The sequence below is a fragment of the Sorex fumeus genome, unplaced genomic scaffold (assembly GCF_029834395.1).
Source record: "Sorex fumeus unplaced genomic scaffold, SorFum_2.1 ptg000003l, whole genome shotgun sequence".
NCBI classification, from domain to species: domain Eukaryota; kingdom Metazoa; phylum Chordata; class Mammalia; order Eulipotyphla; family Soricidae; genus Sorex; species Sorex fumeus.
The window spans coordinates 30,747,925-30,820,013 of NW_026606060.1; positions in this window are offsets into that span (position 1 = coordinate 30,747,925).

Sequence of the window (72,089 nt, forward strand, 5' to 3'; positions counted from 1 at the left end):
GTTTGTGATTTGCTTTACATAGTGGATTTACAATAGATAATTCTTACCTGCATTAATAGATGATAATTTCACTTTTTAGTCATATTTACAATATTGAACTACTAAAATATTTACCCAATTTATGAAAAACAATTGAGATACGATTTGAGACATCTTTTAATAATTTTTCTAATAAAATTCTAGAATCAAATGTCACAATGAGGTGTCTTTTATTTTTAGTATTTCTTTGTTTTCTGGTCTAGCATGTATTTGTGTGTATCTCAAATGTTTTATGTCTTTTTAGTAATAATCAAATTATAATCCCATTGCATTTAGGGAGAAATATGTGGTAAATATTTATAGAAACTCTGCTAGTGGAAAGAAGTTTGGTCTTTTCTCAATGGTAGTGTGCTAAATAGATTAAATAAACATCTTAAACCTGGCAACAGTCTACTTATAGATGAATTTATATTATTCCCATTTAATGTACACCAAAGTGGCATTTGTTCAGTCATTCAGGAATAAAATAAAAGTAGTGGACTGCATTTTTTCATATTACTTTTAATGCTTCTGTATTTTAATATCCTGAATTCATCATTAATCTCTATTTCTTCAAAGAATGCAGACTTGTGGGTTAAGGTTTTGTTTATTGGAGCTAAAAGGTGCTCATACACTTGCACTTGCTATTGGAATAAGAAAGTTGCTTGTAAAAGTTCTTTTATGTTCAGTTTTATTCTTTATAAAGCAAGGATAATAAGATTACTTATCTCTGAGGTAATGAGAATGAAAAAAATCCATTAAAGTATGCAAATACCAGTGGCTAGTGCTTGGCTCAGAATCATTTTTTCTGTATTAAAATTTTACATTTTTACTGTTGTTATTCTTAAAAGACTGAGAGCAGCAACTTAATCGGGAACTCATGGTCTTTCCTCACAATATGGCTATAGGTGAGTTGATTCTAATTCAATCATATGTGTAACTAGAAAGAATTTACTACCTCTAAGGATTTTTATAAATGTTTAAACTGATACTATACATAATATTCCTAGCATAGAGTCTGACATATTGTAAGGTCTTAACTTATATTTATGTTTTACTCTTCTCTGTGAAAATTATTCTGGCCACAATTTTAATACCTGGGGAATTGGACTATTGCAAATAGAAGGACCACCAGATGAGCTTTTTAAAACTTTATGCTTTTTAAAATCTATAAGGAACACTCATTGGAAATAGTATTTTGAGTGTGAGAGATAGCTCAAGGTGTCAAACTGCAAGTACACTATTTATTTGGCTTTTTAGATTACTATGTTATAAGGGAACTTGGCTACTAACCTAACAATTCTATTTTCTATTTTTAAAAGCTTGACAGATCATGTAATGGAATCATAACTTTTAATTCGTAGCAATGGAAGTTTCATAACCTTTGAAATATAGCTTTTTAAATTTGTGTTCAGTGTGTATGTTTTAAATTGCATAGACTAATAATTTAAAGATATGCAACAGCCATCTTATTAAAGTAGAACAAAAGAAAATAAAAATATAGATGTATTAAAATAATACAATATCATACCCATTAGTTTCTGTATGAAAAATTCTATTAGTAACCAGAGAGTTTTTGGAAGCATATAATTAAAATAATAATGTAATTTTCCAAATAAAAATCAATTGGTTATGACTCCTAAAACTATAATAATTAAAATAAACCATCACATAGTTTTAGGAAGATCCAGAAAATGGAAATTCATGCTAAAGAGAAAGAGGGATTTTAGAAGGGTTTTTTAAAAAGTTCAATAGATGGAAGTATTGGTATTTCATTTAGCTGTGACATTGATTAAAAAACTAATGGTAAAGAAGTCAGTTATGTAGGTATAAGAAGAAAGAACATTTTTGTTAGAAAACAAGAAAGTGCATATTATTTGAACCATGGAACTTCTTGCATAGAGTTTTCAAAATTTATTTAGTTTTCTCTTTTCAGGGAAATAAAGATAACTCAGTGTCCCCATCCCAGGTCCCTCCTCCCCACCACAATTTGACTTCTTCAAGCAAGCAAACAGAACCCCTGGGTTATTTCAGAGACTCTATCTCACTAATTTTCTATCCTACCCTATTCATTATCACTCACTTTGAGAAATAGGGAGTTCAAATCAACAAATAGGTCAGGGACCTTCTAGAAAAAAAAAACATAGGAACAGCTGAATGAAAAGAAAGGTTGGGGGAAGGATGTCTACCAGTATAGAAGGGTGACTAGTGAATAGCTTTAAGGAGAAGCAGATAGTCTGGTTTTATGCTCAGAAGTTATAGAAAGACATAAGAGCACACACATATGTGTGTATCACTTATACACATATATACATGTATATATGTTCTATAAAATTTTATAGAGTAAAATTTATATCAGATGTTTAGGAAACTCATGGATACTCATGGGGAATAATGGTTAGCATGTATACTCGAGATAAACAAAATATTAATCCAGTATTCAGAAAATGGCAAAAGAATGTAATCATAGTGTGTAGTTTAGCATTGTTGCAAGCAGATAGGTGTGTGTGTGTGAGGGAAGGGGGCATTAGAGTTGCTTGATAATATACTTTTGCAAAATAATGCAATTTAGGATGAGATTCCCTACCTCCGACACAGTCCAAGTGCATGAAGACGAAATTCCTTTGACATACAAATCCTAAACTGTTTAGAGAGGGAAAAACTGGGGCACCATTTAAATACAGAAATCCAAGGTATGCCCAGAGAAGGGTGGACCCTTAAAGAAAAAGTGAAGCTACAAAAAGAATCTATGATATTGTGAGGGGATCATCAGTGGAAGGCATGAAAATATGAGGTAACCATAAATAGTGCAAGGATTTCCTGTGGCAATACCCAGAATGATTTTTTTTTCTTTTTGGATCACACCCTGTGATGCACAAGGGTTACTCCTGGTTCATGCACTCAGGAATTACTCCTGGCAGTACTCGCGGGACCATATGGGATACTGGGAATTGAATCCGGGTTGGCAGTGTGCAAGGCAAACCCCTACCCACTGTGCTATTGCTCCAGCTCCCAGATTAACTTTTATAAATGTAAAACTGCAGGATAAACAAAGATATTTGAAAGAATTGTATTAAAAGTTCCTCCTGAAAGCCACATTTGAGCTTGCTTGCCAAGACCCTCTGAGCACATATCTTGGTTTCTTGTCTGTGTGATCTCTGCTCCCTCTTGTTTTTCACTCGGAGAAATCTGTGTTATTTCTTGACCACATACTTCCTCTTTTTCTCTCCTCTCATGTTATCCTATGAAAGATTCAATTAAAAAGATCTCATTTCACCAATTCACCTCCTCCTGGATTTTTTTTTTTCCTGTGAGGCAAGGCAACAGACCCGGACTGTCTGTGCTGAGATTAGGGTGGATGCTTCTCTCTTGCAAAAACAATTTCTAGCTCCAGCCTGAGCCTACGGCTCCCCTAGAGACAGGGGTCGTCTCTCACACCATGCAGTACAAGTAGACATCATGCACAGCATGACGGCTGCCTCTTGGGGCTTGCAGGTCGTGAACATCTGTGTCATCTACATGCACGTAGCCAAACTGCTGGTAGTAGACCACATGGGGCACTTCCCCAAGCGCTGGTGGGGAAGGTGGTTTGAGCAGAGATGTGGAGACACTTTTTCTGGAGTCAACCTCCCTCACTCCCATCTTTACTGAACCACTGGCAATGGTATGATAATGAAGGATAAGGAGACAGTCTCTGCTGGAAGGTATTGTCTATCAAGGGTCTGGGATCTCTGTCAGTGTAAAAAAAAGTGTTCTTAAGAGTTTCTCTTTTACCCTATTTGAGTCAATAGGATGCAAGAGGGCAACTTCGATCAGAGAGAGGTTATCACAAGCTCCCAAGCAGCCCTTCCTAAATTATGTGTTTCCCTGGGGCCAGAGAGACAGTAGAGGGGAAAGGTGCTGACTTTGCATGTTGTCAACTCCAGTTTGATTCCTAATAGGGTTCCCTTGAGCTTTACTCAACCCTTTCCTCCACCTTTTCCTCCAACTCCCCTCCAGACCTGATGCCCATATGAAACTGTGAAATTTGTAATTGTTTTGACTCAAAAATTACGTGTGTGTGTGTGTGTGTGTGTTCTGAAGAGGTTTTTGAGGCTCAAATCTTCTCCTTGGTCTTTCCTCTTCGATCCATAGATAATGCTGAGACTAGAACATAATGCTCTTAGCTGTACCAAAGCACCGAAAGGCGCAGGGATTCCCGCAGCCCTCGGGGGTGCTGTACTCGTTGCCCTTTCCCTCCAGTAGAAAGCAGAGCGGCCCTAGCCCGGCATCCAGGAGGAGCAGTCAAGGCATATGCGGAAATTCCTGCTCCCACAGGTACCCAGGGCTACCGTTGTCTGTGCTGGCCAGGGGTTGTGGCTCACACAAGGTTGCAAGACAGGTACTAGCTTCGCCTCTGTCTGCAACTTCCTGCGCTCGACTAGAGGCTGCTGTACAGTATCAAACATCCTAAATTAAATGGCCTATTTTGAAACGTGATGGGGTGGGGGTGAGGGGAATCAGGAGCAAGCCCTAAGCACAGCAGGTCTGACACAAATTGCCCCCCTTTCACCTCCTTAAACTCCCCCAAAGTATTTTTGGTTTGCCTATCCCACAAAATCTACTTCTTAGACCATGCAGACTTTTTTTTTTTTTTTAGACATAGGTTCTCCATGGTCTTAGCTTTCTAGCACCTATATAACCTGTTTTCTCACATCAACTATGCCTTTGAGTGGCAAGTAACCACATTTGGATGTGGAAACAGTCTATTACAGAATTTGTCACCAAGAAGAACTTCATAGTATTGTCATGGGTTCCCTTTGAGAGTTAATCAATATATAATCATTGTGACACGTAGAAAAAACAACATGTTTGTAAATTTGAAAACTCATTGACTCATTTTCTCCAAAGACACCATCTCATATGTTGGGTCACAAGGAGTTGTTTATATAGAGAGAACATGGATGATTTTAGAAAGGATGAGATGCAGACCCATGGACACTAGAATAAACTATATTATTTCCTCATGGGTTGGTACTCTGAGCGAATTCTGCATTATCTTCAAATCTAAATACCGTAAAGATCATGCTTTTAGAAGAAAAATAAAATGGGGAGGACTCTCCTCGTCTTTAGGCTTTTAAGGGACGAGTAAGCAAGGACAATCAGCCTATCTAGAGGGTTTTGTTGTTCCTAATTTCTTTGGCCTAGATTCAGTTAGCTATTTAATGTCTCATGTTATTTTCATGACTAAGGTAATCACACATTTTAAGAGCAATTAAACAACTTAACTGAATATGTAAGTACTATAGGTCAAAGACAAAGTGCTTGCATTGTATGAGTGAGGACCTGGGTTCCATTCAATTCAACCCTTGACATAGTATGTGTATGTGTGTGTGTGTGTGTGTGTTGTGTGTGCATTATATATTTGTGTGATTTTATATATAATCTCTAAGGAAAATGGAACAATACATTTCCCAAAAATGTGAGATTTACTTAAAAATTTGTCGGTCCATGAACATTACTGTAATTTGCAATCAGTAGTTGCTTACATCTTAGTTTATACTAGAACTAAAATAGTCAATGTGTTAAGACTTTGAATCAATATGCTTAATTAAAATATTTATGAATAATAAGAGATGAAACTGATGGGTCCAATGGGAAAAAGCAGGAAAATATGTGAAATATGGTCCTATGCAATGGGTTACCAGTAAAACATTTTCCAAGAATAGAACCTAGGAATTACCTCATAACCTGAATAACCTAGATGAACTAATACAGAAGATAATTATCTCAACATCCTACCCTCTATTTTACTATTCATATTGTTTTAAACTCAATGAAACATGCTCACCCCTCCCATTTGTTAAAATGATTTAAAAAGTTAGGGGATTCTCTTCTTTCTTTGGAATATCACTTTCAAAGATATACTCCCAGAATCCAGGAGTTTTTCTCTACCTCCTTTCTCCTTCCTTTTCCTTTTCTCAATATCTTTTCTAATTGACCACGGTTTCTTTGGTACCTTGCTTTCAATTTTGCTACTTGAGAGACTGAAGCTATTACTATTTTAAAAAGTGCATAAAAATAGGTAAGACAGTAAAATGACTCCCTCCAGAATATGAAAAAGAAAATATACATGTATATATGTATATCCTACATACATATATGTATAAAAATCTGAATTAAAAAATTGAGTTTTGTCTCTAGAAAAGGGATACTGAAAAATGATACTTTTGGGGTGTAGTCAATCTGGTTATGATTAGAATGGATTTATTTAAGTTTTCTAAATCAGTTTAGTATTAAAAGCTATACTGGTTGAATTATATTTTGGCTTTCTTTCTGTTAAAAGTATTGCTGATGGGGTGAATGCCCAGGAAGGTCAGAACTGGTAAAAAGTCATTCCCAATCTCCATCTGGATTCAGATTCTTGTTTTTATTTCACAAAAATGAATTTCTGGAGAGAATATGTTACCAGGAACCCAAATATTACTGGAAAAATGCTGAAATTGTGTCTAACTTAGTCCCTGTCTCTCAGAAAAAATTCGTGCAAGATTGGAGAGTAGCAAAAATTCCTATTAAGAAAAAGAAAAGTTACATAATGCAGAGATATTTTGGAAAAGGAAAGAATAATACATTCTGTAGGCGTTAAAGCAGACTAGGCTAAGAATGCAAGCTGCATTCAACTTGGGCTGAAATGGCTTTTGTTTATTGTATTCCCCTGGTTCCGTCCCCATCTCTGGGCATTTGCTAACTTTTCCTGAGTTGCAATAGTTTTGTTCCCCTGCTCTGTGCCCTGCCCATTCAAAGCTATTTTGAATTCTTATAACTGTCACTGTCACTGTCATTCTGTTGTTCATCGATTTGCTCGAGCATGTCCAGTAACATCTCCATTGTGAGACTTGTTATTACTGTGTTTGGCATATCAAATACATCACAGGTAGCTTGCCAGGCTTTGCCCTGCAGGCGAGATACTCTCAGTACCTTGCTGGGCTCTCTGAGAGGGGCGGAGGAATCGAACCCGGGTTGGTCGGCTCTGCTGTGTGCAAGGCAAATGCCGTACTGCTGTGCTATCACTCCTAAACAAAATGCAGGGCGTTCAAAATCAGTGTGGAGATGATCTTAATAAGAGCAATGTCCTTTTCCTACACCACTTCCTGTATTCCATGGGTGGGGAGGAACCAGGCAGTCTTGCATTCTGGATGTTCTTATCATCAAGAAGCCTAAGTATTGGCATTCTTGCACATTTAAGCCCCAACACTCAGGTTGCTTTAGGTTTATGTAATTTTTCCTAACTCTGCCAGCATTCAGAGGGGGGATCCCCCTTGGCTGCGTGAATCTTCCTGAAGTCTAATGCCTGATTAATCTCTGAATGCTAACAGACAATAAGGTAAAGGATTCTAAGTTAAAGAATACTATAAAGGACCTGGGGTGGGGGAGAGAACTATAAAGAAAAGAAATGATGTACCCAAATTACTATATGAGAAATCTCAGAATGGAGTATACAAGCTATTTTTGAAAGGCTAATTTAATAGACTTTCTTCAAGATACTCAGGCTTGAAACTGTGAAGCAAGTTAAAGGGCTTTATAGAACTTCACAGAAGAAACTTTGAGTGCTAATGATTCTTTTCATTCAAATTCTTAATAAGGGTGATTGTTCTTGCTAAAGTCTCTTGGGAGGAAATGCAGCCTCAGGATTTGGAATCATTTCTAGTCTTACAATTTTTTTTTCTTTTTTTGGGTCACACCTGGTGATGCACAGCGGTTACTCCTGGCTTTGCACTCAGGAATTACTCCTGGCAGTGCCCGGAAGACCATATAGGATGCTAGAAATCGCAAGGCAAACACCTTACCTTGTGCACTATTGCTCCAGCTCCAGTCCCAATCTTATGATTTCTTGAAATTAATTGTCAGATGGCATTCTCTCTGCCTACTTAAGCATTCCAAAATTTTCTAAATAATTAATGCCTAGGAGAGTATTATGCTAAGTGAAATGAGTCAGGAAGAGAGGGACAGACATAGAATGACTCACTCATTTGTGGAATATAAAATAACATAATATGAGACTGACACCTAAGGACAGTAGATACAAAGACAAAAATATTGCTCCGTAGTTGGAAGCCTGTCTCGTGAGCTGGGAGAGAAGGCAGCTGGAATAGATAAGGGATCACTAAGGCGATCATGGAGGAATTGATTGGGATGGGAGATAATGTGCTGAAAGTAGAGAAAGGACAATTGTGATAACCTCTCAATATCTATATTGAAACCATAATGCCTAAAAGTAGAGAGAGAGAGTATGGGGGAAATTGTCTGCCATGGAGGCAAGGGGAGGGTTAAAGGGGGTGCATACTGGGGACAATGGTGGTGGAGAATGTGCAGTGGTGGAGGGATGGGTATTTGATCACTGTATGACTGAAACTCAAACATGAAAGCTTTGTAACTATATCTCATGGTTATTTAATAAAATAATTATTAATGCTTTTTAAATAAAAATACTTAATATTTTCTTTATTTTTATGTAATCTTTGAAAATGAATTTGTTTTACTATTCAAATAATTTACTATACTTTAGGCTGTTTTATAAAGATTCTGATTACATTTAAAACCCTAATTTTCTTGAGTTAGAAGAGCTAGTAAAGTGGGAAAGGTGATTCTCTTGCACACAGCAAACCTGGGTTTGATCCTTGACACTTCTTATGGTTCCCCAAGCTTGCCAGAAGTGATTCCTGAATGAAGAGTCAGGAATAATCCCTGACCTGCCCAGGTGTATATCCCCAAAAGAAAACAACAACAAGAAACTTAACTTTGCAATGATAAAAAGTAAATGATGTTTTAAATCATTAAAAAATTAAATTAAATACAAATGCAGCACTTGTACTCACATTCAGCCTTAATTCGTTAATCTTTTTGCTTCTTTGGGAGTCTTTCCAGCCATCCTCAGTGCTCATTCCTGGCTCTATGCTTAGGGAACACTCCTGGTGAGTTCTGGGGACCATATGCAGTCCTGGGGTCAACCCAGGTTGGTTGCATTCATAGCAAGTGCCTTACCCACTGTATTATTTCTAAGGCCCCTACTTTTATTTTAGGTCCATACCTAGCAATAGTATTAGAAACTTTCTGCAGTGGTTGGAGGACCTTGTGATGCTTGGCATCAATCAGTATCTTCTGAACTGTGTTCCAGCCCACTGAGTGATTTCTAGGCCATGCTCTCAATCTTTGTCACTTTAGTTAATATTTTGGATAACTTTCCCCAATTTCAAATTACACATAAAGTTTTTGGCATATTGAACTTATTTTGAAATTTTCAAAAGGCTTTTAGAATATTTTAGAAGATTTGCCTCTTTATGTAGAGAAAAATGTTACATTATTTAGAATTGTTAGCTCTGTTAAGTTGCTTAGAAAGCACTTAGCTATATTTATATAATAATGTGTTATTAATAGAAAACTTTAAATCTTTCTAAAATTTTGACATGTATTGGTACAATTTTTATTTCAAGTATCTCAAAATGTGTGGTAAGGAAATTAATAAACTATTATCTATAATTAACTATGGGAAGTTTTTAATTTGTTGTTCCAATAATTCTACTTTGACGCTCTAGCAAAAGTAATATTCAAGTGAAAGAATTTTCAAAGGGCTTTGTCATTATTACATCTCTATAAAATTAAATTAGCAGAACTTTAAGTGCATATTTCCCAATTTAAAAAGGGTCCATCTAACAATCTTTCTTATAGATCTCCAGAGTACTTAAGGTAATATTTATTAGGAAAAATAAAAGAGCCACATTGAGGTAAATTGCTTCCAAGAAAAATGGAGGTAAAATGATGACTGACATATTTGCTTAATCCTCCTTACCTCTCTGATCATTCTTGATTCTTTTTCTGTGAAGGAACTTATACATTTCATCTACCTTTTACCTAATAGAACAGAAAATTTAATATCATTGCTCACAAATATCATTACAATTATTTTTTTTATTTTGCGAAGAGGCATCTCCAAATGACTATTGAATTACTGGAATTGCTACATTGCTTATGATCCTGAAATTTTTCCTACTCATCATTAATTTTTTCCTGTTTTCTAGTGCGTCATTTTCTCTGAAATAATCTCACTTGAATAAGTACTGCTAATGAAAGAGTTACATCATATATAAATAGGCCAACTGTCTTAAAGAAGTGTTTCCTTTTTAAAATTATGTTCAGACTTACTTGATTCAAGCTATATAGAATCACAGAATCCCTATTTCAGGAGTTCTATCCAAAACATGAGAATTGTTTTATTACTAATAGCTATTATTGTTCCCTAATAAATTGTATTCGCACAAAAATTATGAATGCTTGTGGGCAGTTTTTAGCAAACTGACAGATGGTTTCTCTCCATGTAGAGTGACAAAAGAGAGAAGAAAAATGAGAGCCTGAAACAATATATGATGAACACTATAATGATATAAAGGAGAATTGATAACTAAAAGTCAAATAAAAGCATATTTTAATCAACTATCTTAATTGATGAAGATTAAGATCATAAAGCAAAAAGGAACTGTTAGAATGACATTTTAGGGCTCAATAATTTGTGAGCTACATCAGAAAACTGAAAGAAATAGATAATTTCATGTCCCTAAAATGTCTTCACAATAAATTCATAATATTTAATAGTTCATAAATGCCAATCCAACTGTGACTCTACCCAAAGAAGCAGACTCATGTGTCACATCACTCTCATATTTTCTATTTTTCTCTTCCTTGTATTTTAGTTTTCATACTAAAAAAAATTTCCTATATTTTTTCCATTTTCAAATTATTTCTAGCATCAAGGATGCTAGGACAAGGATCAGTTACTGAAGTATCTCTTAAAAAGTAATTTGGAATTTTATACATTACCTTCAAATTTCTTCCAGATTTGTACATTGTAGAATAGCACACATCAATACCTTAAATGTCAACAGAATCTAATTGAATACCACTGGATGGGAAATCTGCAAGTGGAATTGGAATAATTAAGTGTTCCTAATATAGAAAAAAATATGTCACTGTCATTGTCATTGCCCTCCTGTTGTTCATTGATTTGTTGGAGCCAGCCCAGTAACGTCTCCATTGTGACACTTGTTGATACTGTGTTTGGCATATTGAATATGTCATGGGTAGCTTGCCAGGCTTTGCCATGCAGGCAAGATACTCTCGGTAGCTTGCTGGGCTCTCTGAGAGGGATGGAGGAATCAAACCTGGCTCACGTAAGAGTAAAAATTCAACAAGACAGTTTTGTTTATATTTTTGTTTCTTTATTATTAGTATTTTTGAAAGCACAACTGTGGAAAACACTCAACAGAACAGAATTTCAAAGGGCATTAAGACTTATCAGGAGGTTTTGTGAAGCTAGCAAAGTTCAAGATTTTAGGTAAGGAATAATGTAAGACATGGAGTGTTTAATGGCTTGATTTCTCTATTTATTCTCAGTTTATACCAGCAATACTTGAACTCACTTTCAAAAATATAGTCTTCAAAGTATAATTTTATAATTCTTTCTGTGTGTTTTTATGTGGAATATAAATTTGATCTTCAATGTTATTTCTGCTAGAGTAGTTCTAAAGTATGTGCAATTTTTCGAGAGATGAGATTGATATGTTGAATAGATTACTCTTGGAAGGTCCCTAGGTAACCCCCAAATGGGGGCTAATTGTCAGGTATTGATTAGAATATTGAACCTTTTGCTTTCACTCTTCCCAGCCCACATCTCCATTTATAAGGGAGGGGGATAATGGCTGGAAACCTATCAATAACCAATGAAGAACAGTTCATTTAATCAGTCTTTATGATATTGAAAATTATTAATACCCCATAGGGTTTGGAAAGGCTTAGTTTGGTGAACACACGGAAATCTGGCAAGGGAGGCACACTGGGAAAGGACATGAATTTTTCCTGTTTTCCTTTTCCATTTCTTCCCCCATGCATGTCTTCTATCTAGTGACTCTGAGTTCTGTGAGTTGTTTTAGCAGATTGACAAAACCCAAAGAGAGTACTATTGGAATCACATTTCTCTAGATAGTTGATAGGAACATGTATTATTTGAACTTCCATTTAGCAAATGAAATACGGAGAGGCATCCCTGTAGGTTTGAGCCCTTAATCTGTAGAATCTGTTGTTCCCAGTTGGGTTGAAATATAGGATACTCAACTATTGTAGTGTTAAGAAGAAAAAGAAGAAGAAAGAAGATAGTTAAGAAGAAAAAGAAGATAGTCCCATTTATCTATCTCTGTTTTCACTTGCTCGGCCAGTGACATGACATTAGCTTCAATGTCATGGAGGGTTTTGCCAACCTTGTCTTCACTGTACCTTAAGGTTTCTGGTCTGATGTTGAGGTCTTTAATCCATTTTGATCTTACTTTTGTTCATGGTGATAGGCAGAGATCTGAGCTCATTTTTTTGCATTTTTTTTGCATGTAGCCGTCCAGTGATGCCAGGACAATTTGTTAGAGGCTTTCCTTACTCCACTTCACATTTCTTGCACCATTATCAAAGATTAGATGATCATATGATTGAGGGGAGATGTCAGTGTATTCAATCCTGTTCCATTGGTCTGCAGTTCTGTCTTTGTTCCAGTACCATGTTGTTTTAATTATTACTCCTTTGTAGTAGAGATTGAAGTTAGGGTTGATTCCTCCCATTTTCTTTTTCCCAAGAATTGATTTAGCTATTTGTGGGGGCTTATTGTTTGGACAAACTTGCAGGCTATCGAATGTAGCCTGCCCACAGGGCAGAGTCTGGCAAACTCCCCGTGGCCTACCAAATATGCCAAATACCAGTAACAATGATGGGTCTCATTCTCCTAAAGAGCCGTGAATATAATCTCAGGGCTAGGATGAAAGAGACGTTACTGGGCCTGCTCGAGGCAATCGACGATTAACAGGATGATGAAATGAAATGAAATTTTTCCATATAAATTTCAGCAGTGTTTGCTCCATTTCTTTGAAGAATGTCATGGGTATCCTTATAGGGATTGCATTGAATTTATACAATGCTTTTGGTAGTGTTGCCATTTTAACAATGTTAAGTCTCCTGACCCATGAGCAGGGGATATCTTTCCATTTCCTCATGTCCTCTAATATTTCCTGAAGTAGTGTTTTGTAGTTTTCTTTGTACAGGTCCTTTACTTCCTTAGTTAAGCTGATTCCTAGGTACTTGATTTTCTGGGGCACAATTGTGAACGGGATTGGTTTTTTTTTGTAGCTTTCTTCCTCTCACTGTTTGCGTATAGGAAAGTCATGAACTTTTGGGTATTGATTTTATGGCCTGCAACTTTACTATGCAAATCTATTGTTAATCATCAGGGAGATGCAGATCAAAAACAGAATGAGATATCATTTCACACCACAGAGATTGGCCCATATCCACAAGAACAAAAGCAACCAATGCTGGCGCAGATGTGGCAAGAAAGGGACACTCCTTCACTGTTGGTGGGAATGCCGAACGGTTCAGCCCTTTTGGAAAACAGTATGGACGATTCTCAAAAACTTAGAAATTGAGCTCCCATTTGACCCAGCAATACCACTCCTGGGACTATATCCCAGAGAGGCAAAAATGTACAGTCAAAGTGACATCTGCACTTGTTTGTTCATTGGAGCACTCTTTACAATAGCCAGAAACTGGAAGAAACCTGAGTGCCCAAGAACAGATGACTGGTTAAAGAAACTTTGGTACATCTACACAATGGAGTACTATGTAGCTGTTAGAAAAGATGAAGTCATGAAATTTACATACAAGTGGTACAACATGGAAAATACCATGCTAAGCGAAATGAGTCAGAAAGAAAGAGATATAGAAATATTGCATTCATCTGGGGGATATAAAGTAACAAAATATGAGATTAATACCCAAGAATAGCCTAGATCAGCACCAGGAGGATTGCTCCATAGCTTAGAGGCCATCTGGGCATTCTAGGGGAAAGGTCAGCTCAGATAGAGATGGGAGCACCAAATAAAGGGTGTTTGGAGGATCCTCCTAGGAGGCGAGATGCATGTTAAAAGTAGACTATGGACTGAACATGTTTGCCACTCAATGCCTCTTTTTCAGACCACAACACCCAAAAGGAGAGAGAGAACAAAAGGGAATGCCCTGCCACAGAGGCAGGGTGGGATGGAGGGGATGGGGGTGGGAGGGATATTATCCATGGTGGTGGAAAATGGGCACTGGTGGAGGGATGGGTATTTGATCATTGTATAATCGAAACCCAAGCACAAAAAATTGTAAATCTACAACTGTACCTCATGGTGTTTCACTAATAAAAATTAAAAAAAAAGAAGAAAGAGAAAACCCTCCATATGTTGAAAGTGGTGATGACAAATTTTTAAGTATCTAAGTTCTTTTTTTAATACCAAATACAATTATTTACTTTTTATGAAATATACAGTTAAATGAAATGTCAAAAAACATAATGGAACCGTAATTATATGGAGTACCTCACAATGAGAAACATGCCAACGTTTAAAATATATAACGCATAAAATTAAAATCTTATTATTCTCTTGTTTAAGGTTTCTTGATGTGAAAACAAAAAGTCCAACATGTTATTAAGCTTAGTATTACACTTCTAATTTATTTCCTGTCAAATACATAATGGGATTTAAAATCATGTACTTTTATGGGATTCCACTTAAACACAACCACTTAAAACCATAACAAACCATATGAAAATGCATGAGCTACTGCCAAATTTATGAAGTAAATGTTCACTTCTGCCTGTGTGATAGGAATTTTACATTGTGACTTCCCAACTGTGCTGGCCCAAAGTCTTTATAAGTTTTCCAGAGGATAATAACATATATCCTCCCTATGTAAAAATTCCTGGTATCTTCTATGCTTGGAAAATAATGGTACCACATGTAAGTTATAATTTGTACATAATCTCCTTGACTTCATATAATATCTTAATAAAATTATGTATTTTAAATTAAGAAAAACATTTGTTCAGATAAATCATGATTTATAATTTTTCTCCATCTTCAAATGTAAAATGGTCTTCTTATATTTAAATTTCCAAACAAAAACTCATTTTTCTTATTATTTTCTAAAAAAAAGTATCAGGGAGCCACACTGAGTTTAGCCAAATGAGTGCTTGCAAAGCAAGTCATGCATTTTAGAAGCATTTTAGAGGCATCTGGAATAGGGATTTTAATCCCAACCACAGCAAGCCTTCCCAAATACCACCAGAAGAATCCCCAGAGCTGAGTACCCCTTGATATGCCCCCAAAGAAATACCAAATTTTTTTTAATGCTTTTACTTATTAATAGTTCTTTTAAGTTTTGGTAAGTACTTATTCCCCTCAGCCGAGTCCCAAGAGTAAAGGTTAAGGATCTGTCAGAGTGCTGGGGCTGGAGCGATAGTACAGTGGGTAGGGTGTTTGCCCTGCACGCAGCCGGCCCAGGTTCAGTTCCCAGCATCCGATACGGTCTCCCAAGCATCGCCAGGAGTAATTCCTGAGTGCAAAGTAACACCTGTGCATTGCCGGATGTGACCCAAAAAGCAAATAAATAAATAAATAAATCTGTCAGAGTGTGGACTGGGATGTGTGATAGCTGGGAACTGCATGTCTGAATTTGAAGTGTGCTGCACATCCCAGGTGAAACAGAGTCTATCAGAGTGAGAGCAGACACTCGTGCCTATGGTATTGACTCTATCAGCAGAAATTTTTCTCAGGACCTCAAAACTTGGAAACAGAGGCAGGAAAAGAGGGACAACTGAAGTGTGGAGTCGGGGATGAGACTGTACATATGCAAACTCTATCACACACTGCATAAACTACAGACACGCTACAAGGAAACATGCTTGTATGTGCATGCACACACACACATGCACACACACATGCTTGCATGATAATTTACAGAGATAAGTCAGAGGATAAAGAAATTAAAATGACTTTGGCTAGTGAGTCAGCCCTTCCAGAATAATGTTTCTACCCCCAGTTGAGAAGACCAGTTCTACTACAGCTGTGCTTTCATCCTCTTTATTCCCGAGGTCGGAGTAGTAGGTGTGAGTGGGAAAGGAGCTGAAATGCCAATTTTCAGGTTTGTGACATTATCAAAGGAATTAAATTTGAATACATTTTAACCAAAAAATTTTTAGTTTTTTTTCTTTTGAATTATAGTCAGCTGTGCTCAGGTCTTACTCCTGGCTCTGTGCTCAGGGACAGGATTAGGGGACCAGATGGAGTTCCAGGTATCAAATGTGGGCATGTCATGAAAAGCCCTGTACCCAACCAATTTATTATTTCCCTTCAAAAATAAATTTAAAAAGTAAAAATTGTATCCTGCCCAAATCAGGGAGCCAATGCTGCCATACCTTGCTTTGGAAAACTTCAGGGTATTTCTTATTTCCTTTCTCTCCCCAGGATCTAAGGTGTAAGCCATTCCTTTTGTAAAATATTAAGATGAATCTAATCTGTTCTCTATTTTAGTAAATTGAAAATCTAGGTTATGGAATAGTCTCTGTAGCTTTTAAGTGTAGGATTTAGATTTTAGACACCAGTAATCTAGATCCTCACTCAAGTGGAAAGAACCAACATGGTATGCCACTGTCATGGATGTAAATGGACAGTATACACCTTTGTTTCTAATAGCATTCAATGTACAAATTAATTTCAGAGACATATTAACTCAACACTGACAACTTCACCATGTCTAAAGCAGAAATAACAGAAAAACAAGATGGTAGAGGAAAATGAACTAGGTTGATGAAGACAAGGAGATTTTAAAGACTAAGATTAAAAGCAAATAGGAAGCAATTGCAGATTTGTTTGCTTTTAATTCCTCTTTAAAAACTTAGCTTTAAGGCATTTTGGTAAAACAACTATAGATAAGAGGGAGGCTGTCTTTGGCGGGTAGGGTTGTGCCTTGCAAGTGGCCAACCTGGCCAACCCGAGTTCAGTTCCTCCACCCCTCTTGGAGAGCCCCGGCAAGCTATTGAGAGTATCTTGCCCAAATGGCAAAGCCTGGCAAGCTATCCATGACGTATTCGATATGTCAAACCAGTAGCAACAAGTCTCATAGTGGAGACGTTACTGGGCCTGCTTGAGCAAATCGATGAACAAAGGGAGGACAGTGCTACAGTGCTACAGTTTTACTTTATTTGGTTGAAGTATGTTAAAAATCAATAGACGATAGAGAGAAGTTGTCTTTAGCTATATGGATCTCATTCTGATCTTGTAACAACATGAAAAATAACAGAATCTAGTTAAAAATAATCATTTTTAAGACTAAAAAATTATTCACCTTGTTAAAACTGCACTGAGAATACAACTATGAGAAACATAGTTTACAGAGAATTAGTATGTTTAGAGGACTTAACAGTGTAAAATGTGTGCAATGAATACTGAGGATGAGATTTGAGAATGGGTTTGGAATATTTTCCTTAAAGTTGAACTGAAGAAATTGAAATAAAGTATTAATTACATGAATGGGACATAATATTTTATTAAACTGTAGACTAATGGGCTGGAGAAATAGCACAGCAGGTAGGGCATTTGCCTTGCATGCGGCCGACCCAGGTTGGATTCCTCCACCCCTCTCATAGAGCCCAACAAGCTACCGAGAGTATCTTGCCCCCATGTCAAAGCCTGGCAAGCTCCTGTAGTGTATTCTATATGCCAAAAACAATAAGAAAAAGTCTCACAATGGAGACTTTACTGGTGCCCACTTGAGCCTGTTATTATATTTTATTAATATTGCTAAGTTTTTTGTACACTACTACTTCTACTACTATATAACCTCACACACAACAGTACTAACCCATTCACTAATTCTCCATGGCATGGCTATATGTTCCAGATTCTAATGTTTCTTCTTTGTGCTAACGGGTTCTGTCTTTGTAGATGCTGTAATTCAGACCATAAGATTCAATGGCACCCCGTTTTTATTTATTATGACTGGAGTAAGATTTTAACAATTAAATTGTTTTTTATCTTACCTATTTAAGATACTCAAATCATCTTTCACTGAAAAGAAGTGTCCATCTATTCATTACTTAGAAATACACCAAATATAACACCACAACTATTCTTTTGTTTTCTATCAATATTCATTAACCCTTCTACAAAATAGCTGTTTTGGGGTATTAGGATTTAAAACTGAGATTTCAAAAATGAAAAGTATGCATTCCAGTCCTTTAAGTTGTCATATCAGACTGATTAAACTGATTAATTGTTAATCATTCTTATAGTTTATTTTGTTTTAAGCTTATTTAATTTTTCTTTTGTTCATTGTAATCTCAAGCACAGTTTGTTGAGTTTTAAACTCTTGACATTTATGGATGCATTAAAGGAAGATCTGGGGAAGATGCCTAGTAGCTAATAAGAGGTCATCTGTTTTATATCTCTGAACTTAACTAGAAGGGAAATTGTAAACTTTTATAGACTCTAAGGCTTTAGGGTAATTTGAAGAGCCACAATCTTTAGTGCAGGCAATCTATTTATATACCTCTTTTCTACAGTTCTGAATAACAGGTTTTACCAATCAGGTTCTTGACCTAAATATACCAAACTTACTTAGACTGAATATCCAATAATCTTTAAAGATCCGTGAACTTAAATATAAGGTTTTTATATAAGCTTCTTTCTCATATATTTATGCTACATAATAAATAGAGGGAAAGCAAAACAGAAGACAATTCTAAGCTGCCAATAAGGTCTGTGAATTTAAGTTTAATTTTATTTACCATAATTCTTTTCTTAAGATATGCTTGTTAGGCTCAAAATAAGATACATTGCTGGTTCATTTCAGCATTCTTTTAAAAACAATTTTACTCATTTTTCAAGTGCCTGGATCATTAAACTTGTAAAAGCATCCCTTCAATGAGATGTTTCGTAACATCGCCTACTAGTGATGTTATTAGCAATTGAATTTTCATCTCATTCAAACAACTATAAGTGTTTTTGAAGTACATAGTCCAAGTATATCTCATGCTACTTGGAATGTGTTTCTTTCTCCATATCAGCTGAACTGTGAGTGATCTAGTCCCCGACCCCATATTAGCATTTCTATTTATAATGATTTAATGCCTCCTCTGTTGCTTCTGATCCTTAAGAATGTGGACAGCAAGATAAAGTGGAAAGTCAGGAAATTTTCAGTCCTCTCCTCTCTGAAAGGTAAGTGGAAGAGAAACCAATGGAAGTCCCTGATGCCAGGAGACTGGGAATGAAGGGAGATTTACAAGGAAGAGATTCAGATAGATCTGATTTAATGATGTGCCCTTTGTTAGTTAGAAACATTCATATATCAGTATTTCTGCTGTGCTCAGATAATCTGAAACTTGTCATGGCAGTGTATGACCTTGGTTGAAATTCGTTGATAGACCCCAAAGGGACTGCAGCTGCAAGATGTCAGCTAACTGTTTTCTTTTTGACAGGTGTTTTCTTACATAAGAGTTATTTGAAAAAGTACAACTCTCGTTGCTAAAATGTTTATTAAAAACTGAGCACTCTTTTTTGTAGTGGCAAAATTCTTTAATGACAAAAGTATTAATGAAAAACTCAGAGGAAACTTGTGAAAAAATTTCAATATATATGACAAAGTTATTATCCTTAGTAGAAAAGGTTAATATATATCACTATATCACTGTCATCCCGTTGCTCATCGATTTGCTCAAGCGGGCACCAGTAATGTCTCCATTCATCCCAGTCCTGAGATTTTAGGAGCCTCTCCTTATTCGTCCTTCCCAATGCTGCTGTATTGGAGGCTCTTTCAGGGTCAGGGGAAGGAAGCCCATTATAGTTACTGTTTTTGGTATATCAAATATGCCATTGGGAGCTTGCAAGGCTCTGCCGTGTGGGCAGGATACTCTTGATAGCTTGCCTGGCACTCCAAGAGAGAAAACATAACATAAAATAACTCATATAAAATATATATTATTTTAATTTTTTATGTTTAAAATGCATTCCTCAAATCAATTCACTAAAATAAAGAGCAAAAATCATATATAACAATTAAAATCAGTTATCACATAAAGTAACAAAATAGGAGACTAACACCCAAGAATGGCCGAGATTAGTACCAGGAATTTTACTCCATGGCTTGGAGGCCAGAAACACATTCTAGGGGAAAAGGGAGCTCAGATAGAGAAGGGAGCACCAAATAAGGGGTGTTGGGAGAATTATCCCAGGATGGGAGAAGCATGCTGAAAGTAGACTATAGACCAAACATGATTGACACCCATTGCCTCTTTTGCAATCCACAACACCCAATAGGAGAGAGAGAACAAAAGGTAATGCCATAGCACAGAGGCAGAGTGGGATGGGGGGAAATATGGGGTGGGAGGGATACTGGGATCCGTGGTGGTGGGAAATGGGCACCGGTGGAGGGATGGGTATTTGATCATTGTATAATTGAAACCCAAGCACAAAAATTTGTAAGTCTACAACTGTACCTCACGGTGTCTCACTAATAAAAATTAAAATTAAAAAAAATCAGTTATCAGAAAATGTGCTTACTGTTACTCATGGAGGAAAAAATACATGCTATGAGCTTGCAAATTTCATTACATAATGGTATATTTGTAAATGTATGATAATAAAACATGCTTTTCAATCATTTTGTATCTTGATTTTATAATATTTGCTCATTTTCATCTGGTATTTGTAGCCCTACAAAATATTTGTAGCTCTTTTCTCAATCTCTCGGAAATTTTTGCTAACAGAGTGTTTTCACCATATTAAGACTATTAGTATAGATTAAAATACTAGCAGTTCATTTCCTTTGCAAAATAATTAGACATAACTGAGTGCTACAAATTCTGGAGGTTTAGCTCAACAAAACCAAGCAAAGCAAACTCTAAAGTCTCTAAATTCTCTAACCCATTGGTACTCTTCCTAAGTCTTTAGCAGGAGTGAGATTTTCACAGTAGTGTTTCTTCACTCTACATGTAAGCTTCTGCCTCCACCTCAGGCTGTCTTCACTGGGGCCCCTTGGACAGGGTGGGTGGGGCCTCCCTCCTACCCCAAGCAGTACCTCCACAGCCAATAACCACCAGAACCCAGCCACAGCCATGCTCAAGGCCACTCTCTACACGCTCAGAGGAGCCTTACACATGAAGGAACTAGCAGAGGAACCCAGGTATGCGGGATCCGGGGCTTAGATCTCCAAGCCTGCTCAGATCAAGACTAGGCCTCCTCCATCCAGATCTCCCATTTTCCAAGTAGCTTGGCAGTCGCACCCACAAACTTCCCCCCTGTGCCATGTAATCCCATCAACGGCCAAGTTCCAGAGACTATAAAACAAAACTCCTGCAAGAGAGCGCTGCAGTTTTCCTGGACTTCTTATACTTTAGTCCATTGATGTACCTACTCTCGGAGAGCCTGGCAAGCTTCCAAGAGTATCCTGCCCACATGGTAGAGCCTGGTAAGCTACCCATGGTCAAAAACAGTAACAAAATGGGCATCATTCCCCTGTCCCTGAAAGAGTCCCCAATATACCATTAGGCTATGCTAGCACACAACAGGGACAAATAGAGTCATTATTCACGCCCACTCGAGCAAATAGACAATCAATGAGATGACAAGTGACAAGTGACATGTAAGCTCTACACTGTTCATTCTACTAAGTCTATGCAAAGTATCAGAATTATTATACTTTAACGGTTATGGATATGTCGTTCCCAACGTTCTCCCTTCCGAAATCCGACACGCCAGTTCGTAGGTAAAGAAACAAACAGCACCCGGCCCAGACAAGGTCAGACCTGAACACCTGAAGAACCTGCCATCAGTACTCATCAATACACTGGCTCGGCTCTTCACATGCTACCTGTCTGAATGCAAGGTTCTGTCCCAATGGAAAACCAGCAGGACCGTACTACTGTTCAAGAAGGAAGACATCCATGACATTGGCAACTATTGCCCGATCTGCCTATTGTCTGTCATCTACAAGTTATTCACTCGAGTCATCCTAAATAGGATTGGCAGAACACTAGATGAAGGACAACCATGCGAGCAAGCCGGGTTCTGCAAAGGATTCAGCACCATCGACCATATCCACAGGATAACCAAGCTCATTGAGGTTTCTCAGGAGTTCAAGATGCCGCTCTGTTTAACGTTCATTGATTTAAAGAAGGCCTTTGATTCTGTTGAGACGGAAGCGGTCATTGAAGCCCTAGCCAATCAGGGCATTCAAGCCCAATACATCAAGATCCTCTGTGACCTGTATTGCGGATTCACTATCAGAATCTCACCATTCTACAAAGAAGTGATCGTTGATGTCAAGAGAGGGGTTCAGCAGGGTGATACCATTTCACCGAAACTCTTTAGTGGCACCCTCGAGAACATCATGCGACGACTGGAATGGGAAGAAATGGGAGTGAAGATAGGTGGTCGGCAACTACACCACCTCCACTTTGCTGATGACATTGTTTTAATAACACCAAACATCAGCCAAGCGGCACAAATGCTGGCCGACTTTGACCGTGAGTGTGGAAAGGTAGGACTACAGCTGAATCTTATGAAGACAATGTTTATGAGAAACAGCCTCGTTCCTGATGCCCCATTCGCTCTCAACGGAATGACCATCTCCGAATGCAACAGCTATGTGTACCTAGGTTGAGAGGTCAACATGACAAATGACCTGGCACCCGAGCTGCACAGGAGGAAGAGAGAGGCTTGAACGCCTTCAAGAACGTTGAAGAAATAGCTAAGAGGACGAAGAACCTCCGGCTCCGGGCACATCTCATTGATTCCACTGTTCTTCCTGCATTGACATATGCCTCAGAGACCTGGGCCCTGCGCAAACAAGATGAGAACGCTATTCAGGTCTCCCAAAGAAGAATAGAAAGAGCTATGCTTGGAATATCACGTTTCACTCAAATGAGAGAACGAATCTGGAGTTCTGACATCCGTCGACGATCAAGGATCAGGGACGCTGTCTCATTTGCCAAGGTGTCGAAAATCAGATGGGCTGGTCACGTAATGAGATTTAAAGACAACCGCTGGACTAGAGCTGTTACTGACTGGATTCCACGGGATGTCAAAAGACCGCGTGGCCGCCTACCTACCAGATGGTCAGACTTCTTCGTCAAGATCATGAACGATCGGTTTGAGGCCCTTCATTTTCCCGGAGCGAACAGATGCCATTGGGCTACACAAGCACGCAACAGAGACAAATGGAGACGTTACTGGCGCCTGTTCGAGCAAATCGACAACTAACGGGAAGTTAAGTGATTAAGTGATACTTGAACAGTAAAGACTATTCCCAGGAAAGAAAGGAAAAGGGGTTTCAATCTGCTTTCTTCAGTGATATTTTAGTCAAAGCATACTATTTTGCTTATTAACCCTTTATCATATTCAAAATAGATGATGGGTGAAGCAATGCCTTCTAGAATTCTTAACTCATGAAACAAATACCTGATTTGTTTAAGTTAGAGTCTCCTGCCCCCACGCCTGGCTGTCCTCACCAGGGCACCTTGGAGGGGGGTAGGATTAAGTTTCTTTGCTCCCTGCCCAGAGCAGAGCCCCAGCTGAGGACCTCCGGAGCCAGCCACGGCCATGCTGGGACCAATCTCCACATGTCTGGAAGGGCCTCATGGATGACAGAACTGGCAGAGGAACCCAGGCATGCAGGTCCCAGGGCTGAGATCTCCAAGCCTACTCGGATTGGGACTGGGCTTCTCCACCCAGACCCCCCTATCTTCCAGTAGGTAGGTGTCACGCCCTCCAGCTGCTGCCAGCGCCAGGTTGGTCCCATCAAGACCAATATGCAGAGACTATAAAACCCAGATCCCAGAAGTGCGTGGATACATTCACAGCCGCACAACATCTTTTTTCTTTGGAGAACCTGGCAGGCTACCAAAAGTATCCTGCCCGCAAGGCGGAATCTGGCAAACTTCCCGTGTCGTACTCAATATGCCAAATACCAGTAACAATGATGGATCTCATTCTCCTAATCATGAAAGAGCATTGAAATGGCTCTTCTAAAATCTCAGGGCTAGCACAGCAGTAGGGCATTTGCCTTGCACGCAGCCAACATGGCTGACCCGAATTCGATCCCTCCGCCCCTCTCGGAGAGCCCGGCAAGCTACCGAGAGTATCTCGCCCGCATGGCAGAGCCTGGCAAGCTCCCCGTGCTGTATTTGATATGCCAGACACAGTAAGAACAAAGTCTCCAATGGAGACGTTACTGGGCCCGCTCAAGCAAATGGATGATCAACGGGAGGACCTTTACTTTACTTTACTTTACTTAGGAAGAAGGGGACATAACTGGTGCCTGCTCTAGGAAATAGAGGAACAACAGGATGATCCTGATTGTTTAAGGTTTAAACCCTTTGTTTAAGGGTTTAAGCAGCATGCTGCCTCAGACCTAGATCAGCTGAAGCTTCTGAGGTTGGTTGAGGGGTGGCCCTTGAAGTGTGAATAGATGTGGGTGAGCACAGGCCCTTCCAAGTCCTCATCTAGCCCCACCCTGTGAATGCCCCAGTCATCTAGGAAGGCCAACTATGTTCGGTGTGGCTGCAGCTTTTCTCTGTTCATCTTTTCCCTTAAAAGAGAGCAATAAAGTAATAGGGTTTGGGACAGAAATATAGTATAAGAGGTACAAACCTTGCCTTGTAAGTCGCAGATCCTGGTTGGCATTTCAGGAACTTGTCAGGCACTTCTGGGTATGGCAAAAATCAGACCCTCCCCCAATAAATAAAAACTTCAGACCTGTATTTTGAAGGAGAAAATCATGAAAGAACTGGTAATGAATATAAGGCTAAATATATTCACCCAATTTAAATGGAAACTGATCAAATGCCATTTGGAATATAAGTTCTCTAAGACTACAGAGTACAGGAAAGTCATTGCTTTAAATTGCTGAATATTCACATGCATTTTAATGAGACTTGCATTTAGATGAAAACAATTAAACAAGATCCTCTTAAACTGGTTGAAACTCAATAAGCATTGTGAAACTTTTGTTTGTTAAGTGTAATTTGCATTAGAGCCACGTTGTTCCCTGGTAGCTTCTCTATCAGTTCTTAGCAGCACATTCAGGGAGTCAATGAGCCAATTCTAAAGATATTTCAGGAACCTCGTTTGTGCTTAGGGGCAGCATTTTAGTAATTAGAACTTCTATTCTACACAAGTGGAACTTATTAGTGTGAGTACTTTAAGTGGCATAAGCAGGTAGGACTATTTGTACTTACTTTCTGAGTTGCCAATATATTAATCTAGCATCTGGTGAGGGAGGATAGCTTTACCTGCCCTAAACTTAGCTTTTATTATATTTTTTCTTGTAGAACTTGTCCTATTTTTTCTTACTTAGGTGTGCTACTGATGAAGATAATTTCTGTTATAAAATATTCTTTCATTTTGATTACAGTGTATAGCAATTATGCCACACAAATTGAAGTGCTTAATAAATGTATGTAAAATTGAATTAACCTTCTGAATTTTATTACTGAAATGGATATGTTAGTTGCATTATTTTAAGCAAGAGTTGTAAATTGTAAAAAATAATAGCCAAGATTAAAATCAGCCCAGGAAATTCAGAACTGAATTCAGAATTAAAAACCAGCAAGCTCTTATTGTCTATATCTTATATGTTCTACTTATAGCCTACAGATGAGAACAACTGAACACTTACTCATAAACCTTTGGTTTTGATTTTCAGATAAACAAAGTGTGCCTTAGGGATTCAGTCCTAGAGGAATTTATTTACATGTGAGTCTACAAACCATTCTTACTAAAAATGTGCTTTCTTGTTCTTATTCTTTTTACTTAAAGAACATTTCTTGTGTTCATGCAGACAAGATGGTTGTTTTGAAGACTGAATTCACTGTCTTGGAATCCATTAGCTTGTTGACAATACAGGTCTTTGACCTGTCACTGTGTCTCTCAATTGATTGGCAGGCGAGTGACAGTGGAACCAAGACTGTGAATTTGCAATATATTATTGAACAATTAAATAAGCCACCAATATTTTTAAATATTTTTATTAGAAAATAAATCCGTATGATAAGTCTATTAGTATATAGATTTCTTTTTATATTTTGCACAAGTTTAAGTTTAAGTTGAAATAAAATGAAATAAAATGAAATGACTATTTTTGTCATCTATACATTTATACTTTTCAGGTTCAAATCTAAGCATTCTAGCTTTAAAATAACACGCATGGAAATCAACAAAAATTTTTTTTTACATTTTTTTTTCCACTAAAAAACATTTTATTTATTTTTTTCTAGACTTACACATTTGTGTGCTTGAGTTTCAAGTATACAATGATCAAACACCCATCCCTCCACCAGTACGCATTTCCCACCACCACGGATCCCAGTATCCCTCCCACCCCCTCAGCCCCCATCCCACCACCCTGCCTCTGTGGCAGGGAATTTCACTCTCTCTCCTTTTGAGTGCTGTGGTTTGCAAAAGAGGCATTGAGTGGCAATCATGTTTGATCAATAGTCTACTTTCAGCATGCTTCTCCCATCCTGGGATAATTCTCCCAACACCCTTTATTTGGTGTTCCTTTCTCTTTCTGAGCTCCCTTTTCCCCTAAAATGTGTGGTTGGCCTCCAGGTCATTGAGTAAAATTCCTGGTACTAATCTCTGCCATTCTTGGGTGTTAGTTTCCTATTTTGTTACTTTATGTTCCCCAGATCAATGCAATCTTTCTATGTCTATCCCTTTCTTTCTGAGTCATTTCGCTTAACATGATACTTTCCATGTAGTATCACTTATATGTAAACTTCATGACTTCGTCTTTTCTAACAGCTACATAGTACTCCATTGTGTAAATGTACCAGAGTTTCTTTAACCAGTCATCTGTTCTCGGGCACTCAGTTTTTTTTCAAATTCTGCCTATTGTAAAGAGTGCTGCAATAAACAGACAATTGCAGATGTCACTTCGGCTATACTTTTATGCCTCTCTGGGATATATTCCCAGGAGTGGTATTGCTGGGTCAAATGGGAGCTCAATTTCTAATTTTTTGAGAATCATCCATACTGTTTTCCAAAAGGGTTGAACCAGTCGGCATTCCCACCAACAGTGAAGGAGTGTCCCTTTCTCGCCACATCCGCGCCAGCACCGGTTGCTTTTGTTCTTGTGGATGTGGGCCAGTCTCTGTGGTGTGAGGTGATATCTCATTGTGGTTTTGATCTGCATCTCCCTGATGATTAATGATGTGGAACATTTTCTCATGTGTCTTTTAGCCATTCGTAGGAAATCAACAAAATGTTAAGCAAAATAACTAGAGTTTATATATTTATTTAGAATAGAGTTATTCGTAACAGATCAAGGTTTACATAAACATCAATGATAATAAAGATCAAAGTAAACAAAGGACTGATTTATTAGTAGCTCAGATTCCCTCAAAAGAAAAAGATCAGGAAAGCAAGTATTAGCTGTAGTGTCTTTTTTTGCTGGGATGCTTACTGTTTCTAGTCCTGGGTAAGATTAGAGTATATAATTGTGCATGCAGAGACTGTGATGAATTATAAAAATCTAGAAGCTTTCAGATAGGAGTGAATATAGCAGTTTGGCACAATTTAAGACACCTACCAAATATAGGTGATTTCTCCGGGAGATAGTAGAGAAATTCTGATGTGTATACAGCAACCTCTAAAAAAGTCTTTTACACGGAATAGAATTATTTAATAACCTCGTGGGAGCAAGAGATAGAGATTCAAGAGGAAAAGCCCTTAGTTTGGAACAAAAGAGAGCAAAACTAAAGTGTGAATACCAAAAGCCATCTACCACCACAGAATATGTCTTGGTGAAAGGTTAATTTCATGAAAAGAACTCTGAATGCCTAAAGAAAAAAAAAATTGAAAAAGGTTATTTAGGTGTAAAGGAACATCTCCCTGAAGTTTCTTCCTGAGAAATCAAATTGTATCCTTTCAGTGGAACTAAAATCTACATTTTTTTAACCCCGTCTTCTTGGGTAATCTTCCTAATTGACTTCCCTTTCTTTTCTTTTGTCCTTTGTTTTATCTTAGCTAGTTTTTTTAATAGTGTGCAGGTTGATGATGGTCTGCAGGTGAACGATTAAAAACCATTGATCTAAACTATTTAAATATGGTTTCCAAAGCCAGCTGATGTGTTCAGCCTTTCTGGGTCTCATCCACATACCTAGGAAGTATATGTGTTATTAACAAAATTACTTCTTCTTTATCAGTTTGTCTGCTATTTGTCCAGCTTCTAAAGGCAACTGAGGGATACAGGAATCCTTATTTTGCATCCCAGTGTACAATGGTGGGGTTTGTGCCTGGAGAGTTTGGGAATAGTGAAATCTATTGAAGCTCATACATTGTGTGGCCAGTGAGACTCTGCCAGCATCACTAAAGCAGCTGCCGAGCTGCGCTGGAAACCCACTGGCTCTTCATTGCTTAGGGATAATTTGTGCCATCTGGATTTCAGCGAACCATGGTTTTCAAGCACAAGTTAGTTATGCTTCCCACAAGAAACAAGTCAGTTTCAACCTACAGTTAAGTGTAGAGGTGCTTGTCTTTCATCACAGAAAATATTTTCTTAAAGTCTAAGAAAGGATACATAAAAGGATGGGAAGCATGACATTTTCCAGACAGAGACAGAGACAGAGAGAAGGGCAGCAGAGGGAGGGGGAGAGAGAGAGAGAGAGAGAGAGAGAGAGAGAGAGAGAGAGAGAGAGAGAGAGAGAGAGAGAAGGAGAGAGAGAGAATCTTTAGAATTAGAATTAAAGAGAGAGATTGTATACCTGGAGAAAGACATAAATTCCTTATGCTGTGGTTTGAAGTGGGGAGGGGTAGAGCGATAGCACAGAGGGTAGGGCATTAGCCTTGTAAGAGGCTGACCGAGCTGACCCAGGTTCAATTTCCCCGCCCCTCTCAGAGAGCCCGGCAAGCTACTGAGAGTATCTCTCCTGCATGGCAAAGCCTGGCAGGCTACCCATGACGTATTTGATATGCCAAACATAGTAACAAGTGTCACAGTGGAGATGTTACTGGGTCTACTCGAGCAAATCAACAAACAACAGGAGGACAGTGACCGTGACAGTGGTCTGAAGGGATTTTGGAGGTTGATTACATAAGGTCTTTTCCTGCCTTAGCCAGGGTGAAGGGGTGAAGACAAACAAAAGGGAGTTGTCAAGGAGCAGAATTTTTCATCCTGCTGATTTCTTAACTTTGTCAGTCTTATTAGGACATCATTCCTGTATGTAATTCTATCTAGGTTGGCCTTTGTTCTCAGCTAGTGACAGGATGACTCCCTTTCAGACTCTATCTGTTCTCTTCAAACTTTTCTTGGTTTTGTGACCTTGAAATTACTACCAAGGTGTCCACTCCCTAAATATCTATCTCCAAACTAACAACAAATGAAGGTCCATATGTGTGTAAACTCACAGACTATACCTAAAAAAAGAGGACAGATGAAAGGATGGGAAGCATGAACTTTTCCAGAGAGAGACAGAGACAGAGACAGAGAGAAAGGGAGGGAAAGAGAGAGGAAGAGAGAGAGATTCTTTAGAATTAGAATTAAAGAGAGAGATCATATTAAAGAATTATAGAGAGAGATTAGAGACCCTTAGGATACTCTTCCATGGCATGACTCCATTTATTCTGTGACTTGAGTTAGAACTCAGCAAACACTATGCTTCCCTAAGAGAAAATTATGAGTACTTTTTGGAGATGATTAAATAATTTTCTGAAATCCCTATAATTTTAGCATGTAGTCTCTATCACTATCATACTATTTAAAATGACTCATTGGCTCAAAATCTAGAAGAAAAATAATAACTATCCAAATTGGTTTAAAAGGTGGATGTTGGGAGCTGGAGCAATAGCACAGTGGGTAAGGTGTTTGATTGCAGGCGGCTGACCTGGGTTTGAGTCCCAGAATCCCATATGGTCTCCTGAGCACCGCCAGGAGTAATTCCTGAGTGCATGAGCTAGGAGTAACCCCTGTGCATCACCAGGTGTGACCCAAAAAGCAAAAAATAAATGCAGATGTTATTTATATGTAAATATGCCTGAACATGAAATGGAGAAAGAGAAAATATGACTCTAAAAATGTATTAAATAGGTTTTCTAAAATTGAAAACAAAATATCAACTTTTTAAAAAGTGAACCAGTATAAGAAAAATTGAGTACATTAATTGATATTATCTGAACTAAGTCACAGAAATACATAGACTTTTGAAAAGATAATACAGACCTGCATTGTGAGAACTGCAACAAGGGCAAATATAGGTATAACAGGAATTGACAATAATTTCAACTCTGTATATTTTTAAAGAGAATTTAAATTTTCCAGACAGTTTGCTATTTACTCTTACATCAATTCACATATAGTAATTTCAAAAGATTTAGTACTAATTTAAGTAATGTCTGGTCTGAATTTCAACTTTTATAAACATATTGAATTAAATTCCTTGTTTTGTTTTTTTAAATAAAGATCTAGCTTCACAAAGAGCATTTATATTACAAATTCTCCTTATTGCTATATCTTTACTTCCAATTTACTAGGTTCTAGTTAATTTACTTTTCAGAAACTTTTTGTTTGTTTTGTGCTTTTTTTGGCTACACTCAGTAGTGCCTGGGCTTATTCCTGATTCTGTGCTCAAGGACGACTCCCTGCAGGGCTTTGGAGACTATATGGGAAACAGGATGGAACCTTCATTGGCTGACCATGTGCAAACTAGTGATCTGCCTCCTGTACTATTTAGTCATCCTTTTTTTCCTGAGAGATCATTGCTAGTTATTTCTATCTAACTGATAATTTCAATGTTGAGTGTTGTTTTCCAATTTCTTTTCCTCTTGGTCTTGGCTTCACTCTGTTATTGATGTTGCTGTCAAGATGACTGGGACTCACACGTGCTGCTTTGCCATGCTCACATTTAGCTGTGGTATTTTATTGGGCACAGGCAGGTAGGTAGCAACACTATATACTCACAGAGGCAAACACTTGTTCAGCTGTGTTTCTTCCTGTATGCATGCCAGGGACTGCACTCTTCAGTTAAAGCACATAACTTCATGTTGCAGCTCTTATAGGGGATCACTGTGGTGCTTACACATGTGCTCGCCAGGGGTCCCACTTCCTGATTGTATAATGCACATCTTTTCTCTTGTAAAGGCTTCCGGGTGTTGTGCACCTTTGTGGTGCTGCTGTGCTAAACTATAATGCCACCAGAAGCTGCTTGTATCACCACAGAGAAGAGAGAGTTGGCAGATTCTAAAGGCAGAGCTGCTAAGGTCATGTTTGGTACATGAGTTGGTGCCATGGGTTAAACATTCAACCGTAGCTTGCAAAGCATGCATTCCAAATCATATTTCTATAGATACAGATATGATGGTTTTTAATTTTAATTTTCCTGTAAAACCTTTTTAGACAGAGGAGCTAAAATAGCACATACAGACCAATGCCATTTTTATTTGATGAATTCCATATTTTAACCAAAGGAATTCAAAATTATGTGACTGAACCCCTTCAGAATACTGTATATACATGTGCTTTTATGCACTGCATATAATTTTACATCATACCATTGCAAAATACAATACATCTAATATTTCTTCACCCCTGAAATTCTGAACCTCTTCTTAACAAAAATTCAAATACATCCAATTATATTGAAGTAAGGAATCAGCAAAGATTCAACAGCCTTTCATTGCCATATGAACTGAATCTCCTTTTATTTCTGATACTATGAACAAAACTGCTTTCTAATGTCAGTGTTGTTTTGTTTGTTTGGGGGCCATGCCCTGAGTTGTTCAGGCTTACTCCTGGTTCTGCACTCAGGGATCACTCCTGGAGAGGATCAGGGGACCAAATGATGTGCTGGGGACCTAAGCTAAGTCAGTCATATACAGGTAAGCACGCTACTCAGGGTACTGTTGCTCCTGTTATTCGTCGATTGCCTCGAGCAGGCCCCAGTAACGTCTCTTTCATCCTAACCCTGAGATTATATTCAAGGCTCTTTAGGAGAATGAGACCCATCATTGTTACTGGTATTTGGCATATTTGGTATGCCACGGGGAGTTTGCCAGACTCTGCCCTGTGGGCAGGCTTCATTCGATAGCCTGCAAGTTTGTTGCTCCTACCTCCTGAAATGAAGAGTGAAGAGGGCATAGGAGAGTGTTGAGCACAAGCCCAGCTAAACTCAGGGCTAATTTCTGGTTCAGTGCTCAGGGATCACTCCTGGCTGGGCTTATATCTCACTTGCTGCATAACAGGCAAACCCTATCCATTATACTCTCTCTCTGGTTCTAATCTCAGACCCAATTTTTATATGAAATTAATCTAAGCATATTTAGCTTTCCAAACCAGAATAGATGTTTAATATGACTGATATTAGAAGAAAGTCCTTGTCTTGGTATTCTTTCATCATATGCAAAAAAAATGTCACTTAAGAAAATTTACTTTAAGTTAAAATTAAGGGCAGTGCATCTAAAAGCACTATTTTGTGATAAGAAATGGAACATGAATATAAAAAGAACAATAAATCAATATTTTCTGAAGTCCCAGGGATATCTAATTGAGTATGACTGATAAGTGGTATTCAAGAAAGATTTTAGATATATCTAAGGGAGGGAGAACACAAGATAAAAAACTGTTTCAAATGATTTGACTAGCGTATGATTGTAATCTTTGACTTCATCCTCCAATTTTTTTCATGAATAAAAATGTCAGCAGATATAAAAAAAATCATTCATGATTCAGAGAGAAAACTTTTAAGTATTTCATAGAAATATAATAAAGACAAAGTACACTTTATTGCTCAATCAATCCTCCTTTTTGTGGATGCTGTATAGTTCATATCCACTTTTTAACCAAAGCAGCATTGTTTGGATTTCAGTTTAACATATCTTCATTTTTAGAAAATATTGCAATTGGGACTCATGCAAAATCAAACTCTCTGTTCATGAAATTCTTTATAGTTTATCTTTCGTGAGAAACTTGGAAATAGTCTATAAATATTCATAAGTTGGTGGTTGCCCTTAACTGAGACATATTTGAAGTATGAAAATAAAAACTCAGAGAAAAGTTCAACCTGATTATTTTAAAATTGAGGTAGGAATTTTTTCAAAGCTTCATGCATGACCAATGTGTTTACTCTATTTTAAATAAACCCTTTCATTTTGCCATTTTTCATGTTTATCCAGAATTAATGTAAATTGATTTCATGTAATAGATGTCATTCCTTTCATTGAGTACTCTGCTATATTAATATTTTTTCTTGCAGGTTATCATAAATAGAATGATATTTCTTACATACTCTGGCAAAACCTAGAATTACTTTACATTCTTATTTATATCTCTCACTTCTTGTAATGCCTGCCAACTTTTTACTTTACAGAAACTTATTACTTATAAGGCTTATTAAGAATTTTGCAAAGGCACGTTTTGTTATTTATCAAAGTAAATAACTATTTTGTAATGTGCATAAATTAATTGGTTATATTTTATAAGTATATTCCTATCAGAAGATTGAAAGAATTATCACTTTTGTGAAAAACACTTAAAGTATTTCAAGAACTCTGAGTTAATTCCTGCTGACTAAATGGAAAGTTATGTAAATGACACAAGGTTGCCAATTCTCCAATTAAACTGAGCTGTATTATAAAAAATTCTCATCTGATCATTAAAATTTAAAACTCCTCTGGAAATTATGTCAAATTTAAGCAAAATATGCAAACTACCACATATTAAGGGATTTGATTATTATAAAATAAGATATATGACCAACAAATGGCTTTCTATTGTATCAAAGCTTTACTTCAGATGTTATCTTTAGTGAGTGATCTCATTTTGAAATTATCATAGTCTCAGAATTATTCATGTAACTTAGTTTAATAAAAATATTAGAATTTGCTTCACAAGAAATAAACTTCTCTGATATGAAACGTTTAAAATCAGCATGCATATGTAATGCTAATAAACTAATTTAGTAGTGTTTTGGAGTGGAATGGTTGAAAAATGTGATTGTTACTTTTCCTTCATTAAATTCTAGAAAAAAAGAAATATGCTATTCCTATATTTAAGTGTTTGAAATGAATCAAAGCAGTATTTGTCCATTTTTCTGACTAAAATTTTAATATAGCCCAGGAGCATCACATCAATTTTATATAAATTTCCTTAAGATTAGTTCTAAGAAATCAAAATATTTAACTATGTTCATTTCTATTAAATTTAATTACCTCAGATAAAAGTAGAATTACTCTTGTATGGGCTGGAGCGATAGCATAGTGGGTAGGGCATTTGCCTTGCACGAGACCCACCTGGGTTCGATTTCTCCGCCCCTCTCGGAGAACTTGGCAAGCTACCAAGAGTATCTCGTGCGCACGGCAAAAGCCTGGCAAGCTACCCGTGATGTATTCGATATGCCAAAATCAGTAACACCAAGTCTCACAATGGAAGTGTTACTGGTGCCTGCTCAAGCAAGTCGATGAACAGGAAGACAGTGCTACAATGCAATCTTGTATATATTGCTTACTTGCACTTTTTTCATGTAAATTATAAATGCGAAATTCAACTGTTATTTGGTGATATTGTGTAAGGTATATATTATAGCACTGTCCTCCCATTGTTCATCAATTTGCTCCAACTATCTATCACTGATAGTTACTATCACTCAAAAAATGTCCTGAGGTGTAACTAAATTGTAATATATATTATAAATTGTAATATTTATTCCTTTTGAGTTTGAGTAGTGAATTAAATTATTGACTTTGTCCCTCATTTTTCAGACTGTGATATATTTTACAATGTGTGAACTGGAGAGATAGTACATCAGGAAATTTAGTTGCCTTACATGTCTTCCTGTTCATCCACTTGCTCGAGCAGGCACCAGTAACTCCAAGCCATGGAGTGAACCTCTTGGTACTTATCTTGGCTATTCTTGGGTGTTAGTCTCCTAATTTGTTACTTTATATTCCCCAGATGAATGCAATCTTTGTATGTTTGTCCCTCTCTTTCTGACTCATTTCACTTAGCATGATACTTTCCATGTAGTACCACTTATATGTAAATTTCATGACTTCATCTTTTCAAACAGCTGCATAGTACTCCATTGTGTAGATGTACCAAAGTTTCTTTAACCAGTCATCTGTTCTCGGGCACCCGGGGTTTTTCCAGATTTTGGCTATTGTGAATAGTGCAGCAATGAACATAGAAGTGCAACATTTTGACTGTACATTTTGCCTCTCTGGGATTTATTCCCAGGAGTGGTATTGCTGGGTCAAATGGGAGCTCAATTTCTAATGTTTTGAGAATCGTCCACACTGTTTTCCAAAAGGACTGAACCATTCTGCATTCCCACCAGCAGTGAAGGAGAGTCCCTTTCTCGCCACATCTGTGCCAATACCAGTTGCTTTTGTTCTTTTGGATGTGGACCAGTCTCTGTGGTATGAGATGATATTTCATTGTTGTTTTGATCTGCATCTCCCTGATGATTAGTTATGTAGAGCATTTTCTCAAGTGCCTTTTAGCTATTCCGATTTCTTCTTTGGGAAAGTTTCTGTTCATTTCATCACCCCATTTTTGATGGGGTTAGGTGTTTTCTTCTTGTAGAGTTCAACCAGTGCTTTCTAACATGAATTTATATAAAGTTTTAAGTGAGAACTTAAAACTGAAGTATTTTACCAATATTTTATTTAAAATTCAGAAAATTTGAAGAATGTTCATTTTATTAGTAATATAGATAATAATTAAATTATTTTCTAAATGCATTTTATTGAATTCAATGTCACTGAAAAAGTATGTTAAATATGGCATATTTAAGATATGAGGGAAATGCACATTGATAACCCAGGGTATTTTTTTTTTATTGATCAGATGCTGTTTATTCCATTCTCATCCTTGTTCATTCCTGTCCCTCTCCTCTCCTAGGCCCCAATCTGGAACCCCTTACTCCTTGCTCTGGCTCTGAATCTGATCCACCAGTCCTCTTATACAGTCTAGTTAAATCCCAACACCCTCATGGCTGGGTTTACACATAGGTGTGGTCACAATCAATAGGGTTAAAGTTTTTTTTTCCATCAGGGGATGCTGCTTCTAGGACAGATTCTCTTTCAGCAGGATGACCCACCCAAGGGTGGAATCCCATTGATGTGTTTCTCCTCTCCTTATCCAACAAACATATAAGCATTAATAATATTAATCATTTTTGTATGGACACTGTAAGAGATGCATTAAGCTTATAGAATTGCTCTCCTGGGGTCATCCCAATCTCAGACGACAGTGCTCAGGTAGATTAGTCTTTCCTGTCCCTAGCAGGATCCTAATCTCATAGTTACTTTTGGAGCATGACAACATTTGCCCATGATCAAGCTCTTAACTTATAGTTAAGAATCGTGGCATTTTGGCCTGGCCCATTTTGATGCCAGGGTTGCTCACAGTTGCCCTGGGTCCCTTCAGTCCTTTGTCGGGACCCTAACTTGAAGTGCTAGGAACTTAGGACAACTGAGCCTTATGTTGAGAAAGCAGATACCTGGGAATGAATAATATTAGAAGCTAATTAAATCCTCTGTTACAAAAGCGTAATATTAATTGTCTTCTTGTGTCTATACAAAAGGACATTGCCTTAAAGTAAACTATTCAAAAGACATAAGGAGAGGAGAAAGGCAATATTAGCTTGTAATACAAATTCAGTGTCCTAGAAAGATCTGATCTTACAAGTTAACAGAAACTGATTAGGGGAATAAGCTGATTAACTTGTTGGGGAAGAGAGCACAGAGAAGTGGTTACAGATAAACAAAAGAATGGGAGTGACTCGGGAGCACTTTGATGGGTGTGATGCAAAAAACCTAAGCTCCATGTGACAAGGGAGAAAGGAAAAAGCAGTGTCATCCTACATCTCCCCCTTTTCTTTTTACAAAAACACAAAATTTGAAACACAGGAACAATTCTAAATCACAACACAGTCTTAGTTGCAGTAAGATTTCAGTTGAACCCTGGACCCAGAGTAGTGCTTACAGTAAAACATCCAATTTTCCCGCACTGTCCAGGGGTGATAAGAGTCACCAATGACAAGAGTCATTTAATCCCATTCTGAAGAAATAAAGGGTCTGGATGAAAACTGAAGAGTTGTTCCTGTAACAGCATCAGAAATGTTTGCAGCAATGAGTCCAAGGGGAGCAGCTATTAGGAGTCCAATAAATTTCAGGAAGCTCTGGATCAGTTGGGGAGTACCGGAAAAGGTGCATCATAACTTCCAGCAGGTAAATGCACCTATTCTCTGGTCAGGTTCATCGGCAGTCATAGATGTGAAACCTAACTTATGTTTGAGAAAAGACACTTTTTAAAAGTTATCAGATGCTTTGACCATCAGGGTTTGGTCTCCAGGCCTGGGAGTAGAGAAAAAGATAGAGGGGGCTCCAATACAAATGAATGTCCTTGAGATAAATGAAAAGGTCTTCCTATCAAGTCATTCCTTTCTCCTTCAGTAATCTGTGAATTCCAAGGAAAGGGTAAAAGTATTGTTAATTCAAAATATGGAGACCTGGTGTTGGCCAATATACAACCTTTAGTTGGTAGCTCAAGTCTGCCCAAGGTAAGCCAGCTGTAAAATAATCTCTGAGGGCGGCCATGGGGTGACCCCAACAACTCTGCCCCTGGCCACCCAGGTTCTGGAGTCCCAGGCCATGCCCCCAGCTGGGGAGGCTCCACCCAAAAGTTTTTGATATAGCAAATATTACCTTATGGTACATCTAAAAGTAATGAAGAAATAAATCTTAACCTTCTCTTATATTTTAAAATAAAAAGGTGGGGCTGGAGTGATAGTGCAGCGGATAGGGCATTTGCATTGCACGTGGCTGACCTGGCTTCAATTCCCAGCATCCCATATGGTCCCCTGAACATAGCCAGGAATAATTCCTGAATGCATGAGCTAGGAGGAACCCCTGTGCATCGCCAGGTGTGGCCCAAAAAGCAAAATAAATAAATAAAACAAATAAATAAAATAAATTGGTAATTTGTTTTGCTTGGATTTGAAAAAAATTATCACCCCTCTTTTAAAAAAAGGTATACGTATTATCTTGATACTTAGCGTGGCTCTACAAATCAAGAGTTAATAATACTTGAAACCTAATTTTTTGTTGCTGTTAGTTTGGGGAGGTCATACCTAGCAGTGTTTATGGTGGTTTACATACTCTGCCCTTGAGTTTGAGGGAGTTGGTATTGAACATGGGTGGGTTATGCAAAATTCAAGTATCCTAAACACAGTAATATCATTCTTGCCAAACAGAAGACTAATTTAAATGAATTGATTATTCCCAATTTAAATGAATTGATTATCCCCAATAATCATGAATAAAATTTATGTCTATTAATTTGCCTTCATAATCTAATTGCTGTGTATCAGGCAATATAATTGCCTGTCATCCATTTCTATAAAATTAGCTAATCTTTTATCTTATGCTGTGATGTAGTCTTAAACACTACTGTTACATGCCTCTAGACTTTCTATGCAACTAATTAATTCAGAGATGAGCTTATGATCAAAGGACAGAGAAAAAGCATATTTTCAACAGTTTAATGCAAAGTACTTACCAATTCTGGGCAATGATTTCTAGCACAGTTGGTCAGAATACTTTCAGCTGAATAATACTAAAACAAAGACAGAGTTTATAGTGGGTAAAGAAGATAATGCAAAGAGAATGGTTGCATTTTATTATGTTACAGAACTAAAAATATGTGTAGATAGCCTGCAGCTTTGGATTCTAAGTTACTTTGAGTTTTTATTCCTGGGAAAAAATGTAGTAGACCATCTATCTTTCTAATCTTCCCAAGGCTTTATTTTCTTGAGATATTCCCTGGGTAGCCCCAAACAACTCTCTTGTTATTTAAATAATTTAAGCAAATGTATTCCTTATGACAAAAATTATAGTCATCTTTCATGAAGGTCATATTTGCATCGATGATTATATTTGCAAAATTACTGATACATAAAATATATACTGTGATGGAATTACTGCTTTTTCTTTTATCTTGGACTACTGTTTTGATTTCTATATACTTAGGGCTTAGATACCATTGAAATTCCTAAAGCATTCTAATTGTTCATCTGTGATACTGTGATTTATTTATCTATTTTTGTTTTATTAAATCATCTTCATGTTCAAAGTTATTCAGAGTTGACTTTTATACATGTAATATTCCAGCATCAATCCCAGCAAAAGTATCAATTTCCCAGGTTCCTACTTTCCCAGGCATATTTTTAAGTTTGTTTGTTGAACTTTGGGTCTCATGTTTTCAGTATTGTTGACTTTGTGGTTTGGACGTTAAGCTATACACTCCTGTACATCACCTATGTGCCTGAACCCTCCTAATTCCTGCTCCCCCCCACTGCCTATTGCTTCCTGTCTCTTCTTACTTCCCCAAGATCACTTTCCTCCCCTTACCTTTATTTTTTTTTTCACTAAATGTATTTCTTGTCATCATTAAATTATCTCAGATTAAAGGAAACAAGTCACATTTATTTCCTGAGGTGACAACTTGACTGTTATCTGTCTCCCTTCTTTGTACTTAGCTTCACTAAACATCCTCTTTTCCAACTTCCTCATCATTTGATGGTTATGTTAGTCATTATATCCTTTTGTCCAGATGTCCAGAGCTTCTTTTTCAGATATTGTACATTTACCTCCACACTTCTAGACAACATAGTTTTATGTGTTATAATTCTTATAGGGGCATTTATGACTTAACCCTTCTGAAATACTGCTTCTAACCTACAAAAGTTAGAAGTTTAATTATTTTGATTAAATTATTGGTGTTAAATTATTTTTGGTGTTAATTTATTTTCATATCACTGGTGGCTACGTATTCACCAATTAATATGTCTTTGTATTTGGAGGGCCGGGTTTGGGTCACAACTGGTGGTGCTAAGGGCTTATTCATGACTCTATGATCACAGATAATGCTCTGGGGACCATAAGTGATGCCAGGCAGAGGTCAAAGGAGGAATAGTCACATAGTAGGCAAACACTTTACTCCCCACACTATATTCCATTTTTTTTTGCTTTTTGGGTCACACACTGTGATGTTCAGGGGTTACTCCTGGCTCTGCACTCAGGAATTCCACCTGGCGATGCTTGGGGGACCATATGGGATGTCAGGGATTGAACCCTGGTTGACCACATGTAAGGCAAACACTCTACCTGCTGTACTGTTGCTCCAGCCCCCTATTTATATATTCCTTCATATTTCTTTTGATACATGATTATACAGACATGTATAATGGTGATATGCCTGCTATTAATATTAAGTGTGTCACAAATTGTTACAAATTGTAATTTTATTCATTTTACTAGGTTTTCCTAACTTATCCCATGGACTTCAGAAATGAAAAGGAATAGAAAAAGGCATAGGAAGGAGAGTATTTGGTATATTATATGAAACAAATAAAAAAGTAGAGAGCAATGTCTTCCTATCTCTTAAATTTGATGTTTTCATGAAACTTCTCAGAACTCTTCTCCTTTCACTTTTATTTCACTCTGATTCTATATATTTTGTGTGTTAGCCTTGGAAAGTAACTGAAAAAGGTAATATTATTATTAAACAATCTAGATATCTGTAACTATTTATTCTTCTCCATTCTTTGCTGTTTGTCTCAGGAGGTTGAACTCTTTGAACTACATGAAAGATCACTCATAACCTATAACATGTGGTTAGGTCTGCCACTTAAAGAAAGAAAAGAACGTAAAAAACATTATTGATACATTCTATTGAATCTTTCTTTGGGTCCCTAAAGATTGGCAGTATCAGCTAGACTGAGTGTCTAGTTTGTATCTCTTGGTTCTCTTCACTTAGTTCTTTCATGCCATTTATTGGGAGAGAAATTTCCTTCTTTTTCCTTTTTATATTCTTTTAAAAGAATCTAGATCTATGGGAATGAGTTGATTCTAGCTAGTGCTAATCCTTGGGTCAATATTTCTTATCATTTCTGTAGGGTCATTATTAAACTTTTCTTAAGCTAGCCATTTTAATAACAACCTTTGTGAATAAATCACGTACTTGTATCTATGATGCTCTTTAGGCCCCCCCCCCCAAATTAAAGAGATCTGGATGTCTTCCTGCAGATTGTACCTTGTACTTCATATAGAATTATATACTTATAGGTTATCAACTTCACAAGCATAGACTAAGTCACAAAAAATGGGGATATCTTTAGATTTCATCTACACAAGGTAGCCTTTCATATATGGTGAGCCAGGTTCTTTGGTCTGAGAATATCAAGAAAATGTTCAAAGGATATGAGGCTCACTCTATTCATTTAACTAGTTTTGTTAAAAATAATATTCAAATTTTCTTAGATGTAACCTTTTTTAGGAATAGCATAATCTTTATCTTCTTAATGAATGATTATTTAGAATGACATGATTAGCCGATTCAGTGGAAATTTGCAAGACACTGAATAATCTTATAACAAAATGATTTGTATTTATGCTCAGAGTTCATCTATAATTTTACCTTTATAATAAACCCTTCTTGGTGTACTTGGCTCCAAGTAAATACTTTTTAAAACGTTTGAAATATTCTCATGTCACTATCTTCCCCTTAGAAACCATTAATAGTACCCCAAATTTAGAAAAAATATTTAAATATAAGCTAATATTTTATACAACATTAGTGATTTTACTCATACTTCCTTCTCTTCACTCAGTGTTTACTCACTTGCATCTACTCTTATCTGTATGCCTTCAGAAACTTACATCAGGGGCTGTTCATGCAGAAAAAGTACCAAATGTAGATACTCAAAAGTTACTTTTTGGGGAAAAAATAATGGTTTTCTTATACATAGGACTTTATAAAGTTTTCCTAGCTTGCAAAATAATGCATTTAAATAGTTCCTACTTTCTCTATTTTCTTCAGCATAATTCTTTCTCAAAGACCATTATTACAGAGATAGTTGCTTCATTGTCCAAACAATAGTCCTTTAATATGTGATCATAATTCAATGCTCTAGTTAATGAATATTCAATCTAGGTAATAAATGTGATTATCTAAACTCATAAACATACACTGGGAATCAAATTCAGCTTAGCTGAGTGCAAAGCACAATTCCTACCTACTTTACTATCTCTCCAGCCCAACACTAATTCATTTTTTAAATATATAATGAAACTATAAAGAGAAATACTTAATCAAACAATCAAAATTTCAATTTTTAAGAAAAGAGTAAAATTATTCTAATTTGTTTAATGTATGTAAATGTAATAGTCATGGAATTTGGTGCAATCACTTCAAAAACAAACACAGTTATCAATATATTACCCCAGGTGGGAATAGGTTTTGTGCCTTGGCCTGTTCCCCCTGGAGATTCGGTGACGGCCATCCTCCAGAGGTCATTGAATAGTCAGGATTGGACCCGCCGTGATGAGACACGTGGGGCCTCAGAGATGGGGGTGGAGTCGGCCCTTCCCCTCCCTCGCCCCAACGGTACCCCGAGTCGCCACCCACAAATGGCCTCTCTGTCTCTTGATCAAGCTGGCCATGATCCAAGAGACTCAGAAATAAATCTCGGAACCCAGCAGGTTTTGGCAGAAAATCCTTCAGATTTAATTGTTAAAATTTCAGAATTCCAAAATCACGCCTCTACTACTATGGTCGCATAACATCATATGTTATTCATAACCAGCAATAGAAAACAAATTGTCTACTGTTGCCTTTTCGGCAGATCTGAAAGTTGGTGTAATAATCCCAAATAATAATGGTGGGTCTGGTGTTGAAATATTGAATGTAATCAAAGTAGAGAGAGTGCAATGTGGAAGTCATCTGCCCCACAGGTAGGGGGAGGGTGTGGTATGAGGGTACACAGGGGTTTTTGGTGGTGGAAAATGGGCACTGGTGAAGGGACAGGTGTTTCATTTTATGACAGAGACTTAAACCTGAAAGCTTTGTAACTCCTCTCATGGTGATTCAATAAATAAAATTATATATATATAAAAAAAGAAATGTAGTATACAATGTTGCTGTTTCTATCACATATGTTCTGTTCTCTTCTTTTAAGGTTTCATACCTTTATATTGAATTCAAGGCTACTTTAGGAGTCCTTTACCTTAGGACTAATGAGAGGCCTAGGAATGAATCTAATTCACTGTATCACTGTATCAGTGTCATCCTGTTGTTCATTGATTTATTCAAGTGGATGCCAATAACATCTCCATTCATCCCAGCCCTGAGATTTTAGCAGCCTCTCCTTACTCATCTTTCCCAACACTGCTGTATTGGAGGTTCTTTCAGGATCAGGGGAATGAGATCCGTTATTGTTACTGATTTTGGCATATCGAATATGCCACGGAGAACTTGCTAGGCTCTGCTGTGCGGGCTGGATGCTCTCGGTAGCTTGTCAGGCTCTCCATGTGGCATATATATATATATATATATATATATATATATATATATATATGTATATGTAATTTCCCTCTATGATTTGTTGCCTACTGTCTGAACCCCATTAAATATGGTGTGGTAATTATGGAAAACAAGTAGGGAGTATCTTATGATGTGTCCAAGAATCTAATTAATTGGAGAATAATCTCATGACATTTACTACTAATCAATATATTTTCCACTATGGTCCTCCTTTCTACCAACAATTTATGGAAGGAAGCACACTGGAGCAATAGCACAGCGGGTAGGGCATTTGTCTTGCAAGCTGATGGCCTGGGTTTGATTCCCCCATCCCTCTTGGAGAGTCCAGCAAGCTCCCCAGAGTATCCCACCCACATGGCAAAGCCTGGCAAGCTCCCCGTAGCATATTCCGTATGCCCAAAACAGTAACAACAAGTCTCACAAAGGAGATGTTACTGGTGCTTCCTCGAGCAAATCGATGAACAATGGGAGGACACTGCTACAGTGCTATAATATATTTTATAACAATAAGATTCATTTGAGATGCTAAAAAATAATAAAATTAATGATAAATAGAAACAATATGGTCATAGAAAAAAATTAAATTCTGGTAAGCGTACATGGACTGACTGTGAGTGAAGTACACAAATGACAGGTAGTTACACACTAGTATAGAATCAAGCTTAAGTACATTAATATTAGACCACAAGCCTGTGACATTTTAAATTGTTTTGACTTCTTTCCCAAAACATGGACCCCATAGAATCATAAAACTGTCTAATGACATCTCTATTTGAACATAAATAAACAATTCATATTCAATATGCATAAACCACTTTATTTCTCCCAAACTCTGTCTAACTTCCTCTTTACATCTTTGATGAAGTGCTGGATGGTGTCTTTGCTGCCAAAATCTTTCACCAGCACTGAGGCAATAATTCTCTTAGATATTACGTTTGTTGTTTTCCTGGAGATCACAGCTGATTCTTCCTAGAATTTTCTGATCAATGGGAGTCAGTGTGCCAAAATTATGCCCCTCCACTAAGGCAGTTTCATCCATTTCAAATTCAATACAAGAGTGCAAAGTCCAAGTTCTCTTTTCTCAACTTGACCAACTCAGAGGCTCCTTTTAGCTCATTTAGAATTCTAAGTAGCATCAACTAAAACCTCTATTGTAACAGTCACATATAAGTCCCTATTTTTGTTCAGTTCTGCTTTTAGTTTTCCTGGTAGTATACCTTCTTTAATAAAATGCTTAGGTGATTTCTACATTCCATATTTTCATTACTAGAGATTATAACTGAACACTTGATCCTAAGTGTGGTTCTAGAAATAAATTTTTAAGAATCAAATTATGATAGTGAATTACTAAGTAGTGAATTAATATGAGCGTTATCACAGGAAGTAGGTATTGTCCTGACAGTCACTGGAAAATTCTGGTAATATCATTGTTGTATATTTCACAGATAAGAAAAAGTCCTAGTAGAAGAGATTGTAATACATTGTGAAATACATCAGTCATTTGAGAGCTTATAGAAAATGCTAAATTAGTCATAAAAATGAGTGAAATGAGGAAAACAACAAAGGGTAATTAACCAGTAATTTAATATTTAGTTAAAATTTTAAGAACTTTCTTGGCAGTATATTAAGTAAGTTTCTTCTCTAGGAGCTAAGCAACAGATAAAACTCAGGATGAGGTACATGATATAATTATCTGGATAACAGTGTTCCAGGAAAGGTTTAATTTTCAATCCAAGCCCAAATTGAAGAGGAAGGGAATCTGAAACTTGGAACGTATACATCTGGCTCTGTGCATTTCTGTAGATGGAATCCAATTTCCAGATTGTATTTAATGTTGCAGAGGTCTCTTTCTTGCAAGACAACACACATGCACACCTAAATATATACCACTTCCTTCCTCTTGGTCACTAAACTAAGAATTATAGAAAAGTTCCAATGTGTCTCAGGAAGTCCTGTGCTTACCTTGGTGAGAAAGATATATTTAGAGTAAGTATAGATGTAGAGGACCTGTTTGAGTAAACACACTCTTTCTGGGTATTAATTGGAATGAATTTTGAATTTGATGGATCTAAGGACAGAGACATGAAATTAAACAAAGGAGCATTTATCAATATGGAATCACTCTTTCAGCAGTATTTAACTACATGGCCAGGGTCCCGGAAAAAAAGGCTAATGTGTTGCTGCTAGTTTGAGGCTTGGAAGCTGAAAGCTTACTGAAAATAATGTACCACCTTAAAGTGAAGTAGAAATTCCAGAGTTACTGTGGCAGATGGAAGAGGTATCAAGCAAGGGCCTCAGAGAATTTTGTATGCATAAAGTGTATATATTCATATTCTAAGCCTGAAATTTTTAGTCAGTTATCTTCTTTTTTGAAAGGTCCTAGAACAAACTAGTTTCTAAAACTATTAGGTAATAGCATAAATAATAATGTATATATTATCTACAATAGACATTCCCCTATAGGATACGTTTCTTTCAGAGACATTGCTTTTAAACTGGTTTCACTAATAGCTATGAGAATGGTAAGATTTTGAGCAAATAGAGGCTTAGTAATAATATTTACCCTCCAAAACAATCAAGATGCTTGGTGACATTGATGATATAGACTAAAAATCTGAAGAAAGCATAGAAGTTTGACTTTAAATACAGTCATTAATATTTAAAAATAGCAAATAATGAGTTAGATGGATAGTGTCATGACTATAGAATTATAATGAAATAAATGAATCAAGGCTTGATAACCGATATTTGTAGGAAGCTTCTCAAATAAAAATGAATTAATCTACCTACTGTACAAATTTTTGACCCCATCAGTGGCATATTAAGGAAGACAATAATCTGATTGTCTGACTGATCTCCACCTTACAGGCTATTTCATTGAATATCACATCTTCTAGCACCAAAAGGTAGCAAATCAGAGATAAGGTTCTTGCATTCTAAAAACAGCTTATTCAGACTTGGTGCTGTTTCTTCAAGAGAGCTGTCATCTTCAAGGATGTTCCATAGCATGAGATAGTTTGATTGGAGATTTATATCATGTTATAAGAAATCATGCCTTGGGCTGGAGTGATAGCACGACGGGTAGGGCGTTTGCCATGCACGCAACCAACCAGGGTTCTATCCCCAGCATCCCATATGGTCCCTCAAGCACTGCCAGGAGTGATTCCTGAGTGCAGAGCCAGGAGTTAACCCTGAACAATGCTGGGTGTGACCCAAAAAGCAAAAAAAAAAATCATCCCTTTTGGGGAATATGACTTGAAAAGTTTTAAAACATTGCATTTTGTATGATTTGTCTACCGGCCTTTCTATTATCTCCTTTCCTGATGTTTCTCCAACACTTTTCATATTATGCACATTAATCTCTGTGGGGAATGATCCCCAACAGAACATTTACTAATACTCTTATTGCCTAAAAAATTCAGATTTCTCATGATTTATCCTTTAGTTTCTCTAATTATTTAATCCAAGTGATCTTTTAACTAATGTTTCTCATGTATTCCCATCTACCCTTACTTTCTCTCATCCTTCCTAGTCAAAGCTCTCTTTATTTTTCCCAGTTGATTGTATTATTTATTTATATTTTAACTTTCGTGTCATAACAATAGTGCTTAGAACTTACTTATGCCTCTGTGCTCAGGCATCACATCTGAGGAAACTCAGGGGACCATAGTTGGTACAGGCGATTAAACCAAGTTTGACCCTGTGCAGGGCAAGTGTCCTACCTGATGTGCTATCTCTTTAGCTTTTTAACTTGTGTTCTAATAACATTGAAATATTTACTAACATGTATATGTAGATATATGTGTGTATATATGTGTATCTTTTCAATTCAAGAAAATATTGAAAATAATTACTCATCTCTGAATACTTCTTAGGGCCATATTAATGTATTATTGCATTGCATTGTATTTATTGTATTAATCTGGGTGGCAACAGACAATTCAAACATATACTATTGATAGATCACTAATATGATATAAACTAGGAACTAAGTGATTGTTTTATGGTTAGGGATGCACACTCAAAAATTCTAGTTTTGTCTTCTTTACCTCATGAGCACTGAGGGTTGCACCTCTGCAGCATGGCGGGATGTGGCCCTTGTGGTTCCTAAACATTGACAAATCTGAATATTGAACCTATAGCTGTAGTCATATGTTGTTGGGCATGTCCCAGGACCCTTAGCACTACGAGAGAGACCCCCCAGATCCTGCAACCCCTCATCAAACAATAAAATATTAATGTACTAAGTAAGCTTGTCCCCTGACACCTCATTAACATATAAAATAATTCACTTAATTAACATAAACATCAACATATATATCATGGTATTTTCTTTACCTGTAATACAACATAAACATTATTGTTCATAGTGATAACTTGAGATTTGTAAAGAAAATCTGACTCTTTCTGTGTGTATACTTTAAGGAAGTTTGGAAAGGATGCTGCAGTCATACATTATTAATTTTGCATAATTGAAAAGAGTCCAATAATAAAAATAAACATGTTTAATCTCAGTTATTTAGGCAATACTAATGTAGCACCTTCTCATATGATCTTAAGTAAGAGATGTGCAATGTCACACCATGAAATCTCAATTTTCAGTGCAGTTTTTCCAGTCTATGTATTCTGTGGATCATGTAGCATGTGTTTCAAATAATAGTGACTATTCTGCATTGCACAGATTATTTATGACTCTAAAAATCTTTATCTCTACCTTTTACCTATTCAGGTGTTCCCACATGCGTAGGTTACCACATGCAGACTCTTGAAATTGGCAATTTTATAAAACAAATTCAGACTTAGAGATAAGTAGGAGATATTTCCATCCTAAGACAGTAACTTCATGAAAGTGTTACTTCTAGAAAGTGACTTGGATTTGATCTAATCATGTGGAATATAAACGGAGCCCTAAGTGACCAGCTCTCATTCCAGTGAAGAGCATAGACTTGGTTTGGTCTGCAGAGTGCACCAGTCTGTTTAAAGCAGAATATCTCTGTTTTCCTTTTTTATTACCTGCGGTGACACAGAGACCTCTGTTTTTTCCAACCAGTTTTAAAGCACTTTTGTTAGAATTGAAAACACAACCGTATTTTATTCTCCACAGATTAAAAAAAGAAAAACCTGAAATTCCAGAGAGTTGAGAGAACCCCAGGATTCAGTCATAAATGTTCTTTTGTTTAATTCATGCATGAAACCATTATTTTTTTATATTATAGTTGAAGTTTTGGAACTCTTTTGTAAATTTTATGAGGTTAATGATACAGAGCCAATGAAAGTGGTGGGAAAGTATTTGGAATTCAGAGTTTAAAAAGAAAATTTTAGGTTGTGAAAAGCAAATTAAGGGTAGAACAAAGGCTTGAGAGCCAAAGTAATAACACTTAAGATACATGGAGTCTTCTAAAGTCATAGCTCATGCTATGTACTATCTCTTGAATTTGAACTATCTTCCTGACTTAGTGATCTGAGAACATTTCAATACACATTCATTAAGAAAACCTTTATTTGTTTCATTCAAAACTTCCTCTGTCTGTCTTTTCCATATTTATAATTAAAGTAATACACCAAAAGTTCAAGTCAAAAATCTAGTGATTGGGGACTGTAGCGATAGGACAGCAGGTAAGAAGTTTGCCTTATGCGGCCGACCAGGGTTCAATTCCCAGCATCCCGTATGGTCCTCGAGCACTGCCAGGAGTAATTCCTGAGTGCAGAGCCAGGAGTAATTCCTGTGCATCGCTGGGTGTGACCCAAAAAGTAAAAAAAAAAAAAAAAAAAAAATCGCGTGATTGTTTCAGGTTTCTTTTTTCATTTCCATCTTTGAATAGATGAGCAAGCACTGGATAATGCTATTTACAAAAATATCTCTAATATAATGTTAAGGAGGGGCCTTCCAAACATTCTCAGTCAACTGTGCCAGTGATTGAATGCAAAGGCCTGAAGATATAGCATTGTTCAGACCCTGAAGAACTGGGAATTATTCTGGGGAGCTCAGAGGCTCAGGGCCCTATCCCCAGCGTTATACCCAGCAGTGTTCAGGGGAGAATTGGACTTATATTGATTTATTACTACAGTTCATTTTTGTATTCATTTAGTTGTATGATTCAGGGATTCATCCTACATCAGCCAAATGCAAAACAAGTGCCTTAGCCCAGCGCTATCTCTCTAACTCTAAATCTTCAATATTTTAAATTTTTTAATTTCACTAACTTAATTCTAATTCAAGATGCAACATTCCTGCGACTGAAAATTACAACAGCATTTATTAGTTATGATTATCAAATTCTATCACCATTCTCTAAGCTTTTTAAAATCTATTAGCTACCACTGACTATGAAATATAACTATCCAATCAAATATTCAAATATTCAATTTATCCAATCAAATATTGATTTATTTTATCAAATAAAACAAATCAAGTTGAAGCAAATAATCAGTGTCCGATACTTTTTTAATCTTAATTTCTAGTTCTTTGGTGACCCATTTTAAGTCTTAACTTGAAATATTCATAGTTTAAAATACTTCCAGAGAAATGGTCATTTGTTTTTAGCTACACACTGACTGTATATGCCGAAATATATTTTTAATGTAATCAATATTCATTAAAAAAAGAAAATAATATTTTATTGTTACTGCCTGACTTAATTTCAAGATTGTTTTGAAAGAGAAACACATTGATTAGGTAAAATTAATATAATTTATATTTAATTTAAGAAAACAAATTTTTGGTTGTGTTTTGCTTTCTATGAAAATGCATTCCATGGGTTAGTAATAATTTTATTTTATTTTAATAATGTATACCTTGATGGCATTTGAATTCTCTACTGGTATTGTTTATTTTAATCTACGCTATATTCATGGAGGAAAAAATATATAGAATTGAGGAGGAAAAAGTCAAGGTTTAAAAATTAATTTTATTTGCCATTTGACAGAATAAAATCTGTGTTCCTAAAGATTGTTTCACCAAGTTGCCCATACTGCTTTCAGATGTTATATCTCCTTCTCAAGGCTATCATTTGGCTTATCTGGAACTAAAAGTAAGGACCTTAATTAAATTGCATTATTTCACTATGTCTTAAGATATGCTTTATGCATTTATTTATTCACCCCATGAATTATTTGGACACTATACTTTAGACAAAGTATCAATCTTTACAGAATTTTACAGATAAAACACATTATTGAGTTATTTATTTTTATTAAATATAAAAGGAGGGGCTGGAGCAATAGCACAGTGGGTAGGGCATTTGCCTTGCACGTGACTGACGAAGGTTCGATTCCCAGCATCCCATATCATCCCCTGAGCACCACCAGGGGTAATTCCTAAGTGAAGAGCCAGGAGTAATCCTTGTGTATTGTTGGGTGTGAGCCCCCCTAAAAAATTTAAAAAACTAAATAAAAGCAGAAATATATTTCAAAATTAGCTTGACAGTGGTCAAACTGCTTGGCAAAATGCTAATTTCAAAATGTGAATTTTATAGCATACTTGTTGGAGTACAAGGAGCTTACGTTTATCAGGTTGCACCCATCACAGTGCTTCCGAGTCACTCCCATTACTTTGTCCGTAACCACTTCTGTGCTCTTTTCCCCAACCACTTTGTAAGGTCTCATCCTTCTAGGACACTGAACTTGTACTATAAATTAATATTGCCTTTCTCCTCTCCTTATGTCTTTGGAATAGTTTAATGCAATGTCCTTTTGTATAGATACAGGAAGACAATTAATTAATATTAATCTTTGTAACTTAGGAGTTGATTGACTTTGAATATTATTCACTCCCGGGCATCTGCTTTCTCAACTTAAGCCTCAGTTGCCCTTACTTCCTAGCACACCAAGTTCAGGGTCCCGACGTGGGATTGGATGGAACCAGGCCAAGCTGGTAAGTTATGTGCTACCCTGACATTGAGATGGGCCAGGCCAAGGTTCCATGATTCTTAACTATAAGTTTGAGTTTGATCATAGGCAAATGCTGTCTTGGTTCAAAAGTAACGGTGAGACTAGGACCCTGCTGCTAAGAATAGGAAAGATATCAGGCCTGAGCACTACAGTCTGAGATTGAGATGGCCCTAGGAGAGCAATTCTATAAGTTTATAGTATTATTTACTGTGTCCATACAAAATGATTTATATTATGTTGTTGGGATCGGGAGTTCCCTAGCCCTGGGAGGCGCGGAGAGACCAGATAGACACAATTCCTGCAGGAGTAAAAACAGGGTTTATTTAGACCAGCATGCTGGGGCTCTGCAGCATACCCCAAAAATGGGCAGTGGCTGAGAGCCCCGAACTTCTTCAAAGGGGATCTTATATAGGCCTTCACTGGCCGTTACAGCAGAGCCCGCACATTTCATAGCCAATAGATTTATAACAACATATACTTTCTTAACCAATCCATTTAAAAGTACCTCACTCCTTAGCCTATAGATTCAAAGATCAGCATTTACATATATCAATTGTCAGCACAAGCAAGGTTATAGCCGGAATCATTAAGCCTTAGGTAATCTCCCTTGACCATCCTCATTTTGAGTTACCCAAGTCTGCAGGGTGCTTTAGTGAGACAATACACTCCAAGAAAGGGCAATTTCCCCCAAACACTGCATCCTGAGTTATCCTTTACCCAAGTCTGCAGGGTGCTTTAGTGAGACAATACATTTCAGGAACAGTAAATACACCTGAATCCTGTCACATTTGGTTTAGAAAGAAGTTATGCCCTGTTCACTTTCCAAGTCCTGTCTCCCCCAGGTGCAAAGCAGCCAAGCAGCTTTACAGAAAGCAATGTTGCAAGTTAGCTGAAGTACACAAAAATTTGATGCCCTAATATGGATTCTTTCAATGTATGCTTATATGTTGGTTGGACAAGGAGAGAAGAAACACATCCAGGGAAATCTGTTCTAGTGTGAGTTGATCTGCTAAATGAGAATCTGTCCTAGAAGCAGTTTTCCTGTGTGTCTTGACTAGCTTGGATGAGACTGAACTTTCTCCCCTTCAAACAGCCTTCAGTAAATGATTTCAGTATGTTGAGGCAGTTTCCCTTATCTCACAGGAACCTAGCTGGTCTTAGGTATGCAGATCCCAGGTGCTAAGCAAGGCCTGATCTTTGGGATATAGATGCCTGGCTCCAGGCAGCTGATCTTGGAGATATAGATTCCAAGCTCTAGCAGACTGGTCTTTGTTGTGCTAATCCAAGTGCTTCTAGTTTGTAAAAGGTGAGGCCAAGATTACTGGCCTGCTGATGTAAAGAAACAATGTATGTTTTGCCTCAATGTTCTTTCTGTAACTCCTCTTGATGACATCACTATATTGAGCCCTTTAGAGGTACCATGATCTATATAAGGGGATTTTCGGGGCTCTGGGGGACTGGGGGAGGCAAGTACAACAGAGAACCTGGGAAGACGGGGCTGAGGACAGAAGCTGAGAGAACAAAGGTGCACGTGCTTGAGAGATCCTGAGGCCTCCATGACATACATCTCTTCCATCTAATAAACTGCTGCTAAGACCAACCAGCTTGGCCTCGTTTCCTTCCTTCGCCTGACCATCGCCATCAACCTCCCTGGAGTGGGGAAACGGCCTGACCACCGGCCTTTTTATTTTGTTTTGTGTTTACACACATACAAGGGCTGGAGCGATAGCACAGCGGTAAGGCGTTTGCCTTGCATGCAGCCAACATGGCCGACTCGATTCCTCCACCCCTCTCGGAGAGCCTGGCAAGCTACTGAGAGTATCTCGCCCGCACAGCAGAGCCTGGCAAGCTACCCGTGATGTATTCGATATGCCAAACACAGTAACAATAAGTCTCATGATGGAGACGTTACTGGGCCCGCTCGAGCAAATCGATGAACAACGGGAGGACCGTGATACCGTGATACACACATACTCAAAGAGAAAAATTTATTTTCTCTTTGGCATTGACTCAGTCTTAATCTGTACCCTGACTCAGTGACTATGCATCAGTTTTCCCTATTTAGTAAAATATTTTTCAAAATGCATTACAAACATATATCAAATCTATAAATTAGCATTATAAATCTATTTTTTCAGATGATAAAATACCATAAGGAAGAAATTGAACTTATTTTGATTTATTACTAAAGTTCATTTCTGTATTCATTTAGTTGTATCATTCTCTTTTCATTGGTTTTCCAATATCTTCAGTATTTGAAAGTTTCCATTTGAATTTAACTAAATTTTTTCACTTTGAAAACTATGTTAAGCTTTTGATTTCTAATTTACATTTTATTCTCATTTATTTTTAAATAAATTCCCAATTTTGAGAGCATATTTATCAGTATTTTTCCTTACTTTCTTCCTCATAACCAAAGACTGTGACCAAGTACTGCACATGATAATTTTTCTCCAAGCATCACTGGGTATATCTAGATAAACATCTATTCAAAAATTGGCACATACAAAATCAATTATAATGATAAATGATTGATTAAAACCATATTTTGCTACATTTACAAAGTGTATTAGTGATTTGGTTCCATTGATAAAAACTGAGATGAAGGACCAAATCATAAAATGAATTTTTCTGTTCTGAGGTAACTTCCAGGTAACAAACATTGTTCATGTAGCTGCAATCTTAAACTCTGGTTGGAAATAATTATAGCTATTTTTTTGTAATTGACAATTTACATTCTACCTAGTAAGTCTGCTTATTTTATAGATAATCAGGCTAAAAAACCCTGTCTAATATATCTGTTACTTGGTCTTTATTGTTTGAGAATAGAATAGATGGGTTTTCTATATTTGTGTAAATTTTATTCTCAATTTATTCACAATTTGATGCTCAATTTCAGGGATTGATGCTTATGACCTATTTATTTTTATTTGATGGGTCTAGCAATAGGTAGATCATTTAATATTTATTTTGCTATCTTAAATGTTTTCCTTTATTTCTGGAGAAAAATCTAAGCCTTGATGTAGACCTTAATATGAAATCACTTAATCACTTAATCCCCGTTATTCATCGATTTATTCGAGCGGGTGCCAGTAACGTCTCCATTCATCCCGGTTGCGTGCTAGCGTAGCCCAATGATATCTGTTCGTTTTAGGAACATGTAGAGCCTCAAACCGATCATTTAGGGTCTTGACGAAGAAGTCTGACCATCTTATAGGTGGGCATCCACGTGATCTTTTGATGTCTCGTGGAATCCAATCAGTAATGGCTCTAGTCCAGCGGTTGTCTGTAAACCTCATTACATGTCGAGCCCATCTGATTTTTGATGTCTTGGCAAATGAGACAGCGTCCCTGATTCTTGAGCGTTGACGAAGATCAGAACTCCGGATTCTATCTCTCATTTGAGTGAATCGTGATATTCCAAGCATAGTTCTTTCGATTCCTCTTTGAGAGACCCGAATAGTGTTCTCATCCTGTTTTCGTAGGGTCCAGGTCTCTGAGGCATATGTTAATGCAGGAAGAATAGTGGAATCAAAGAGATGTGCTCGTAGCTGGAGGTTCTTTGTCCTTTTAGTTATTTCTTCAATGCTCTTGAAGGCATTCCAAGCCGCTCTCTTCCTCCTGCATAACTCAGGTGCCAGGTCATTCATCATGTTGATTTCTCGACCTAAGTATATATAACTGTTGCATTCGGAGATGGTGGTTCCGTTGAGAGCGAATGGAGCGTCAGGAACAAGGCTGTTTCTCATAAACATTGTCTTCGTAAGATTCAGCTGTAGTCCGACCTTTCCACATTCACGGTCAAAGTCCGCAAGCATTTGTGCCGCTTGGCTGATGTTTGGTGTTATTAGAACGATGTCATCAGCAAAGCGGAGGTGGTGTAGTTGCCGACCATCTATCTTCACTCCCATGTTTTCCCATTCTAGTCGTCGCATGATGTTCTCGAGGGTGGCACTGAAGAGTTTTGGTGAAATGGTATCACCCTGCCGAACCCCTCTCTTGATATGGATGATTACTTCTTTGTAGAATGGTGAGATCTTGGTAGTGAATCCGCAATAGAGCTCACGAAGGATCCTGATGTATTGAGTTTGTACGCCCTGATTGGCTAGGGCTTCCATGACCGCTTCCGTCTCAACAGAATCAAAGGCCTTCTTTAAATCAATGAACGTTAGACAGAGCGGCATCTTGAACTCCCGAGATACCTCAATGAGCTTGGTTATTGTGTGGATATGGTCAATGGTACTGAATCCTTTTCGGAATCCAGCTTGTTCACATGGTTGTCCTTCATCTAGTGTTCTGCTAATCCTATTCAGGATGACTCGAGTGAATAGTTTGTAGATGACAGACAATAGGCAGATTGGGCGATAGTTGCCAATGTCGTGGATGTCTCCTTTCTTGTATAGTAGTACAGTCTTGCTGGTTTTCCATTGGGATGGAACCTTGCATTCAGACAGGTAGCGTGTGAAGAGTCAAGCTAATGTATTGATGAGTACTGATGGTAAGTTCTTCAGGTGTTCAGGTCTGATCTTGTCTGGGCCAGGTGCTTTTTGTTTCTTTACCGACGAGATGGCATGTTGGATTTCGGAAGGGAGAACATTGGGAACGACATATCCATCATGTGGTATGTGGTATGTGGGCAAGTGGATGTGTTAATATGAAATAACATCATTAAATGACTGTTATTCTGAACAGATGAATGTGATTCTTTGTTGGAAAGGTGACATCTGCCATGTGATTTATGACAATGAGATATCATCTCACACCACAGAGACTGGCAAACATTCAAAAGAACAAAAGCAACCAGTGCTGGCGTGGACGCTGGGAAAAGGAGACACTCTTTCACTGTTGGTGGGAATGCTCTCTAGTCCAGCCTTTCTGGAATACAATATGGACAGTCCTTCAAAACATCTATACAATGAAATGCTATGCAGCTGTCAGGAGAGACAAAGTCATGAACTTTGCTTATACATGGATAGACATGGAGAGTATCATGCCAAGTGAAATGAGTCAGAAAGAGAGGGACAGAAATAGAAGGGACTGAACTCATTTCTGGAGTATAAAACAACATAACATGAGGCTGACACCTAAGGATACTAGATACACAGGGCAGACAGGTTGCTCCATAGCTGGAAGCCTGCCTCATGAGCAAGGGGGAGAAGGCAGCTGGAATGGAGAAGGGACCACTAAGAAAAAGATGCCTGGGGGAATTGGTCAGGATGGGAGATGTGTGCAGAAAGTATATAAAGGACCAAACATGATAACCTCTCAGGTTCTGCATTGCAAACCATAATGCCCTAAAGTAGAGAGAGATTATGGGGAATCATGTCTGCCATGGAGGTAGGGTGAGGGTGGAAAAGGGGAGGTGGTGTATACTGGGGCTATTGGTGGTAGGGAATGTGCACTGGTGGAGTGATGGGTGTTTAATCATTGTGTGATTGTAACCCAAACATGAAAGCTTGTAACCATCTCATGGTCATTCAATAAAATTAAAACAAACAAACAAACAAAAAATGAAAAACCAATTCCCCTTCCCATTTTTTTATTCTTTAAACTGGTTCTCTGATTCTTTAAATTGTAGTAGCACTGTAGCACTGTCCTCCCGTTGTTCATTGATTTGCTCGAGCAGGCACCAGTAACGTCTCACAGCAAATTGCGAGACTTGCTGTTACTGTTTGTGGCATATTGAATACATCATGGGTAGCTTGCAGGCTTCGTCGTGTGGGCGAGATACTCTCATTAGCTTGCCGGGGTCTCCGAGAGGGGCGGAGAAATCGAACCCAGGTGGGCCATGTACAAGGCAAGATTTCTAAAATAGTAAAATTTTCAAAAACAATTATAAAATAGAAAAAGTAACAAATTTTCAATGAAGAAATAAATTTGGATAAATAATTATGAGTACATAGAATATTATTTTGGATTATCTCATATGGTCCCATATGTGTTTATCTGAATAGTACTTTAAAATTCTATAAAAGATAAAATCCTCAAAAACTAAATAAATACTTGCTCACCATCAATTTAAATTAATCTTGTTATTTCAAATTATAGTCTAACAGTATTTAAGCACAGAATCAGAGGCAAACTTAGTTGCGTTTATAATGAACAAAGTATGAATAATGCATTAAACAATTTAAATTATCTCTTTTGAAGAAAATTTTCATATACATACACTAAATCTAAGACCCAGCTCATATTATTTTAATGACAACTATTTAGGTTTTATCTTGAATGCATCCACTTTCACACCAAGAGGCTGGATAATTCAATAACCCACCTGCAGAAGGTTCCTGGTCACATAAAACTCACAGCCAGGACTCATTTCCTATTCACTGTTAGAAGCAATTTCAGCACCAATTTAATTTTTAAAGCTAGTCTGAGTTCCTGATACCCCAATGTCTAATATTTATGCTACATATTTAAAAGAACATGTTTCATTTATTGGTCCTCGTGAACAAGTTCTCAAAATAATGTTTTGAGAAATAGAGACAAAATTCGGAGACCAGGTGTGCAAATATTTTAAAAGGTAACTTGTTATTTTGATTGATCTTCTGGTAAAATTTAGGATCTCACTGTATATTTGACAACTTGTGTGCTTCAGACACCTGTGTATTTTTACTTAATCTCTTGAATATTATATACGACTTTAGTAGCATATTTGGTAAGATGCCAAATTTTACTTTATTATAATTTTCAAATTGCATATTATCGTAAAATTATTTTGAAAAATTATACTAAACTCTACCTCAGGAACATCTGTGAATTAAGTTCACAAATAGACAATTGAATTCAATTCTAACCTTGCTTTTACATTGAAAGTATTGAAATATAACTAGAAACTAGAGTCCAATTCCCTTACATCTATTATTTCTATATATGGCTGAATGATTCAAACTAGAAATCATACCACATTGTGATTAATGAAGGAACATTTCCATTCTTTCCATTTTTGACACTAAAGGCAAGAACAGAGCTCCAAATTTTGCTATTGGGACTTCCATAAAGATGGTCTTTGAATGAGTATCAGATTAGAGTAAAGCAAGTTTTGATTATTCTATGTCCATTCCTGAGTAGACATCAAAATTAAAATTTTAATTTAGATGCAGTAAAACAATACTCCACTTGTCTTTCAAACATGTTATGGAAATATCAAATTACATTTCAATACATAAAATAAGAATGAATCTCAGTATATGGCAGCTAATTATCCATTCAAAGCTACGCAAATGTCAATAGAACTGCATTCGAGTAATAGCTTCTATCTTCTTATATTCCCACAGCAGTTTTGGGATTTGCATACATCAGTCAGTTTACAGTAGGCCCTGGAAATTTGTAATTTTTAAAAATGTCTTTTTGTTATATAGTGATGAGAAAAATAAAAGCCTAATCAGTAATGAATTAAACCATGTTCTTTGAATACCTGTTAATTATGTTATTTCAATTAAAGTTGTGGTTTCTAAGAACTTATTCAGTACTTTAAGTAAGAACTTGGATTTTTAATAATTACATTTTATCTTGACATGGAAACTCAAATATCACACAAAAAGTTCTAAATGTAGTGAAATCATCAAGTTATTTATTGTGTTTTCTATTACAAAATGATTCATATTGCATGAAATAATGCTTAAATAACACTCAGGAAAAGAGTCAAATTTCTAAATTTTTAAATAGATTTGATTTATATAACAGCACCTTTATCTTGACTATGAAATATATTTCTTCTCTCTTTGCCAGCAATTGTAGTGGTCCCTTTAAATACTAAATATTAAAGAAAATTTTATCCCAATAGTCCTCAATAAGATTATGGTTCAACCCTATAGTAAGAAATCTTAATTGGGTAATTGGTTACATATCAATCCTATGCTGATTCCATATCCCTACATTAATCTACTTCTCAAACTTGAGTGCAGAAAATTACTTTAAGGTATCTCATATATCGATAGTTTATTAAGTCTGATTAATATTTGCATTAATACTTGGGCTCTACAGAACTTAATCTATAGGGTTTCTTTTAAAAACATTGTCTCAAGGAAAAATATTGTGTTTGGCATATACAATTAAGAAGAAACTATATTAAATCAGATTATAAATTATGTATTGTAGGGGCTGCAGTGATAGCACAGCGGTGAGGCATTTGCCTTGCACATGGCCTACCTGGGTTCAATTCCCAGCATCCCATATGGTCCCCCAAGCACTGCCAGGAGTGATTTTTGAGTGCAGAGCCAGGAGTAACCCCTGAGCATCGCCAGGTGTTACCCAAAAATCAAAAAAAGAAAAAGAAAAAAAATTATATATTGTATACCATGGTGAGAAACACATAAGATGGTTTATGGGGTAATGAAAATGTTATGATTATTGACAAGTAACTCAGAAAATATTTAATATGAAATACATAAAAATATAGGCATATATCACCTAATTATACCATATGGAATAATATTATATTATATAGTAGCATATGCTGAAAAGGGAAATTGTATATATGATTCCATTCCTTATACTGAAGAGATTACAATTGAATTAAAGAGGAAATAATATCTCTCAGTGGGTATTTTAACATAGCAATTAATATAAAATTCTCAAACATATTCTAGAGACATTCAGATATGATAATTGTGTCTACATTTAGTTGCATAGCACTGACTGCATGTACTGAAGCAGAATAGACATTTGATAAAGGTATTATAAATATTTTTAAAAGTACTTTTGTTTATAGTTGTAAACAGAGTTTATACGGTTGTTAAGAAACATAGAAAATCACTTAATGACTTAATCACTTAACTTCCCGTTAGTCGTCGATTTGCTCGAGCGGGCGCCAGTAACGTCTCCATTTGTCCCTGTTGCGTGCTAGTGTAGCCCAATGGCATCTGTTTGCTCCGGGAACATGAAGGGCCTCAAACTGATCGTTCATGATCTTGACGAAGAAGTCTGACCATCTGGTAGGTGGGCGGCCACGCGGTCTTTTGACATCCCGTGGAATCCAATCAGTAACAGCTCTAGTCCAACGGTCGTCTTTAAATCTCATTACGTGACCAGCCCATCTGATTTTCGACACCTTGGCAAATGAGACAGCGTCCCTGATCCTTGATCGTCGACGGATGTCAGAACTCCGGATTCATTCTCTCATTTGAGTGAAACGTGATATTCCAAGCATAGCTCTTTCTATTCTTCTTTGGGAGACCTGAATAGCGTTCTCATTTTGTTTGCTTAGGGCCCAGGTCTCTGAGGCATATGTTAATGCAGGAAGAACAGTGGGATCAAAGAGATGTGCCCGGAGTCAGAGGTTCTTCGTCCTCTTAGCTATTTCTTCAACGTTCTTGAAGGCGTTCCAAGCCGCTATCTTCCTCCTGCGCAGCTCGGGTGCCATGTGATTTGTCATGTTGACCTCTCGACCTAGGTACACATAGCTGTTGCATTCGGAGATGGTCGTTCCATTGAGAGCGAATGGGGCGTCAGGAACAAGGCTGTTTCTCATAAACATTGTCTTCGTAAGATTCAGCTGTAGTCCTACCTTTCCACACTCACGGTCAAAGTCGGCCAGCATTTGTGCCGCTTGGCTGATGTTTGGTGTTATTAAAACAATGTCATCAGCAAAGCTGAGGTGGTGTAGTTGCCGACCATCTATCTTCACTCCCATTCCTTCCCATTCCAGTCGTCTCATGATGTTCTCGAGGATGGCACTGAAGAGTTTCGGTGAAATGGTGTCACCCTGCCGCACCCCTCTCTTGACATCAATGATCACTTCTTTGTAGAATGGTGAGATCCTGGTAGTGAATCGGCAATACAGCTCACGGAGGATCCTGATGTATTGGGCTTGAATACCCTGATTGGCTAGGGCTTCAATGACCGCTTCCATCTCAACAGAATCAAAGGCCTTCTTTAAATCAATGAACGTTAAGCAGAGCGGCATCTTGAACTACCGAGAAACCTCAATGAGCTTGGTTATTGTGTGGATATGGTCGATGGTGCTGAATCCTTTGCGGAACCCGGCTTGCTCGCATGGTTGTCCTTCATCTAGTGTTCTGCCAATCCTATTCAGGATGACTTGATGAACAACTTGTAGATGACAGACAATAGGCAGATCGGGCGATAGTTGCCAATGTCATGGATGTCTCCCTTCTTGAACAGTAGTACAGTCCTGCTGGTTTTCCACTGGGACAGAACCTTGCATTCAGACAGGTAGCGAGTGAAGAGCCAAGCCAGTGTATTGATGAGTACTGATGGCAAGTTCTTCAGGTGTTCAGGTTTGACCTTGTCTGGGCCGGGTGCTGTTTGTTTCTTTACCGACGAAATGGCATGTCGGATTTCGGAAGGGAGAACGTTGGGAGCGACATATCCATCCTGTGGAATTTGGTATGTCGGCAAGTGGACATGGCTATCGAAGAGATTTGAGTAGAAGTCATGGATAATCTTCTCCATTGCCGTTCTGGAGGATGTGATGGATCCATCAGGACGTCGGAGGGCAGTCATCTTGGCCTTATAGTTGGTGAAGGACAGGCGGGCGTTACGAATACTTTTCCCGGCTTCTGCCGCATCTACCAGTACTTCTGCTCTTCTCTCTTTGAGGTCTTCGTTGATCGCATCTCTGTACTGCTTTGCGAGCTCGGACATTAGCTTGCGGTTGCCTAAGGCATGCGCCAAACCACGCTGGTGAATTAGCTCAAGAGTTTTCAAAGATAGGCGATTTTTTGTGGCTATCTCTCTGTTGGCGTTCCTCGCACATTCATGGAGGTGCTGAACCAGTCGATCGTATTCCTCGTCAATGTTGTCAACAATGGCATCTTCCCATGTTGCCGCAATAGAACCAAAGAGTTCCCAGTTGGTGGTCATTCTGGGAGTTCTCTTTTTGAACTTTGCAGCCCTTTCTCCCCTCTCTGTGAAGTAGAATTTTGCACGAAGGAGAAGGTGGTCCGATCCCGTTCGAAATTTTGGAACAACAGCGACATCAGTCAGGCAAAACCGTCGATTGAATATGATGTGGTCTATTTTGTTGTGGAATCGTCCACCGGGAGACTCCCATGTCCATCGTTTAGGTTCTGCCTTCTGGAACTGTGAGTTACCATGAATGGTAACATAGAAAATGATGTGACTAAATGAAATAATGATTAAAATTGAAGAATTAATTAAGCATTGGATTTTAGTTGAATCTCCCATGTTTATATTCAATTTTTTATTGCAAAGTTCCACTAGATGATTTGTGAGAGACTAGAGATTAACAAAAGCAGTAGGAAGAATCTAAGAGATAGTAAATATCATATAGATTACACTGTGAAAGGGATTTTAAAATCTACTTATACAATGGGTAAAACAAATGAAAATTATTTAATATATGTCTATTAAAGATTTGATTTCTTATAGCACTTTACCTGTTTTTATAGCCAATATATTTTTTACGGTTCATACTTCTCCACATACACTTGCACATTTAAGCCACATAACTTCACAACAAACCTTTCTACAGAACAGTTACTACTTCTGAGTGTTTTAAATAAATAGCCTAGATTCAGAAGATTTACAGTAAAAGAGTCAAAATTTCTTTTTATTTTTCTTTTATGGCCACAAATGGAATACCTTTTTCTTCTAGAAATGAAACCTCCCAAAGAATCTTAAGATCTTTATGATTATATATTCCCTTTATTCATCGTTTCAGAATAAATCAGAACGATAATAGCAAATCATAAAAGTGGGCCAACTAAACAAGAATGTAACTTTAAAGACAAGACTCTTCTATTATAGTTGGGAAAGCACGAAAAATAATGTCGACTATTCTGGCAAAGCTCTGATTACCTCTGAGAACCTACTTACAATGCAAATGAAAAGGGTGCAGAGGATTTTCTCAGTATTATTCTTTACATTTAAACAAGTTTCACTTCATTGCTAACACTGCAGATTCACTATGCATAATAATGAGTGTCATTGGCAATGTATTTTGTACATTCTATAACCACAAATAAAGTTAAATGCTTTTAAAGCTTATAAAAAATAATGCTTACACTAAAGAAACTTAGTGATGCCATTATTCATTCCTGGATTAGTATCATTTATTCTCTGCCATTGTTTTATTGGGTAAACATTTTCTTCATGTTTATGTACTTGTCTACAACATTATGAGTTTATCTCTCTAATTTAAATTTGAACTGTGATTTTCCCTTTGTACAAAGAATATATGCTATTAAGTCCATCTTAGTATAACTTTTAAGCTTTGATTTACAAAAGTAAAAGAATGTGTTGGAAGACATTTTCCTTTTGTCCCTTTGTTATTACTGCTATAACAGGAGTCATAGAACATTTGCTCATGCACTTTCAGTGTTATCCTTTCATGTACTCTGCTTGCACATTTGTTTGCAATGCTCACACATCATGCACATACTCATGGTGCTTACTGAAAGTCAGGACACATTAGCTGTAGTACTTGCACACACCAAGTTTTGTGCACCTGAGATCACACATTTCATCATGTGGGAATAAAGCTCATGGCCTCAGGACTGCTTGTCAGCTGCTCTACCACTGAGCTATCTCTTGGTCCCTAAAATATATATTAAAGTGAATACATCAAAAAAGGTAATTTTTATTTAGAACTATATACTTTTCATATTATTTACATGGGCTGGAGCGATAGGATAGCGGTAGGGCATTTGCCTTGCACGCAGCCAATATGGCTGACTCGAGTTCGATTCCTCTGACCCTCTTGGAGAGCCCAGCAAGCTACCGAGAGTATCTCGCCTGCACGGCAGAGCCTTGCAAGCTACCCGTGATGTATTCGATATGCCAAGCTCAGTAACAACAAGTCTCATGACGGAGACATTATTGGGCCCGCTCGAGCTAATCGATGAACAACGGGAGGACCGTGACTTCATTATTTACATATCTTTCACTTGTTCTTAAATATTCTTTTTTATTGCTCATGATCATTTTATGTGACCTTAAACAGCTATTGTATTAATTTTTTTTTCTTCTAGACAAATAGGGTAACAAAATGTCATTTGATTTTTAGTAAACCTAGATAGAATAAAATTATACTGGTATCTTGAATTCTTTATCTATTGTATTAGCACCATCCTCCCATTGTTTCATTGATTTGCTCGAGTGGGCCCAGTAACGTCTCCATTTTGAGACTTGTTTTTACTGTGTTTGGCATATCGAATATGTCACGGGTAGCTTGCCAGGCTTTGCCGAGCAGGCGAGATACTCTCAGTAGCTACCAGGCTCTCTGAGAGGGGAGGAGGAATTGAACCTGGCTTGGCCCCATGCAAGGCAAATGCCCTACCGGCAAGCTACCAAAGGTATCTGTTGTATAGGAGACTTAAAAAAAATTGACATTGTTTTTGGGCTGGAGTGATAGCACAGCGGGTAGGGAGTTTGCCTTACACAAGGCAAACATAGCCAACCCGGGATCGATTCCTTTGCCCCTCCCAGAGAGCCTGGCAAACTACAGAGAATATCTCACCAGCAGGGCAAAGCCTGGTAAATTCCCAGTGACATATTTCATATGTCAAAAACAGTAACAACAAGTCTCACAATTTGTTGATAAACAAATCTATGAACAACAGGAGGACAGTGCTACATTGTTTTCAACTTCTTCTTTCACATTACACTCAAAATTTGCATATGTAGCCAGTACTATTGGGGCTGGAGCAATAGAACAGCACATGGCAGTAGGGCATTCACCTTGCATGAGGCCCACCCAGGTTCGATTCCTTCGCCCCTCTCGGAAAGCCCGACTAGCTACTGAGAGTAGCACGCCCCCACGGCAAAGCCTGGCAAGCTATTCGTGAAGTATTCAATATGCCAAACACAGTAACAACAAATCTCACAATGGAGACATTACTGGACCTGCTCGAGCAAATCAATGAACAACGGGAGGACAGTGACAGTGACAGTACTATTAATACCTGTATTAAAATTATTTAAAAACTTTAAATGCTTAAACTTTAACCAGTGTAAATAAATTTTGGTTCTTATTTAGGTAATCAAAAGCAATAAAAACCCATTATATTTCATTTAGTACTTTAAAATGATTATGAAAAAAGGGGTTTCTAACTAACTAGAGGATTTATTGCATAAGAGAATGTTATTTGGACAGTACTCTTAGGAAGTTAACCTGTAAGGAATTTCAATGAGAACATATTATCTTTTGTCATATAAATGCATTTCCACATTACTACTGAATTAAAATACACTATGATTCCTCTTTTCTTTTCTCTTTGTCTCTTTTCCATAAATCCAAATCACAAGGAGATTCACATTAACCTGAATTGTTACTTCACTCAAATAAAGTGTATTTATGAAGTTTTATTTTCAGGATACAAGACTTACACATAATAAAGGATTAAAATGTATAATTATATTTAATAAAATTTTGGGATATGAATAATAAGTTCCTTCTTTATTCATTGTTCAGATATAAGCTACAACAAACAATATTATACTTCAACTATTATTTATAACTGCTTATTGTTTAGAAAATCACATGATATGAAAAAATTAAATGTAAATTAATGCAATACGAAAAACTTAATTTTTTAATTTAAATATCTCTAAGTATTACTATTTTCTTTAAGATTAAGAGCATAAAAATTCAAACTTAAAATGACTGCTATACAAGTAAGAATATTGCATATTTTATCTGCAATGATTTCATCTTTAGTGATATACATATATATATACACATATACATATATACACATATATACACTGCAAATGAACTTATAATGGTTGTAATAAAATAGCAGCAAAGATAAATAAGAGATATAAATTATAATTTGTTTTTCAGGTACAATTATGAATGATGTGTGTATATTTTATTATTTCCCATTATTACAAGTTTCTGAAAAAATGTTAAGAATTCCTTATATTTTTCTATTATGTTACATTCATTTTTAAATAATTGGTTTTAAATTGACAAAATGAGTCTTTTTTCCACAAGATTTTGTCTAAATGCTTATTATAACAAATTTGATTGAAGGTATTCTTCCCTAGTAAAATCATAAAAAAAATAAGATCCTAGATACATGTTCTGTATTGTAAGATGCCTTATTTATATTTATAGCTCTGCTATGTGATCTCTGCAGTGTTATTTACTCATTTTTTTTCACTGCTGGGACTGAACCCTAATCTCAAGCATGAAAGCATGTACTTTTTCAGTGATTCACATTCCAACTCCTGAAAATTATTTACTTTCTAAGCTTCAGTTTACTGATCAGTAATATGTAGTCAATCAAAGTTAATATTTTATTAGATAACAGCAGTAAAATATATTTAATCTATATTAAATTCTTAATTTTTGAACTTAATTTGTGTTCAACTAAAATGTTTAATTTATGTTAACATAATTATCATTTCTCTCAGATAATAGTAAATATTTTTATGTGATTCAATGAATATATTGAAACTTCTACTGTATGCAAATGAAATATGAAAATCTAGACAATTTAATTCAAAGCAGGAGCACACAGAGGTCAATTTTCATTAAACATTAAGATTTTTAATTTTAAATAATTGATAAAATAAGGAGTGTATTTAAAGGATGTACATTTTCTGGGTTCATGATTCACATTTTAAAAAAATTTAGGTGTTCTGTAAATTACTTACTACTTTATATATTCCTCATCTTCAGAATGATGTGAATTAAACTTCTTTATTCATTATTTTAAAGCTATTTCTGCATTCAATCCAGATTTGAGAAGGAAATACTGCGAGTGAAATTTGAGAAGTGATTCCTACCCTTGTCTCATTTTCACCTATACCTAGTTTAAAATAAAGGCTCTCAGAGAGCCTGGCAAGCTACCGTGAGTATCCTGCCTACAGGACACAGCCTGGCAAGCTACCTGTGGCATATTCGATATGCCAAAAACAGTAACAATAACACATCTCATTCCCCTGACCCTGAAAGGGCCTCCAATACTGCAGCGTTGAGAAAGACAAGTAAGGAAAGGCTGCTAAAATCACATGGCTGGAACAAATGGAGACATTACTGGCAACTGATTGAGTAAATCGATGAACAACGGGATGACAGTGACAGCGACCTAGTTTTTTTAAAATTTTTATTAGTGAAACATCATGAGGTACAGTTGTAGAGTAACAAATTTTTGTGCTTGGGTTTCAGTTATACAATGATCAAGTACCCATCCCTCCACCAGTGCCCATTTTCCACCACCACGGGTCCCAGTATCCCTCCCACCCCCTATCCCCCCAATACCGCCCTGCCTTTGTGGCAGGGACATTCCCTTTTATTCTCTTTCTCCTTTGGGTGTTGTGGTTTGCAAAAGAGGCATTGAGTGGCAATCATGTTTGGTCTATAGTCTACTTTCAGCATGCTTCTCCCATGCTGGGAGGATCCTCCCAAGACCCTTTATTTGGTGCTTCCTTCTCTATCTGAGCTCCCTTTTCCCCTTGCATGTGGAGCTGACCTCCAAGGTCTTCCCATTGTTCATCGATTAGCTCGAGTGGACCCAGTAATGTCTCCATCATGAGACTTGTTGTTACTGTTTCTGGCATATCGAGTACGTCACGGGTAGCTTGCCAGGCTCTGCCATGCGGGTGAGATACTCTCGGTAATTTGCCGGGCTCTTCGAGAGGGACAGAGGAATCGAACTCGAGTTGGCCATGTTGGCTGTGTGCAATGCAAACGCCTTTCTGTTGTGCTATCGCTCCAACCCGGCCTCCAAGCCATAGACCAAAATTCCTAGTACTAATCTCGTCCACTCTTGGGTGTTAATCTCCTATTTTGTTACTTTATGTTCCCCAGATGAATGCAATTTTTCTATGTCTATCCCTCTCTTTCTGACTCATTTCGCTTCACATGATACTTTCCCTGTAGTACCACTTGTATGTAAATTTCATGACTTCAACTTTTCTAACAGCTACATAGTACGCCATTGTGTAAATATACCAAAGTTTCTTTAACCAGTCATCTGTTCTCAGGCACTCAGTTTTTTTTTCCAGATCCTAGCTATTGTAAAGAGTGCTGCAATGAACAAAAAAGTGCAGACGTCACTTCGACTATACTTTTTTGCCTCTCTGGAATATATTCCCAGGAGTGATTATTGCTGGTTCAAATGGGAGATCAATTTCTAATTTTTTTGAGAATCGTGCATACTGTTTTCCAAAAGGGCTGAACCAGTCGGCATTCCCACCAGCAGTGAAGGAGGGTCCCTTTCTTGCCACATTCACGCCAACATTGGTTGCTTTTGTTCTTTGGGATGTGCGCAAGTGTCTGTGGTGTGAAATGATATCTCATTGTGGTTTTGATCTGCATCTCCCTGATAATTAACGATCTAGAGCATTTTGTCTTGCGCCTTTTAGCCATTCGGATTTCTTCTTTGAGTAAGTTTCTGTTCATTTTGTCACCCCATTTTTTCATGGAGTTGGATGTTTTCTTCTTGTGGAGTTCAACCAATACCTTGTATATCCTTAATATCAACCCCTTATCGGATGTGTATTCAGTGAATATCCTTTCCCATTCTGTAGACTGTCTTTGTGTTTTGGTCACTGTTTCTTTGGAGGTGCAGAAGCTTCTTAGTTTAAGATAATCCCATTTGTCTATCTCTGTTTTCACTTGCTTGGCCAGTGGTGTGACATCTTTGAAGATACCATTAGCTTCAATATCATGGAGGGTTTTGGCAACATTGTCTTCAATGAACCTTATGAATTCTGGTCTGATGTTGAGGCCTTTAATCCATTTTGATCTTACTTTTGTACATGGCATTAGGCAGAGATCTTTTTCAAAGGGTCTATTGTGGTTGTAGGGTTTGTCTTGTCTTATAGGTTTGGTTTTGAGTTTGGTTTTGAAGTTCCTAAGCTGCTGTTTATCTAGAAAATAGTGTACCGTTCCTTTGATTTTGTGTGAGAGTTTAGCTGGATAGAGTATTCTTGGTGAAGCATTCAGTTCATTGAGTTTTTCACTATATCCTGCCATTGCCTTCGGTCTTGGAAGGTTTCCTCTGATAGGTCTGCTGTGAATCAAAGGGGTGCTCCTTTTCTATGTGATTTCCTTCTTTGACCTTGCTGCTTGCAGTATTGTATCTCTATCAGTAGCATTGATTATTCTAACTATAATATGTCTTGGAGTGTTTTTGTTAGGGTCTCTTTTAGCTGGCACCCTTCGGGCTCCTTGAACCTAAATGGTTGTACTGTTGAGTTTTGGGAATTTTTTAGCAATGATTTGTTTAACCGTGTTTTTTTTTTCCCCATTGGGATTGTTTTCCTGAGCTTCTGATACTCCAATGATTCTAATGTTGTTCCTCTTGGAATCATCTCCTAGGACTCTGATTCTCTGTAGAGCTATTTTGAGATCCCTTGCCACTGTTTGTTGTTGCCTGTTGGCTTGGTGCAACTGATCTTCTAGCTCACTGATTCTCTCTTCAGCTGCAGTCATTCTACTGTTGAGGGCAGAGACTGAGTTTTTCATTTCATCTAAGGAATCTTATTCATGACATTTCTGTTCTCATTTCTTCCCGTAATTTGTCAATTTTTTCTGTCATGTTACTGGATATCTGTCTGACTGTTTCATTAAGTTGATTGAACATCTTCATGACTTCATATCTGAATTCTTTGTCAGAGAGGTACCTTAGGTGAGCAGTATCTACAGAGGCTTCTGGATTCTTTTCAGATTAGGGAATGAAGAGGAAGAGGCAGAGGCTCAGGGCTGCTTTTCTCTCAGCATGTGAGAGGACACCTGGGGGGCTTGTAGGGAGAAATCCAAGTCCCGGGTTAGAGTGCCGGTGGATGAACTGACTTGGATTTGGGAGAAAATCAATACAGCTTGGGGGACAAAGAGCAATGACCTAGTTTTTTTTTTTAAACAGTGCTTGTAAGGGTCTATAATACAAATAGTTATTCTTGAATAATTCCCAAAATAAAAGGAAACAAGAGAAAAAAAGTAACATCAGATGAAAAACTTTAATTAAATAGAAAGAATATCTATCTATCTTTATATTTTTCCCATGCAAGGAAACAAAGCAAGAGAATCAATAACATATTTAGTTATTTCTTTGTTTTTGGTCCAGGCTCAGTGGTGATCAGGACTTACTCCTGGCTCTGTGCTTAGGGATCACTCTGGGAGGGCTTGACACACCATAAGGGGTGTCAGGGATCAACACTGTTCAGCTGCATACAAGGCAAGCAGCTTACACACTGTACTATCTCTAAAGTCCTATAGTTACTTGTTTTAGTTTGTACTGTCAATACAATTTACCAAGAATATAGCAAAAAAAAACAGTTTATCTTTTCATTTTTAGTAATATTCATAGACATACACACATATACAAAGATTGGCACATAAAACAGTTATACCAATAACAGAAAATAATTCATTGAAATTAAAGTTTATAGGTAAGAAATCCAAAGATATTTGACTTAATCACTCCTTAGGGTCTCAACAGAATAAAATTAATGTAGTAACTAAGTTTGAAATTTTTACATGGATATTAGGAACAAACTCCAAATTCACTGTTGGGAAAATTAATTTTCTTTTTATGAATTTTATGGTTTTTTTTACAACCAATTAGTAACATGTGATCATTTTTCATATGCTTTAAATCTCTTATTTTCCTTATGTTAGTAGAGAAATATTCCTCTTACCAATAGTCTATATAATTAGATTAATTTATGATTTTTGTGAGAGATGTATCTTTAAAGTCACTATACCATGTTACTTGTATGTGTTTTCATGGAATTCATGAGAGCAACACCAGTGAGCAAAAATCCTGGGCAACTTCACATTCTTTTTTGTGCTTTTGTTCTAAAAAGAAACTTGGGATTGAATGAAAAAAAGGATTTATATTTTAATTTTGACTTAATTATATGCTAATCTATTTATAGTAGAAAAATAAGCATTCTAAGTTTCATTTCAATTTCAAACATTAAAATTTTTAAGCCAAAAATCTTGGTTTTTTAATTTTTAAGCCAAAAATGTTAGATTGGTTGATTTATTAATGTTTTATGAAATCAAATTTATGCAATCCAATTATTAAATTTTTCATAATAATTTCCACAGAATTTGCAAATAGAATTAATTGAATACATTATTAAACTGTTACATTTTAAGGCCATGAAAAGGCTAACAAAGTAAATGACATTTGCTTGGAGATTTTCCTCAGCTTATAATTAAACAGTCATATGAGATCTGTATTTTCCAATAATTGCCTTTTCCAGCAGTGTTTCTTAAAGCATTAAATATTTTAGTGATTTGTAGTAATTTTTGTTTGCAATACTCTGTCTGATCTAGATAAAGAAGACTGGGTAAATAAAAAGTCCCACTTTAAGAAAAATACTAAAGATTTCCGATCTTTTACATATTATTCATTTTACTGAGGTCAGTTTATTTTGATACAAAAGCTATCATCAAAAAAGCAAGAGAAAGGTTAGAAAAATATACTAAAATACATCCAGAGTACAGCGGACAAAGTGCTTGCCTTGCTTTCATCAGACTCAGGTTCAATTCTGTATACGATATGGTCCTTCCAGCCACCAAGAGTGATTCCTGAATGTAGAACAAGGAGCAACTTCTGAAATTTACCAGGTGTGGCCCCTTAAATACAAAAAAACTAAATTTACTATAGGTTTTAATGTAAAAATTCTGTCAACAGAAAGTAATTTTAAAGAAAAACACTGCATATGCCAATGGCAGAGCTATTTTTTCACATTTTATTCCAGTCTTTATTTCATATTCTTCAGTTTCAATTTAAAAAGACATGTAACAATATATTTAATTCCCCCCACAATTACATAACTATTTTTTCCCTATCCTGATAGTTGAGTAAGAGCCACCAATTTTATGAAACATATCCCCAAACAATTCTCCCATGAGATACTTAGATGACAGTATTTTTAAATTATATTAATAAGTCAAAAATTTTTTAAAGATAGTCCTTTCAAATAAAAATTTCTAATATTTTTTTAATTCAAATGGTTTTGGAAAGGGA